Here is a 72,089-nt window from a genome sequence, read left to right as displayed (position 1 = left end):
GGGTTCAACTCAATTTATTATTTAGATGTCACTTTGGTGGGAGATCCAATCCAGGGGAGGGTTCATACTAGAACTTTTCGAAAACCTTACAGTGGCAATACTACTCTCCGAGCCACGAGCTGCCATCCGAAGCACACTATTTGTGCGGTTCCTGTTGGCGAGTTTATCATGGCGCGCCGTAATTGCTCGGATGAGAGGTGGCTTGGAGAGGAATTTGAGAACGTAGAGGATAGATTAAAAGGGCTATCCTGACTGGATGATCAAAAGGGGAAAAACCAGGGCCAGTAAAAGTAGGGACCACTTACTGTCAACAATCGGTGGGGGAAAATACTAAAGATTCCAGGCCCACCTTTGTTACAACTTATAGTGTGGATTTTAATAAGATTGTGTCTATTTTAAAAAAGTATCTTCCTGTTTTGAAAGGGGACGAAGATTTACGTGATATTTTACAACAGGGAGTACGCTTTGCTAGTAGACGAGCTCCCACTCTGGCTCAATCCCTCTCACCCAGCCTGTTTGACTCTAAGCCTAGATCTTCAACATGGCTCAGTCTGTCTAGCTCATATAGATGTGGCATTAGGACATGTCGCTACTGTGATGTACACATGCGAACACGGGAAGCCACCTCTACTTCGAACGGGCGCAGGTTTCCCATTAAAGAATTTATAAATTGTGGTACGCTAAATGTGATATACCTTATTTCATGTACTGAGTGTTCCCTGCAGTATGTGGGGTGCCCCACGAGACCTTTACGTGCTAGAATTGGGGAACATTACTGCGGCCCAGGTTGGCTCAGCGCGAATATTTTGACCGTGGCGAAGCATTTTCGCCTCGTTCACGGTGGCGACATGTCCTCTTTTCGCTTTCATGGTTTGGAGAGGGTCTTCCCAGCCCAGAGGGGTGGGGACTTGTCTAAGCGACTTACTAGTCGTGAGGCCCTATGGATCTGTAGACTGGGTAGGAGAACCCTCAAAGGTTTGAACTCCTGTTGGGATTTAGCACTGATAACTTAATATGTAGTTGCTTACTATATTTTGCTGTTCTCATACTGTTTGTCAAAATTTGATTTTATTTATTTTATCAATTTTTCTACATATAAATGTTCTTTAAAGAAACTTATATCTGTTTAAAACGGCGCTGCAGATAAACTGACACTTTAGTCCAGTTCCCTTCAATGGGAAACGTTATAAGCAAGATGATTCTAAAGTTCTTATGTGTCTGCGCTTCTAAATGGGTATAGCCAATCCCTTCTTCAAACAGTTTTCAGATAATAGTCAGCGCTCCACTTCAAAAGTGACAAGTAAAGGAATCTGGATGCCCCCAGAGGGACCGCACTCACCCGTCCACAATGACCACTGTGAGACTGGTCAAGGTACGCTCTGCTGTGGTCCTAATTCGAACTGCTGCTGGGTGCCAGATATCCCTTGCTCCAGATGGAGGATCCCTTTTTCACACTTGGTTCTCTGCAGACTGTGGCTTCTCGATACACCTCATGCAGATCGTGGCTTCTCCATACACCTCCTCCAAGTAGACACACAACGACTGTAGTAAACAGTCAATATATTTTACTTATGAACTCCAAATATGCAACGCGTTTCGCAGGTTTGATCCCGCTTCATCAGGCAATAACAACGGAGCAATAGCATATGTGGTCAGTAGAAGAGCCAGGCACTTCTGTCACAGAGGTGCCTGGCTCTTCTACTGACCACATATGCTATTGCTCCGTTGTTATTGCCTGATGAAGCGGGATCAAACCTGCGAAACACGTTGCATATTTGGAGTTCATAAATAAAATATATTGACTGTGTTTACTACAGTCGTTGTGTGTCTACTTGGAGGAGGTGTATTGAGAAGCCACGATCTGCATGAGGTGTATCGAGAAGCCACAGTCTGCAGAGAACCAAGTGTGAAAAAGGGATCCTCCATCTGGAGCAAGGGATATCTGGCACCCGGCAGCAGTTCGAATTAGGACCACAGCAGAGCGTACCTTGACCAGTCTCACAGTGGTCATTGTGGACGGGTGAGTGCGGTCCCTCTGGGGGCATCCAGATTCCTTTACTTGTCACTTTTGAAGTGGAGCGCTGACTATTATCTTTAAAGAAACTTGTCAGATTGTTGGTATACCATATATTAGGTAACATCAAAGAGCGGTACTGAACAATTGATGATCATTTCTTCTGAATTGTGAATACCTCTTCCTTGATGTGGAGTCTAAAGGGGAGTGTTTGCTTTTTGACCCACCCCCCTCTCCACAGGAGGATGGTATATATGGTTGTATAGTGTCATTGATCTTTTAGCTATGAGTAAGAACCTGTTGGTTCGAAACATGTCAGCTATATGATGTGTGAGCTTGTTTTGGATACGTCCATAATAAAGGAACTTGATTTATAGGATATTGTGCAGACACCCTTCTGTCTAGATAAACGGTTATATTGCTGGACACACAGGCTGCCCCTCTCTGATTACCATCTCCACCCTTCAGCAGAGAGGGTTATATTGCTGGACACACAGGCTGCCCATCTCTGATTACCATCTCCACCCTCCAGCGGAGAATGGGTTACATTGCTGGACACACAGGCTGCCCATCTCTGTTTACCATCTCCACCACCAGCAGAGAGAGGGTTATATTGCTGGACACACAGGCTGCCCATCTCTGATTACCATCTCCACCCTTCAGCAGAGAGGGTTATATTGCTGGACACACAGGCTGCCCATCTCTGATTACCATCTCCACCCTCCAGCGGAGAATGGGTTACATTGCTGGACACACAGGCTGCCCATCTCTGTTTACCATCTCCACCCCCAGCAGAGAGAGGGTTATATTGCTGGACACACAGGCTGCCCATCTCTGATTACCATCTCCACCCTCCAGCAGAGAGGGTTATATTGCTGGACACACAGGCTGCCCATCTCTGATTACCATCTCCACCCTCCAGCGCAGAGAGGGTTATATTGCTGGACACACAGGCTGCCCATCTCTGATTACCATCTCCACCCCCCAGCGGAGAATGGGTTACATTGCTGGTCACACAGGCTGCCCATCTCTGATTACCATCTCCACCCCCAGCAGGTAAAGGGTTATATTGCTGGACACACAGGCTGCCCACCTCTGATTACCATCTCCACCCCCCAGCAGATAAAGGGTTATGTAGAAGCCACTGGAGAAACCGCTCACACCACCCCAGGACAGTGCAGGGCCAGGACAGGCCAATCCAATGGAACACAGACCGAAGGGTGTCCGCACAATATCCTATAAATCAAGTTCCTTTATTATGGACGTATCCAAACAAGTTCACACATCCATATAGCTGACATGTTTCGAACCAACAGGTTCTTACTCATAGCTAAAAGATCAATGACACTATACAACCATATATACCATCCTCCTGTGGAGAGGGGGGTGGGCCAAAAAGCAAACACTCCCCTTTAGACTCCACATCAAGGAAGAGGTATTCACAATTCAGAAGAAATGATCATCAATTGTTCAGTACCGCTCTTTGATATTACCTAATATATGGTATACCAACAATCTGACAAGTTTCTTTAAAAACATTTATATGTAGAAAAATTGATAAAATAAATCAAATCAGTGTTCTCCCCAGGATTTTTTTCCAGCCGGGTGGCATGAAAAAGTAGCCGGGTGGCGTGCGACGGGGAAGTGCAGGACAAGTGCAACTCTGCTTACAGCATAGGGGGAGGATGAGGAGACGAGCCGATGTACCTGCTAGGTACACACAATGCAATTTTCTGACAGATTTACTGTCGGATGGACTATTTCCAACATGTTTAATCTGATTTTCAATCGATTTTCCGTTTACTTGGACATGTTGGAAATAGTCCATCTGACAGTAAATCTGTCAGAAAATTTAATCGTGTGTACCTAGCATTAGGGAGAAAGTATTTCAGATTATGGTGCTCAGGTTCCTTTAAAGCAGACCAGCACTCAGAACTTTCTCTCTTCTCTAAAAGATAAGCAACAATATAATACATTTTAATGGAAGACATTTCATTGTTACAGCTGATACAAATTCTACAATAAATCTGCACTGTTTCTACTTCCTCCTTTCAAGGAAGCAGACATTGTTAACCTCCTGTGCTTTCAAAATAGTTTATCTGCTATAGCAGTCAGGTGACACAGGGAAAAAAAACTACAAATTGTGATTAGACAAGAGGGGTAATTAGACAGGCCAGGCTCTATAAATACATGCAGGGTACATTTCACTGTTTTCCTTCTATGCAAGAGTTCAGGTCCACTTTGTTCATGCAGAGTGATTGTTGAAGGGGGAGGTGGAGCATTACTGACAGGATGCAAGCTGGGGGGTAGATACAGACACAGCAGGAGAGAAGATTGCTTTTTTTTTTTTAAACTTTACGTTTGGGACTCCGGAGCAAAAAAGAGCTGAGTGCAGAGGAGGCTGCCTCGGAAACACCCTGTCACTGTACATGCCCTGTAATGCTCGATCCTCCCCCGAACTGAACATAAAAGAAAAGCAAACGTCTGAGCTCTGAAGTTATATCACCTCTTCTAGCTGATTAGACCAGCAGCTCCTTATCTGAACGGCATTGTTATCTGCTGTCTGCGGGGATGGTGAATGAAGGACTCGCTTCTGACTGACTGTCCCTGTTTGCAGAACGAACGCACATGGTCTCTCTCCTCGCATAACTTCTGCAGGCTGCTGAGAAAGATGTGTGGGCGTGCTTGCTTGGCTGCCTCTCTTTCCATTGGCCAGAGAGCTGCCAGCATAAAATAATGCCTGTTTCATTGGAGGGCGGGAGGCAGAGACGGAGCAGAGTTTCCAGCTAGATGCATGGTGCCGCCCCTTACAACCCGCCCAGCCAATCCCTGCTCCACTAGACCAGACAGCGTGAGGTGACAGGCAGAGAAGCGCTCCTCAGCTCCTGCAGTGTACAGCGTCAGCTCTCCCTATTGTGCGAGAGCTGGACGCTGATTGCTAGCAGGCAATGGAGCGCTCCTGCCTGGGTTTTTTTGCAGCTGGGTGGGTGATTGACAGCTGGGCGGGGTCTGAAACCAGCCGGGCGGCCCGCCCACTTAATTGGCCCTGGGGAGAACACTGCAAATTTTGACAAACCGTATGAGAACAGCAAAATATAGTAAGCAACTACATATTAAGTTATCAGTGCTAAATCCCAACAGGAGTTCAAACCTTTGGGGGTTCTCCTACCCAGTCTAAAGATTCATAGGGCCTCACGACTAGTAAGTTGTTTAGACAAGTCCCCACCCCTCTGGGCTGGGAATACCCTCTCCAAACCATGAAAGCGAAAAGAGGACATGTCACCACCGTGAAGGAGGAGAAAATGCTTTGCCACGTTGGAAATATTCGTGCTGAGCCAACCTGGGCCGCAGTAATGTTCCCCAATTCTAGCACGTAAAGGTCTCATGGTGCACCCCACGTACTGCAGGGAACACTCAGTACATGTAATAAGGTATATCACATTTAGCGTACCACAATTTATAAATTCTTTAATGGGGAACCTGTGCCCGTTCGAGGTAGAAGTGGCCTCCCGTGTTCGCATGTGTACATCACAGTAGTGACATGTCCTAATGCCACATCTATATGAGCCAGACAGACTGAGCCATGTTGAAGATCTAGGCTTAGAGTCAAACCGGCTGGGTGAGAGGGAACTCTTTGACTTGTTATCCTTTGGACAGAGCTTGGGCGTTCTGGATCAGAGGATGTCTGATTTGGGTGTCCGGGATCCAATCACACCAATTTTACTCCATCTCCCTAAAATCCACAAACCAGGCGCTCCCCCAGAGGGCAGGCCTATTGTGCTGGCATTGGCTCCCTGGGGGAGCACCTGAGTGAGTGGGTTGATTCTATGCTACAGCCACTGGTTAGGTGACTTCCAGGTTATATTAGGGATACTAAGCATTTGCTTTCTAGTTTAGAGGGCTTTGTTTGGAAAAGTCATTATATATGGATCACTATTGATGTGAAAGCTCTTTATTCATGTATCCTTCATAGCTTGGCCATAGAGGCGATTGATTACCATCTTAGGAAGTATTCTGCCTATCCTGAGGAGACCTGGACCTTTATATGTTTGGCCGTCGAGTACCTCCTGACCCGCAATTACTTTGTTTGACGGCGGCTTCTACCTCCAGAGGTGTGGCTCCTCCATGGGGGCCAAGTTTTCTCCATCTCTGACCAACCTCTATATGGGGTGGTGGGAGGAGTGCCGCATCTTTGGGGGTGGGGGTCGCCGTCTGGGGAGAGTTGCGTGGTACGGGAGGTACATCGTCGACCTGCTTTTGGTCTGGGGGGGGAGCTCCGGATGATATTCCTGCCTTTTTGAGTGACCTGAACACAAATTCTTTCAATCTACAGTTTACCTCTAATTGGGGGTTCAACTCAATTTATTATTTAGATGTCACTTTGGTGGGAGATCCAATCCAGGGGAGGGTTCATACTAGAACTTTTCGAAAACCTTACAGTGGCAATACTACTCTCCGAGCCACGAGCTGCCATCCGAAGCACACTATTTGTGCGGTTCCTGTTGGCGAGTTTATCATGGCGCGCCGTAATTGCTCGGATGAGAGGTGGCTTGGAGAGGAATTTGAGAACGTAGAGGATAGATTAAAGGGGCTATCCTGACTGGATGATCAAAAGGGGAAAAACCAGGGCCAGTAAAAGTAGGGACCACTTACTGTCAACAATCGGTGGGGGAAAATACTAAAGATTCCAGGCCCACCTTTGTTACAACTTATAGTGTGGATTTTAATAAGATTGTGTCTATTTTAAAAAAGTATCTTCCTGTTTTGAAAGGGGACGAAGATTTACGTGATATTTTACAACAGGGAGTACGCTTTGCTAGTAGACGAGCTCCCACTCTGGCTCAATCCCTCTCACCCAGCCTGTTTGACTCTAAGCCTAGATCTTCAACATGGCTCAGTCTGTCTAGCTCATATAGATGTGGCATTAGGACATGTCGCTACTGTGATGTACACATGCGAACACGGGAAGCCACCTCTACTTCGAACGGGCGCAGGTTTCCCATTAAAGAATTTATAAATTGTGGTACGCTAAATGTGATATACCTTATTTCATGTACTGAGTGTTCCCTGCAGTATGTGGGGTGCCCCACGAGACCTTTACGTGCTAGAATTGGGGAACATTACTGCGGCCCAGGTTGGCTCAGCGCGAATATTTTGACCGTGGCGAAGCATTTTCGCCTCGTTCACGGTGGCGACATGTCCTCTTTTCGCTTTCATGGTTTGGAGAGGGTCTTCCCAGCCCAGAGGGGTGGGGACTTGTCTAAGCGACTTACTAGTCGTGAGGCCCTATGGATCTGTAGACTGGGTAGGAGAACCCTCAAAGGTTTGAACTCCTGTTGGGATTTAGCACTGATAACTTAATATGTAGTTGCTTACTATATTTTGCTGTTCTCATACTGTTTGTCAAAATTTGATTTTATTTATTTTATCAATTTTTCTACATATAAATGTTCTTTAAAGAAACTTATATCTGTTTAAAACGGCGCTGCAGATAAACTGACACTTTAGTCCAGTTCCCTTCAATGGGAAACGTTATAAGCAAGATGATTCTAAAGTTCTTATGTGTCTGCGCTTCTAAATGGGTATAGCCAATCCCTTCTTCAAACAGTTTTCAGATAATAGTCAGCGCTCCACTTCAAAAGTGACAAGTAAAGGAATCTGGATGCCCCCAGAGGGACCGCACTCACCCGTCCACAATGACCACTGTGAGACTGGTCAAGGTACGCTCTGCTGTGGTCCTAATTCGAACTGCTGCTGGGTGCCAGATATCCCTTGCTCCAGATGGAGGATCCCTTTTTCACACTTGGTTCTCTGCAGACTGTGGCTTCTCGATACACCTCATGCAGATCGTGGCTTCTCAATACACCTCCTCCAAGTAGACACACAACGACTGTAGTAAACACAGTCAATATATTTTATTTATGAACTCCAAATATGCAACGTGTTTCGCAGGTTTGATCCCGCTTCATCAGGCAATAACAACGGAGCAATAGCATATGTGGTCAGTAGAAGAGCCAGGCACTTCTGTCACAGAGGTGCCTGGCTCTTCTACTGACCACATATGCTATTGCTCCGTTGTTATTGCCTGATGAAGCGGGATCAAACCTGCGAAACACGTTGCATATTTGGAGTTCATAAATAAAATATATTGACTGTGTTTACTACAGTCGTTGTGTGTCTACTTGGAGGAGGTGTATTGAGAAGCCACGATCTGCATGAGGTGTATCGAGAAGCCACAGTCTGCAGAGAACCAAGTGTGAAAAAGGGATCCTCCATCTGGAGCAAGGGATATCTGGCACCCGGCAGCAGTTCGAATTAGGACCACAGCAGAGCGTACCTTGACCAGTCTCACAGTGGTCATTGTGGACGGGTGAGTGCGGTCCCTCTGGGGGCATCCAGATTCCTTTACTTGTCACTTTTGAAGTGGAGCGCTGACTATTATCTTTAAAGAAACTTGTCAGATTGTTGGTATACCATATATTAGGTAACATCAAAGAGCGGTACTGAACAATTGATGATCATTTCTTCTGAATTGTGAATACCTCTTCCTTGATGTGGAGTCTAAAGGGGAGTGTTTGCTTTTTGACCCACCCCCCTCTCCACAGGAGGATGGTATATATGGTTGTATAGTGTCATTGATCTTTTAGCTATGAGTAAGAACCTGTTGGTTCGAAACATGTCAGCTATATGATGTGTGAGCTTGTTTTGGATACGTCCATAATAAAGGAACTTGATTTATAGGATATTGTGCAGACACCCTTCTGTCTAGATAAACGGTTATATTGCTGGACACACAGGCTGCCCCTCTCTGATTACCATCTCCACCCTTCAGCAGAGAGGGTTATATTGCTGGACACACAGGCTGCCCATCTCTGATTACCATCTCCACCCTCCAGCGGAGAATGGGTTACATTGCTGGACACACAGGCTGCCCATCTCTGTTTACCATCTCCACCACCAGCAGAGAGAGGGTTATATTGCTGGACACACAGGCTGCCCATCTCTGATTACCATCTCCACCCTTCAGCAGAGAGGGTTATATTGCTGGACACACAGGCTGCCCATCTCTGATTACCATCTCCACCCTCCAGCGGAGAATGGGTTACATTGCTGGACACACAGGCTGCCCATCTCTGTTTACCATCTCCACCCCCAGCAGAGAGAGGGTTATATTGCTGGACACACAGGCTGCCCATCTCTGATTACCATCTCCACCCTCCAGCAGAGAGGGTTATATTGTTGGACACACAGGCTGCCCATCTCTGATTACCATCTCCACCCTCCAGCGCAGAGAGGGTTATATTGCTGGACACACAGGCTGCCCATCTCTGATTACCATCTCCACCCCCCAGCAGAGAATGGGTTACATTGCTGGTCACACAGGCTGCCCATCTCTGATTACCATCTCCACCCCCAGCAGGTAAAGTGTTATATTGCTGGACACACAGGCTGCCCATCTCTGATTACCATCTCCACCCCCTGCAGAGAGAGGGTTATATTGCTGGACACACAGGCTGCCCCTCTCTGATTACCATCTCCACCCTCCAGCGGAGAGAGGGTTACATTGCTGGGCACCCAGACTGCCCATCTCTGATTACCATCTCCACCCCCCCACCCCCCAGAGGAGAAAGGGTTACATTGCTGGACACACAGGCTGCCCATCTCTGATTACCTTCTTCATCCCCCAGCGGAGAATGGGTTACATTGCTGGACACACAGGCTGCCCATCTCTGATTACCATCTCCACCCCCCAGCAGAGAGAGGGTTATATTGCTGCACACACAGGCTGCCCCTCTCTGATTACCTTCTCCGCCCTCCAGCAGAGAGAGGGTTACATTGCTGGACACACAGGCTGCCCATCTCTGATTACCGTCTCCACCCTCCAGCAGAGAAAGGGTTATATTGCTGGACACACAGGCTGCCCATCTCTGATTACCATCTCCACCCTCCAGCGCAGAGAGGGTTATATTGCTGGACACACAGGCTGCCCCTCTCTGATTACCATTTCCACCCTTCAGCAGAGAAAGGGTTATATTGCTGGGCTCACAGGCTGCCCATCTCTGATTACCATCTCCACCCTTCAGCAGAGAGGGTTATATTGCTGGACACACAGGCTGCCCATCTCTGATTACCATCTCCACCCTTCAGTAGAGAGGGTTATATTGCTGGACACACAGGCTGCCCCTCTCTGATTACCATTTCCACCCTTCAGCAGAGAAAGGGTTATATTGCTGGGCTCACAGGCTGCCCATCTCTGATTACCATCTCCACCCTTCAGCAGAGAGGGTTATATTGCTGGACACACAGGCTGCCCATCTCTGATTACCATCTCCACCCTCCAGCGGAGAATGGGTTACATTGCTGGACACACAGGCTGCCCATCTCTGTTTACCATCTCCACCCCCAGCAGAGAGAGGGTTATATTGCTGGACACACAGGCTGCCCATCTCTGATTACCATCTCCACCCTCCAGCAGAGAGGGTTATATTGCTGGACACACAGGCTGCCCATCTCTGATTACCATCTCCACCCTCCAGCGCAGAGAGGGTTATATTGCTGGACACACAGGCTGCCCATCTCTGATTACCATCTCCACCCCCCAGCGGAGAATGGGTTACATTGCTGGTCACACAGGCTGCCCATCTCTGATTACCATCTCCACCCCCAGCAGGTAAAGGGTTATATTGCTGGACACACAGGCTGCCCATCTCTGATTACCATCTCCACCCCCCAGCAGAGAGAGGGTTATATTGCTGGACACACAGGCTGCCCATCTCTGATTACCGTCTCCACCCTCCAGCAGAGAAAGGGTTATATTGCTGGACACACAGGCTGCCCATCTCTGATTACCATCTCCACCCTCCAGCGCAGAGAGGGTTATATTGCTGGACACACAGGCTGCCCCTCTCTGATTACCATTTCCACCCTTCAGCAGAGAAAGGGTTATATTGCTGGGCTCACAGGCTGCCCCTCTCTGATTACCATCTCCACCCTTCAGCAGAGAGGGTTATATTGCTGGACACACAGGCTGCCCATCTCTGATTACCATCTCCACCCTTCAGCAGAGAGGGTTATATTGCTGGACACACAGGCTGCCCATCTCTGATTACCATCTCCACCCTCCAGCGGAGAAAGGGTTATATTGCTGGACACACAGGCTGCCCATCTCTGATTACCATCTCCACCCTCCAGCAGAGAGGGTTATATTGCTGGACACACAGGCTGCCCATCTCTGATTACCATCTCCACCCTCCAGCGCAGAGCGGGTTATATTGCTGGACACACAGGCTGCCCATCTCTGATTACCATCTCCACCCCCCAGCGGAGAATGGGTTACATTGCTGGTCACACAGGCTGCCCATCTCTGATTACCATCTCCACCCCCAGCAGGTAAAGGGTTATATTGCTGGTCACACAGGCTGCCCATCTCTGATTACCATCTCCACCCCCAGCAGGTAAAGGGTTATATTGCTGGACACACAGGCTGCCCATCTCTGATTACCATCTCCACCCTCCAGCAGAGAGAGGGTTATATTGCTGGACACACAGGCTGCCCCTCTCTGATTACCATCTCCACCCTCCAGCAGAGAGAGGGTTATATTGCTGGACACACAGGCTGCCCATCTCTGATTACCATCTCCACCTTCCAGCGGAGAATGGGTTATATTGCTGGACACACAGGCTGCCCCTCTGATTACCATCTCCACCCTCCAGCGGAGAATGGGTTACATTGCTGGTCACACAGGCTGCCCATCTCTGATTACCATCTCCACCCTCCAGCGGAGAATGGGTTATATTGCTGGACACACAGGCTGCCCCTCTCTGATTACCATCTCCACCCTCCAGCGGAGAATGGGTTACATTGCTGGTCACACAGGCTGCCCATCTCTGATTACCATCTCCACCCTCCAGCGGAGAATGGGTTATATTGCTGGACACACAGGCTGCCCCTCTCTGATTACCATCTCCACCCTCCAGCGGAGAATGGGTTACATTGCTGGTCACACAGGCTGCCCATCTCTGATTACCATCTCCACCCCCCAGCGGAGAATGGGTTACGTTGCTGGACACACAGGCTGCCCATCTCTGATTACCATCTCCACCCCCCAGCAGAGAGAGGGTTACATTGCTGGACACACAGGCTGCCCACCTCTGATTACCATCTCCACCCTCCAGCAGAGAATGGGTTACATTGCTGGACACACAGGCTGCCCACCTCTGATTACCATCTCCACCCCCCAGCGGAGAATGGGTTACATTGCTGGACACACAGGCTGCCCCTCTCTGATTACCTTCTCCACACCCCCAGCGGAGAATGGGTTACATTGCTGGACACAGACTGTCCAGGATCCTTCTATGCCAATCCATATGCCATCCAGGATTTGAGAGCCCATATCGGAGCTGGGCTTTTATCTTTGGATTATTTCCCACAGCTGCAGAACTTTCTATCTTCTGTTTGGACTTACAATTCCCAATGGACTCTGTAATTCTATAGGCTGCTCAGACTGTGTCCAGTTATTTTCACTCTTTATCCCTATTATTTTACTATATTAATCTGTTAATTTTTAGATACTTTTTGACAATTTTTTTTCAGGGTTTTTTTTTTTTTTTCTAATGCATTTATTTTATGCTTGTTTTGAATATTCTCTGCAAAGAATCTTGCCTTTCCGGAGAGAAAATTACCAGAACGGTTTTATTGATCTATATATTGTTAGACCCAGAGTTACAGGTTACCCAGCAAGCTCATGCTGAACTAGAACTCCCAGCAGTGTGTAAGGGGCTGCAAAGGACCAAAAAGACCTCTTACTAACCTGTTGGGAAAAATAAGTTCACTTTCTTAGAACAGAAAGAATTTGTGATAATTCAGGTTGAAGTGAGCTCCTAGATTTCTCCCACAATGCATCACTGCTGAAATATGCAGATCATCCTTTGTTGTCCCTGTAAGCTAGCCACACCCCCAGAACCGCTGGAATGAAATGATGTGTCAGCTATTTATTTGCACAGAGCCACACTCCTCCAACATATTTGCAGCCAGTTTTGCATTGTTTGATCCTCATCAGTGCAGGCTTGGTGTAACCATTTCAGCCCGTGGGGATTTTTCACCTTATGCATCGGAGCAATTTTCACCTCCCATTCATTCGCTAATAACTTTATCACTACTTATCACAATTTATTGATCTATATCTTGTTTTATCCGCCACTAATTAGGCTTTCTGTGGGTGGTAAATTTTGCTAAGAGCCAATTTACCGTAAATGCATTTTAACAGGATTAATAAGAAAAAAATGGAAAAAATTCATTATTTCTCAGTTTTCGGCCTTTATAGCTTTAAAATAATCCATGCTACCATAATTAAAACCTATGTATTTTATTTGCTCGTATGTCTCGGTTATTATACCATTTAAATTTTGTCCCTATCACAATGTATGGCGCCAATATTTTATTTGGAAATAAAGGTGCATTGTTTCCGTTTTGCGTTCATCGCTATTTACAAGCTTATAATTTAAAAAATGTTTGTAGTATACCCCCTTCAAATGCATATTTAAAAAGTTCAGACCCTTTGGTAACTATTTGTCTTTTTTTTTTTTATTGTAATTTTTTTTTTTTTCCATTAATTTTTATTTGGAGAATATTTTGGTGTGGGCATAAACAGTTAATTTTTAATGTTGTTATCTGTGTAAATTGTAATGTTTAAAATGTGTAGCTGTAGTTTTACTATTTGGCCACAAGATGGCCACCTTCATTTTTGTTTTCCATCCTTGTACTTCCTGCTAAGCGGAAGTACAAGGGCGATGCGGAACTCTCTCCGGGCAGAAGAGCCGGAGCCTCACAGGTGAGCGCTTCGGGTTTTCTGCGGGGGAAAGGGATCGGTGATCGGGAACCATGTTCCCTTTCACTGATCCCTGGGCTACCGGGGGACACAGCGGGGATGGGGGGGCGCGCCCGCGATCGCGGGCGGGAGCGCGCCCAAGCACGGGAGCGCTACAGAGCTGCCGCCCGGACGTGAGCTTCACGTCCGGGGGGCGGAAATGGTTAATGTGGCTCTATGCAGTAGGACTTGTAACACCGAGAGGTACAGACTAACCAGCAAGCTCATGGTGACCCAGAACTAATTTTAGTAAGAGGGCTTTTTGGTCCATTGTGGCCCTCACACATTTCTGGAAGTTCTGGTTCACCAGGAGCTTGCTATTTAGTCTGTGCCTCTGGGTGCTTCATGTCCTACTCCATAGAGCCTGGAATGCACTTCCACCACCACCCATCAGACTTGCTCCCTCTTTCAACACATTCAAACAAGCCCTCAAAACCCACCTCTTTATGATGGCCTACCCACCTCCTACCACACAGTAACTCTCTAAGGAATATTTAACAGCCCCCCCTAGTGTTTCCACCCCTCCCTTTAGATTGTAAGCCTCTGGCAGGGTCCTCCACTCCCTAGTGTATTCTACATGATCGTGTGCTCCTTTCCTAGGACAGCCTCGTACTTGTAATACTGGACCTACCTAACCAGCCCAAATCACATGATCATGCATCTTGTACCCTCTCCCTTCCCTAGTGTAATCTATATGATCGTGTGCTCCTTTCCTATGACAGCCTGTACTTTTTATTACTGGGCCTACCTAACCAACCCAAATCACATGATCATGCATCTTGTACCCTCTCCCTTCCCTAGTGTATTCTACATGATCATGTGCTTCTTTCCTATGACAGCCTCGTACTTGTATTACTGGACCTACCTAACCAGCCCAAATCACATGATCATGTATCTTGTACCCTCTCCCTTCCCTAGTGTATTCTACATGGTCGTGTGCTCCTTTACTATGACAGCCTCGTACTTGTATTACTGGGCCTACCTAACCAGCCCAAATCACATGATCATGTATCTTGTACCCTCTCCCTTCCCTGGTGTATTCTACATGATCATGTGCTCCTTTCCTAGGACAGACTCGTACTTGTATTACTGGACCTACCTAACCAGCCCATATCACATGATCATGTATCTTGTACCCTCTCCCTTCCCTAGTGTACTCTACATGATGGTGTGCTCCTTTCCTATGACAGCCTGTACTTGTATTACTGGGCCTACCTAACCAGCCCAAATCCCATGATTCTGTATCTTGTACCCTCTCCCTTCCCTAGTGTATTCTACATGATCGTGTGCTCCTTTCCTATGACAGCACTGTACTTGTATTACTGGACCTACCTAACCAGCCCATATCACATGATCCTGTATCTTGTACCCTCTCCCTTCCCTAGTGTATTCTACATGATACGTGTGCCCCTTTCCTATGACAGCCTCGTACCTGTATTACTGGACCTACCTAACCAGCCCATATCACATGATCATGTATCTTGTACCCTCTCCCTTCCCTAGTGTATTCTACATGATCGTGTGCTCCTTTCCTATGACTGCCTGAACTTGTATTACTGGACCTACCTAACCAGCCCAAATCACATGCTCATGCATCTTGTACCCTCTCCCTTCCCTGGTGTATTCCACATGATTGTGTGCTCCTTTCCTATGACAGCCTCGTACTTGTATTACTGGGCCTACCTAACCAGCCCAAATCACATGATCGTGTATCTTGTACCCTCTCCCTTCCCTAGTGTATTCTACATGACTGTGTACTCCTTTCCTATGACAGCCTCGTACTTGTATTACTGGGCCTACCTAACCAGCCCAAATCACATGATCATGTATCTTGTACCCTCTCCCTTCCCTAGTGTATCCTACATGATTGTGTGCTCCTTTCCTATGACAGCCTCGTACTTGTATTACTGGGCCTACCTAACCAGCCCAAATCACATGATCGTGTATCTTGTACCCTCTCCCTTCCCTGGTGTATTCTACATGATTGTGTGCTCCTTTCCTATGACAGCCTCGTACTTGTATTACTGGGCCTACCTAACCAGCCCAAATCACATGATCATGTATCTTGTACCCTCTCCCTTCCCTAGTGTATCCTACATGATTGTGTGCTCCTTTCCTATGACAGCCTCCTACTTGTATTACTGGACCTACCTAACCAGCCCAAATCACATGATCATGCATCTTGTACCCTCTCCCTTCCCTGGTGTATTCTACATGATCGTGTGCTCCTTTCCTATGACAGCCTGTACTTGTATTACTGGGCCTACCTAACCAGCCCATATTGCATGATCATGTATTTTGTACAATTTGTATGTATAACGTTGCTCTATGTGTATAACCCTATGTATATCATCCTTGTATCATTGTATATATTTATTGTTCAGCGCTGCGTAATATGTTGGCGCTTTATAAATACAATAAATAATAATAATAATAATAATAATAATAATAATAGAGCCACATTGATCCATGCCATGCACTGATGAGGACCAACCAATCCGAAACAGTCTGTATGCATGTTGGATTACTGTGGCTCTGTACAATTAACAAGCTGACACATCATTGCATTATTATTATTATTATTATTATTATTATTTATTGTATTTATAAAGCGCCAACATATTACGCAGCGCTGGACAATAAATATATACAATGATACAAGGATGATATACTTAGGGTTATACACATAGAGCAACGTTATACATACAAATTGTACAAAATACATGATCATGCAATATGGGCTGGTTAGGTAGGCCCAGTAATACAAGTACAGGCTGTCATAGGAAAGGAGCACACGATCATGTAGAATACACTAGGGAAGGGAGAGGGTACAAGATACATGATCATGTGATTTGGGCTGGTTAGGTAGGTCCAGTAATACAAGTAGGAGGCTGTCATAGGAAAGGAGCACACAATCATGTAGGATACACTAGGGAAGGGAGAGGGTACAAGATACATGATCATGTGATTTGGGCAGGTTAGGTAGGTCCAGTAATACAAGTACAGGCTGTCATAGGAAAGGAGCACACGATCATGTAGAATACACTAGGGAAGGGAGAGGGTACAAGATACATGATAGTGATTTGGGCTGGTTAGGTAGGTCCAGTAATACAAGTAGGAGGCTGTCATAGGAAAGGAGCACACAATCATGTAGGATACACTAGGGAAGGGAGAGGGTACAAGATACATGATTATGTGATTTGGGCTGGTTAGGTAGGTCCAGTAATACAAGTACAGGCTGTCATAGGAAAGGAGCACACAATCATGTAGGATACACTAGGGAAGGGAGAGGGAACAAGATACATGATCATGTGATTTGGGCTGGTTAGGTAGGCCTAGTAATACAAGTACAGGCTGTCATAGGAAAGGAGCACACGATCATGTAGAATACACTAGGGAAGGGAGAGGATACAAGATGCATGATCATGTGATTTGGGCTGGTTAGGTAGGTCCAGTAATACAAGTAGGAGGCTGTCATAGGAAAGGAGCACACAATCATGTAGGATACACTAGGGAAGGGAGAGGGTACAAGGTACATGATCATGTGATTTGGGCAGGTTAGGTAGGTCCAGTAATACAAGTACAGGCTGTCATAGGAAAGGAGCACACGATCATGTAGAATACACTAGGGAAGGGAGAGGGTACAAGATACATGATCATGTGATTTGGGCTGGTTAGGTAGGTCCAGTAATACAAGTAGGAGGCTGTCATAGGAAAGGAGCACACAATCATGTAGGATACACTAGGGAAGGGAGAGGGTACAAGATACATGATCATGTGATTTGGGCTGGTTAGGTAGGTCCAGTAATACAAGTACAGGCTGTCATAGGAAAGGAGCACACAATCATGTAGGATACACTAGGGAAGGGAGAGGGAACAAGATACATGATCATGTGATTTGGGCTGGTTAGGTAGGCCTAGTAATACAAGTACAGGCTGTCATAGGAAAGGAGCACACGATCATGTAGAATACACTAGGGAAGGGAGAGGATACAAGATGCATGATCATGTGATTTGGGCTGGTTAGGTAGGTCCAGTAATACAATTAGGAGGCTGTCATAGGAAAGGAGCACACGATCATGTAGAATACACTAGGGAAGGGAGAGGGTACAAGATACATGATCATGTGATTTGGGCTGGTTAGGTAGGCCAGTAATACAAGTACAGGCTATCATAGGAAAGGAGCACACAATCATGTAGGATACACTAGGGAAGGGAGAGGGTACAAGATACAGGATCATGCCATATGGGCTGGTTAGGTAGGCCCAGTAATACAAGTACGAGGCTGTCATAGGAAAGGAGCACACGATTATGTAGAATACACTAGGGAAGGGAGAGGGTACAAGATACAGGATCATGTGATATGGGCTGGTTAGGTAGGTCCAGTAATACAAGCACGAGGCGGTCATAGGAAAGGAGCACACAATCATGTAGAATACACTAGGGAAGGGAGAGGGTACAAGAGACATGATCATGTGATTTGGGCTGGTTAGGTAGGCCCAGTAATACAAGTACGAGGCTGTCATAGGAAAGGAGCACACGATCATGTAGAGTACACTAGGGAAGGGAGAGGGTACAAGATACATGATCACGTGATTTGGGCTGGTTAGGTAATTCCAGTAATACAAGTACAGGCTGTCATAGGAAAGGAGCACACCATCATGTAGAGTACACTAGGGAAGGGAGAGGGTACAAGAGACATGATCATGTGATTTGGGCTGGTTAGGTAGGACCAGTAATACAAGTACAGGCTATCATAGGAAAGGAGCACACCATCATGTAGAATACACTAGGGAAGGGGGAGGGTACAAGATACATGATTATGTGATTTGGGCTGGTTAGGTAGGTCCAGTAATACAAGTACGAGGCTGTCATAGGAAAGGAGCACACCATCATGTAGAATACACTAGGGAAGGGGGAGGGTACAAGATACATGATCACGTGATTTGGGCTGGTTAGGTAGGCCCAGTAATACAAGTACAGGCTGTCATAGGACAGGAGCACATGATCCTGTAGATTACACCCATTGCATTCCAGCGGTTCTGGGGGTGTGGCTAGCTTACAGGGACAACAAAGAATGATTTGCATATTGAGCAGTGATGCACTGGGAGACATCTTAGGGCTCACTCCAAACTAAATGATACCAACATTTTTTTCCTGTTTTTTCCAGTTTTCCTGGAGGATTTATCTAGAGTTAGATTTGCACGCTAAATTGCGAATTAGTGGCAGTGACCTGGTCTCTTTATACGCGATCGCAGACTGTATCGATTGTACATACAATCGAAATTGTACTGTGTGGACTTTCCAACCAATCCAAAAGGTTACTTTGCCTGCAGTGCATATCCTATGGATCGCAGCACAATCACCAGCCTGCAGGATTTTCAGTGTTAGCCTCAGATCATTGGGGACGGTCTGTAGCCCCTGAATAGGAGGAGACCTTCCACACTCATACTAGCCTCAGATCACTGGGGACGGTCTGTAGCCCCTGAATAGGAGGAGACCTTCCACACTCATACTAGCCTCAGATCATTGGGTATGGTCTGTAACCCCTGAATAGGAGGAGACCTTCCACACTCATACTAGCCTCAGATCATTGGGGACGGTCTGTAGCCCCTGAATAGGAGGAGACCTTCCACACTCATACTAGCCTCAGATCATTGGGGATGGTCTGTAGCCCCTGAATAGGAGACCTTCCACACTCATACTAGCCTCAGATCATTGGGGATGGTCTGTAGCCCCTGAATAGGAGACCTTCCACACTCATACTAGCCTCAGATCATTGGGGACGGTCTGTAGCCCCTGAATAGGAGGAGACCTTCCACACTCATACTAGCCTCAGATCATTGGGGATGGTCTGTAGCCCCTGAATAGGAGGAGACCTTCCCAGTGGCGTAGCTAAGGAGCTGTGGGCCCCGATGCAAGTTTTACAAGGGGCCCCCCAAGCACTCTATACATAACAATTGATACGGCACACCAAAACCTGCCAAGGACAACCAGTGTCAGAGATGCAAGAAGGGGATGGGGAACAGTTTGTTAATGATTACCAATATTCAAAGTATTTATAGAAGTGATTATTATGAGCACAGGACCAATAAAGAGGTAATACTGTAGTTGAGGAAAGGCCCTTCGGGGCCCCTCTGGCCCAAGGGCCCCGATGCGGTCGCTACCTCTGCACCCCCTATTGCTACGCCCCTGGACCTTCCACACACATACTAGCCTCAGATCACTGGGGACGGTCTGTAGCCCCTGAATAGGAGGAGACCTTCCACACTCATACTAGCCTCAGATTACTGGGGACGGTCTGTAGCCCCTGAATAGGAGGTGACCTTCCGCACTCATACTAGCCTCAGGTCACTGGGGACGGTCTGTAGCCCCTGAATAGGAGGTGACCTTCCGCACTCATACTAGCCTCAGGTCACTGGGGACGGTCTGTAGCCCCTGAATAGGTGACCTTCCGCACTCATACTAGCCTCAGATCACTGGGGACGGTCTGTAGCCCCTGAATAGGAAAACTTCCGCACTCATACTAGCCTCAGGTCACTGGGGACGGTCTGTAGCCCCTTAATAGGAGGTGACCTTCCGCACTCATACTAGCCTCAGGTCACTGGGGACGGTCTGTAGCCCCTGAATAGGTGACCTTCCGCACTCATACTAGGCTCAGGTCACTGGGGACGGTCTGTAGCCCCTGAATAGGAGGAGACCTTCCACACTCATACTAGCCTCAGGTCACTGGGGACGGTCTGAAGCCCCTGAATAGGAGGTGACCTTCCGCACTCATACTAGCCTCAGATCACTGGGGACGGTCTGTAGCCCCTGAATAGGAGGTGACTTTCCGCACTCATACTAGCCTCAGATCATTGGGGACGGTCTGTAGCCCCTGAATAGGAGGAGACCTTCCACACTCATACTAGCCTCAGGTCACTGGGGACGGTCTGTAGCCCCTGAATAGGAGGTGACCTTCCGCACTCATACTAGCCTCAGATCACTGGGGACGGTCTGTAGCCCCTGAATAGGAGGAGACTTTCCACACTCATACTAGCCTCAGGTCACTGGGGACAGTCTGTAGCCCCTGAATAGGAGGAGACCTTCCACACTCCTACTAGCCTCAGATCATTGGGGACGGTCTGTAGCCCCTGAATAGGAGGAGACCTTCCAAACTCCTACTAGCCTCAGATCATTGGGGACGGTCTGTAGCCCCTGAATAGGAGGAGACCTTCCACACTCATACTAGCCTCAGGTCACTGGGGACGGTCTGTAGCCCCTGAATAGGAGGTGACCTTCCGCACTCATACTAGCCTCAGATCACTGGGGACGGTCTGTAGCCCCTGAATAGGAGGTGACTTTCCGCACTTATACTAGCCTCAGATCATTGGGGACGGTCTGTAGCCCCTGAATAGGAGGAGACCTTCCACACTCATACTAGCCTCAGGTCACTGGGGACGGTCTGTAGCCCCTGAATAGGAGGTGACCTTCCGCACTCATACTAGCCTCAGATCACTGGGGACGGTCTGTAGCCCCTGAATAGGAGGAGACTTTCCACACTCCTACTAGCCTCAAGTCACTGGGGACAGTCTGTAGCCCCTGAATAGGAGGAGACTTTCCACACTCCTACTAGCCTCAGGTCACTGGGGACAGTCTGTAGCCCCTGAATAGGAGGAGACCTTCCACACTCCTACTAGCCTCAGATCATTGGGTACGGTCTGTAGCCCCTGAATAGGAGGAGACCTTCCTCACTCATACTAGCCTCAGGTCACTGGGGACGGTCTGTAGCCCCTGAATAGGAGGAGACCTTCCACACTAATACTAGCCTCAGGTCACTGGGGACGGTCTGTAGCCCCTGAATAGGAGGTGACCTTCCGCACTCATACTAGCCTCAGATCACTGGGGACGGTCTGTAGCCCCTGAATAGGAGGAGACCTTCCACACTCATACTAGCCTCAGATCATTGGGGACGGTCTGTAGCCCCTGAATAGGAGGAGACCTTCCACACTCATACTAGCCTCAGATCATTGGGGACGGTCTGTAGCCCCTGAATAGGAGGAGATCTTCCCCACGCATACTAGCCTCAGATCATTGGGGACGGTCTGTAGCCCCTGAATAGGAGGAGATCTTCCCCACGCATACTAGCCTCAGGTCACTGGGGACGGTCTGTAGCCCCTGAATAGGAGGAGACCTTCCACACTCATACTAGCCTCAGGTCACTGGGGACGGTCTGTAGCCCCTGAATAGGAGGAGATCTTCCCCACGCATACTAGCCTCAGGTCACTGGGGACGGTCTGTAGCCCCTGAATAGGAGGAGACCTTCCACACTCATACTAGCCTCAGATCATTGGGGACGGTCTGTAGCCCCTGAATAGGAGGAGACCTTCCACACTCATACTAGCCTCAGGTCACTGGGGACCGTCTGTAGCCCCTGAATAGGAGGAGACCTTCCCCACTCATACTAGCCTCAGATCATTGGGGATGGTCTGTAGCCCCTGAATAGGAGGAGACCTTCCACACTCATACTAGCCTCAGGTCACTGGGGACGGTCTGTAGCCCCTGAATAGGAGACCTTCCACACTCATACTAGCCTCAGATCATTGGGGGACGGTCTGTAGCCCCTGAATAGGAGGAGACCTTCCCCACTCATACTAGCCTCAGATCATTGGGGATGGTCTGTAGCCCCTGAATAGGAGGAGACCTTCCACACTCATACTAGCCTCAGATCACTGGGGACGGTCTGTAGCCCCTGAATAGGAGGAGACCTTCCACACTCATACTAGCCTCAGATCATTGGGGACGGTCTGTAGCCCCTGAATAGGAGGAGACCTTCCACTCTAATACGTTTCAGTATTCATACAGATTCTATGTTTTTGTGTCATGTACACTAAGATTCATTCAGTTTTATTTCAATGAAATCATAATCCACTCATATTCTCCTCCATGTAGATATTAAACTTTAATATAACTTTTGATTTGAGAATTACTGTATAAATGGTCATTAGTTCATCTTGTCATATTTACCAAAATGAAACACGGATCTGATATAACCAGCACACTGTCTGTTACATGTTGAGGTTTTTTTCATATTACATTTAAAAGTAAGAATGTAGCATCGGTATGTTATGATGATCACAAAACACCTTGCATAACATAGATCGTTCCTTGGTGTATTTGCAGGATGTCTGGTAGGAAAAGAATTCTTTCTGAAGCTGATCCATCTTAATTGTTTTGATACCATGTGTGTGTGTGTCTGTCTGTCTGTCTGTCTGTCTGTCTGTCTGTCTGTCTGTCTGTCTGTCTGTCTGTCTGTCTGTCTGTCTGTCTGTCTGTCTCAGAACTTGGAAGAGCTGGATAAACTGTCAGTGACTTTGCTTCTCCAGGTGGGATAGGTGTGTGTTTGTTTGTGTGTGTGTGTCTGTCTCAGTCTCAGAACTTGGAAGAGCTGGTTAAACTGTCAGTGACTTTGCTTCTCCAGGTGGGACAGGGGTGTGTGTGTGTGTGTGTGTGTGTGACTGTTGTACAGCGTGTGTGTGTTGTGCAGGTTGTCTGTCTCAGAACTCGGAAAAGCTGGGTAAACTGTCGGTGATATTGCTTCTCCAGGTGGGATGCTTCAGGATTTGCACAGATTGATGAGTCTGCTCCACAGTTCACTCCAGGAGCTTCATGATGCAACACAACAACTGCAGCACAGCCAGAGGCACATGTTGGACTTATTTGAGCAGGTTTATACTCAGGAGGCTAACCAGCCTTCCCCTGCTAATACCCAGCAGCAGCGCCAGGTCCCAGAGCCACCGTCTAGGAGAACTGGGCCCAGGAGGGTCCGTGTAGTCCGCAGAAGCCTGAGGAGGAGCCTTAGATCTCAGCCATGAGGAAATCCATGTTTAGGTCCCACCCTTGAGCAGGACCTTCAGCTAATAGTTTTGATCAGGACCATGATTATCTGAAGGTGTTCTCTCTGGTCCCACGCATGAGTAGGGTTGAGTCTTGTTACCTGTGGTCCCACCCATTGTTAGGGTTAAATCCTGTTACCTTTGGTCCCACTCATGAGTGGGGTTGAGTCTTGTTTCCTGTGATCCCACCCATTGTTAGGGTTAAATCCTGTTACATTTGGTCCCACCCATGATTAGGGTTGTGTCCTGTTATCTTTGGTCCCACCCATGAGTAGGGTTGAATCCTGATACCTTTGGTCCCACCCATGATTAGAGTTGTGTCCTGTTATGTTTTGTCCCACCTATGAGTAGGGTTGTGTCCTGATACCTTTTGGTCCCAGCTATGGGTAGGATTTTAAATCAGGTACCCTCTGGTATTAGCCACTGGCATTGTACACAGTTACAAGATTCCGTTCATCTGACTTGTTTTCCATGTTTGTTTGACAATATGTAGAAGTAAAATTCTGCAGCAGTCGTAGCATATGTACGGCATTGGGTCGTAATGTTAGGTTGTAATGACAAATACTGTAAGCGTGTTTCCTTTTCAAACATTTTCTTCTGTAAATATGTAAAGGTTTGTTTTGTTTAATAAAAGTTTTACAGTTCTTCCGCTGCAGTAAATTGTCCACTTCTATCAGAAACGCGGGGGTGGGAGAGATGTGAGGACACCCCCCTTGTTCCTTGTATTGTGCTGCAGAGGAAATCATGAGGACCCCCCTCGTTCCTTGTATTGTGCTGCAGAAGACATGGGGAACATGTGAAGCTGAGGAGGGCCAGTAATGATGGGCTCTTCATCCAGCATGTGGCCACCCTGCAGCTGGAGGAACCCCTGGTGAAATGTCATGTGGGGTACTGAGGTGGACATTCATGACCACGCTGTGGTCGAACCCTTCATGGGGTTTAGAGAGTGCTTCTGTCGTGTTGTCCGGTGGCCTCTGGTGAAGCACAACTTCTGGAGAATTGTGCCTATATATCCCCAAACACTGCAATGGAACGCCGTGTCAGCCTGGCCAGGTTCATAAAACGGAATACAACCCTGTCAAGTGACAGGCAGCCTATTGGGCCAATCATCGTGCAGGGATCACGTCCATTAAGACCTGCCGGGGCTCAGGGCAGGTTCAGTGGAGCGGCCGTTACTTAAAAGAGCGCAAGTAAGTTACCAGCGCTCGGTATACTGCACTACCACAGCTTAGCGTGCGCTGAGCTTGCGCTCCTTACTTACACTGCCACTAGCGCGTGTGGCACGCTGGGACTGAAAAGTAAGGTGCGCTGACTAAATAGCACGAGTAACAAGACGTTACTCACGCTATTGAGGTTAGTGAATCAACCCCAATATCTGTTGTCCCTCATGCTACATGGAGGTGGTAAAACTGCCTAGTGGCCAATCATGATTGTATGTGGGTATGCAGCCTTTGGCCTGTCGATATGTGTGCCTGGGTGTAGGGTCCAGGCATCTCCATGTGGTCCCTCCACCATGACGTAATGGTTCTAGGAAGTGGGTGCCGACTCAAGGTATTGGTTCAGTCCATGTGCCGTGTCTCCCTCCTCGCTGCCCGTAATAGCCGCTCTTTGCAGATCCGGCATCCCAGAGAAAGGCAGGTACGATTCTCCTGAAGGATGAGAAGAATAGACACTGTACTACAATCTGCATGTCCGTCACATCTACACACAGAGTACACGCATGACACATGTATGTCCCACACATTCCCTGCTCACCTGTAGTGATGGACGTGTCTAGGAGAAGTCATGGAGAAGCATGTGATCAGTCTGGTCAGGTGATAGATATGTAAGTCTCTGATTAGTGATGGTCATGTCTAGGAGAAGTCATGGAGAAGCATGTGATCAGTCTGGTCAGGTAATAGATATTAGGCCTGAACGATTTTAGGAAAAAATTGAATTGAGCGATTTCTGTCCCAAATTGCGATTTCGATTCACGATTTCCTAAAAAAATAAATAAAAAATCAAGCTTTGTTCCCCCTCTGTCCCAGTCTCTCTTTGTGCCCCCTTTGCCTCTTTATGCTCTGGGTCTCTCTCTTCCCCTTTGAATCTGTGCCCGCTTTGTTTCTCTCAGTGTCTCTCTCTGTGCCCCCTCTGTGTCTCCTGTGTCTCTCTGTGTCCGTGGTCTCCGTGCCCCCTCTGTTTCTCTCTGTGCCCCCTCTGTCTCCCAAGCTGCATCAATTCTGGACATTCTGCTTCCAACACGAGTCCAGCGATGCCCGTCTATCCACTTCGCCTCCTGCAGGCTCTAATGCACGGAATACCTCCTGCATGTCATGTGACATACAGGAACCCGGAGTTTTGCCAAGCACAAGAGTCGGCAGAAAGCGATAGAAGATGGACAGCTTTGGACTCATGCAGAAGGTATGTCCAACACTGTGGGCCGCAAGAGCCGGGACTTAGGGCAAGTTTGAAGCTGCATCTTCAAACTTCCCCCATGTGGAAATGACATGATCGCGATGATCGCCGCTTTGACGATTCTGAAATTGTGATCTTGGGGATCTCAATTTCGGTTTAAATTCGATTTATCTTTCAGGCCTAATAGATATATAAGTCTCTGATTAGTGATGGTGTGCCTAGGAGAAGTCATGGAGAAGCATGTGATCAGTGTGGTCAGGTGATAGATATGTAAGGCTCTGATTAGTGATGGTCGTGTCTAGGAGAAGTCATGGAGAAGCATGTGATCAGTGTGGTCAGATGATAGATATGTAAGGCTCTGATTAGTGATGGTCGTGTCTAGGAGAAGTCATGGAGAAGCATGTGATCAGTGTGGTCAGGTGATAGATATGTACGTCTCTGATTAGTGATGGCCATGTCTAGGAGAAGTCATGGAGAAGCATGTGATCAGTGTGGTCAGGTGATAGATATGTACGTCTCTGATTAGTGATGGCCATGTCTAGGAGAAGTCATGGAAAAGCATGTGATCATTCTGGTCAGGTGATAGATATGTAAGTCTCTGATTAGTGATGGTCATGTCTAGGAGAAGTCATGGAGAAGCATGTGATCAGTGTGGTCAGGTGATAGATATGCAAGTCTCTGATTAGTGATGGTCATATCTAGGAGAAGCATGTGATCAGCGTGGTCAGGTGATAGATATGCAAGTCTCTGATTGGCTAGTGATGATTATATGCTAAACCAGGATGTGTTCACATCAAAAGGGAGCCTTTCCCAGGTGCAAAGAAACACCTTATTCCAGCACCCCTACTGATTAACGTGCCAAGTGCCCTTCCAGTTGCCTTACAACCCATATGAAAAGTTAGTAAGGGTAGTCTGACACACCACGGCTGTGGAGTCGGGCAATTTTGGGTGCCTGGAGTCTGAGTTGGGAAGAAATGCACCGACTCCGACTCCTAATGAATTTGTAACTGTAATTAAAATCGAAAATATGATAAAATGTTCTATTTCTCAGATAATAGTCATTAAAAATAATGAATATATACAGTAATAGCTGTGCTTAGTCCACAAAATGAAATAAACCAATCAAAATGAGTTACTTGTGCTGCTTCAATAAAGCAGTCCCCGTATTTTTAAGGTCAGATATACATATCTGATTGTGACTGTATATACAATGTGTACACAGGAGTCTCTTATATATACTAAATAACATCTATGCTGTAAGAATAAAGCCTGATGTGTAGCTGTGTCACTAATAGAGATCGAAATAATTCTGCACTGATGCTGATTTATATAAATGTATGCACTCCCTTTGCTGATGAAATCAAATAATTTGATATGTTGTTAAAATTTGGTTTGGTGACTACAAATTAAAGGGTACCTGAGACGGATGAAAAGTAAAGTGTTATACATACCTGGGGCTTCCTCCAGCCCCCTTCTGGCTAATCAGTCCCTCGCTGTCCTCCTCCGCCACCTGGATCTTCTGCTATGAGTCCTGGTAATTCAGCCAGTCAGCGCTGTCCGGCCGCATGCCGCTCCCACGGCCAGGAACATTCTGCACCTGCGCAATACTGCTGCACAGGTGTAGTATGCTCCTGGCGGCGAAGTGTGTGCATGCGCACTACGCCCGACTGGCTCAAGTACCTGGACTCATAGCAGAAGATCCAGGTGGTGGAGGAGGACAACGAGGGACTGATTATCCTGAAGGCGGCTGGAGGAAGCCCCAGGTATGTATAAAACTTTTATTTCATCTGTCTCAGGTTTACTTTGTTACACAGTAGTACTATACTCTACATATGCACTCCCCACAGAGCTGCAGGGAATCCACTGAGAATGTTGTGCACATTGAACACAGAGGTGTTGTCTGTCACCCATAAACCTTGTTCAGATTGTGCATGAAGAATGTGTATTAGAGGAAGAATCTCCTCATTCCCCTGCAGAGTACCTGCACATCATTCTTACATGTACCCACACTTACATTGCCTAGGGCCTGATCCATGTACAGATTGTGCATGAAGAATGTGTAATAGAGGAAGAATCTCCTCATTCCCCTGCAGAGTACCTGCACATCATTCTTACATGTACCCACACTTACATTGCCTAGGGCCTGATAGATGTTCTTTGTTCCGGTTTGTACCTTTTACAAGTACTCTTACCAAGGACTAGTTTTAGTCTAAAGGGAATAAATATAGTAGTCTACATATCCTTCTCACTTCAGTTGTCTTGTAAAATTCCTAAGCGTTGGCAGTTAAGAGACGAATTTCATGTTACATACTTTTAATCAACAAAATTGTAATATGCAAATTAGAGGAGTCGGAGTCGAGGAGTCGGAGTCTGTGGAATCCTAAACTGAGGAGTCGGTGGATTTTTGGACTGACTCCACAGCCCTGTGACACACCCACTGAGCAATTTCCACGCAGACCATGCAATAGAGGTTTCCGTAACACTTCCATGTTTACCACTCATGTCACATATCTGTGGATTTGTGGTGCTGAAAGCAAATATGTCATCCATTTCTTGATATGACTGATAGGCATGGAGAGATCAACTTGCCAGAAATTCTGCCAAGATCTCTTCCTGAAGGAGAGAAATTGCCCTGCAGGGCTGGACTTTGCTTCTCATAGCCTTTCCCAGCTGGAGGAGTGGGTTAAAACCTAGTGATCTACTGAAGACCTGGTCCTATGTCATCTGTCATCAAATGCCATCAATCGACAGGCCAACAGGACACTGGTTAGATCACCATTTTAGATTATTTTAACACAAGGCTTTATCACTTATTGGACTCAGCCAAACATTCTTTCACATTTCTCATCTCTTACGGTATATCTATTCAACCAACCTTTACTGCACAGGTTGTGTGGGATCTGTGTGCAGGGGAGGGAGCTGTGTGTAGAGAAGGGATATTTGTGCAGGGGAGGGATCTGTGTGTAGGGGAGGGATCTGTGTGTAGGGGAGGGATCTGTGTGTAAGGGAGGGAGCTGTGTGTAGAGAAGGGACCTTTGTGCAAGGCAGGAATCTGTGAGTAGGGGAGGGATCTGTGAGTAGGGGAGGGATCTGTGTGCAGGGGAGGGATCTGTGTTTAGGGGAGGGATCTGTGTGCAGTGGAGGGAGCTGTGTGCAGGGGAGGGAGCTGTGTGTAGAGAAGGGATCTGTGTGTAAGGGAGGGAGCTGTGTGTAGAGAAGGGATCTTTGTGCAGAGGAGGGATCTGTGTGTAGGGGAGGGATCTGTGAGGGGAGGGATCTGTGTGCAGAGAAGGGATCTTTGTGCAGGGGAGGAATCTGTGTGCAGGGGAGGGAGCTGTGTGCAGGGGAGGGATCTTTGTGTAGGGGAGGGATCTGTGTGTAGAGAAGGGATCTTTGTGCAGGGGAGGGAGCTGTGTGCAGGGGAAGGAGCTGTGTGCAGGGGAGGGAGCTGTGTGTAGGGGAGGGTGCTGTGTGTAGAGAAGGAATCTGTGATTAGGGGACTGATCTGTGTGCAGAGAAGGGATCTTTGTGCAGGGGAGGAATCTGTATGCAGGGGAGGGAGCTGTGTGTAGAGAAGGGATCTTTGTGCAGGGGAGGGAGCTGTGTGTAGGGGAGGGATCTGTGTGCAGGAGAGGGAGCTATGTGTAGAGAAGGGATCTTTGTGCAGGGCAGGGATCTGTGTGTAGGGGAGGGAGCTGTGTGTAGAGAAGGGATCTGTGTGCAGGGCAGGGATCTGTGTGTAGGGGAGGGATCTGTGTGCAGAGAAGGGAGCTGTATGTAGGGGAGAGACTGTATGTAGGGGAGGGATCTGTGTGCAGGAGAGGGAGCTATGTGTAGAGAAGGGATCTTTGTGCAGGGCAGGGATCTGTGTGTAGGGGAGGGAGCTGTGTGTAGAGAAGGGATCTGTGTGTAGGGCAGGGATCTGTGTGCAGGGCAGGGATCTGTGTGCAGGGGAGGGATCTGTGTGCAGGGGAGGAAGCTGTGTGCAGAGAAGGGATCTTTGTGCAGGGGAGGGAGCTGTGTGCAGGGGAGGGAGCTGTGTGCAGGGGAGGGATCTGTGTGTAGGGGAGGGAGCTGTGTGTAGAGAAGGGATCTTTGTGCAGGGGAGGGATCTGTGTGTAGAGAAAGGAGCTGTGTGCAGGGGAGGGAGCTGTGTGCAGTGGTGGGAATCTTTAGGGGATGGATCTTTGTGCAGGGGAGGGAGCTGTGTGAAGTGGTGGGAATCTGTGTAGGGGAGATAGCTGTGTGCAATATTGGGAATCTTTGTGCAGGGGAGGGGGCTGTGAGGGGAGGGATCTGTGTGCAGAGAAGGGATCTTTGTGCAGGGGAGGAATCTGTGTGCAGGGGAGGGAGCTGTGTGTAGAGAAGGGATCTTTGTGCAGGGGAGGGAGCTGTGTGCAGGGGAGGGAGCTGTGTGCAGTGGAGGGATCTGTGTGCAGGGGAGGGATCTGTGTGCAGGGGAGGGATCTGTGTGCATGGGAGGGAGCTGTGTGTAGAGAAGGGATCTTTGTGCAGGACAGGGATCTGTGTGTAGGGGAGTGATCGTTGTGCAGGGGAGGGAGCTGTGTGCAGTGGTGGGAATCTTTATGTAGTGGATGGATCTTTGTGTAGGGGAGGTAGCTGCGTGCAGGGGAGGGGCTTGTGTACAGGGGTGGGATCTTTGTATAGGGGAGGGAGTTGTGTGCAGGGGTGGGATCTTTGTGTAGAGAAGGGATCTATGTGAAGGGGAGATATCTGTGTGTAGGGGAGGGAGTTGTGTGCAGTGGTGGGATTCTTTAGGGGATGGATCTTTGTGCAGGGGAGGGATCTGTGTGCAGAGGAGGGAGCTGTGTGTAGGGGAGGGGGCTGTGTGCAGTGGTGGGAATCTTTATGTAGGGCATGGCTCTTTGTGCAGGGGAGGGAGCTGTGTGTAGAGAAGGGATCTGTGTGAAGGGGAGGGAGCTGTGTGTAGGGGAGGGAGCTGTGTGCAGCGGTGGGATCTTTGTGTAGGGGAGGTAGCTGAGTGCAGGCGAGGGGCTTGTGTACAGGGAAGGGAGCTGTGTGTAGAGAAGGATCTTTGTGCAGGGGAGGGATCTGTTTGCAGAGGAGGGATCTGTGTGTAGAGAAAGGAGCTGTGTGCAGGGGAGGGAGCTGTGTGCAGTGGTGGGAATCTTTAGGGGATGGATCTTTGTGCAGGGGAGGGAGCTGTGTGAAGTGGTGGGAATCTGTGTAGGGGAGATAGCTGTGTGCAATATTGGGAATCTTTGTGCAGGGGAGGGGGCTGTGAGGGGAGGGATCTGTGTGCAGAGAAGGGATCTTTGTGCAGGGGAGGAATCTGTGTGCAGGGGAGGGAGCTGTGTGTAGAGAAGGGATCTTTGTGCAGGGGAGGGAGCTGTGTGCAGGGGAGGGAGCTGTGTGCAGGGGAGGGAGCTGTGTGTAGGGGAGGGTGCTGTGTGTAGAGAAGGAATCTGTGAGTAGGGGAGGGATCTGTGATTAGGGGACTGATCTGTGTGCAGAGAAGGGATCTTTGTGCAGGGGAGGAATCTGTGCAGGGGAGGGAGCTGTGTGTAGAGAAGGGATCTTTGTGCAGGGGAGGGAGCTGTGTGTAGGGGAGGGAGCTGTGTGTAGAGGGATCTGTGTGCAGGGGAGGGATCTGTGTGCAGGGGAGGGATCTGTGTGCAGAGGAGGGATCTGTGTGCAGAGGAGGGATCTGTGTGCAGAGGAGGGATCTGTGTGTAGAGAAGGGAGCTGTGTGCAGGGGAGGGAGCTGTATGTAGGGGAGGGAGCTGTGTGCAGTGGTGGGAATCTTTAGGGGATGGATCTTTGTGCAGGGGAGGGAGCTGTGTGAAGTGGTGGGAATCTGTGTAGGGGAGATAGCTGTGTGCAATATTGGGAATCTTTGTGCAGGGGAGGGGGCTGTGAGGGGAGGGATCTGTGAGGGGAGGGATCTGTGTGCAGAGAAGGGATCTGTGTGCAGGGGAGAAATCTGTGTGCAGGGGAGGGAGCTGTGTGCAGGGGAGGGAGCTGTGTGCAGGGGAGGGAGCTGTGTGCAGGGGAGGGAGCTGTGTGCAGGGGAGGGATCTTTGTGCAGGGGAGGGATCTGTGTGTAGGGGAGGGAGCTGTGTGTAGAGAAGGGATCTTTGTGCAGGGGAGGGAGCTGTGTGCAGGGGAGGGATCTTTGTGCAGGGGAGGGAGCTGTGTGTAGAGAAGGGATCTTTGTGCAGGGGAGGGAGCTGTATGTAGGGGAGGGAGCTGTGTGTAGGGGAGGGAGCTGTGTGTAGGGGAGGGATCTGTGTGCAGGGGAGGGATCTGTGTGCAGGAGAGGGAGCTATGTGTAGAGAAGGGATCTTTGTGCAGGGCAGGGATCTGTGTGCAGAGAAGGGATCTGTGTGCAGGGGAGGGAGCTGTGTGTAGAGAAGGGATCTTTGTGCAGGACAGGTATCAGTGTGTAGGGGAGTGATCGTTGTGCAGGGGAGGGAGCTGTGTGCAGTGGTGGGAATCTTTATGTAGGGGATGGATCTTTTTGTAGGGGAGGTAGCTGAGTGCAGGGGAGGGGCTTGTGTACAGGGGTGGGATCTTTGTATAGGGGAGGGAGTTGTGTGCAGGGGTGGGATCTTTGTGTAGAGAAGGGATCTGTGTGTAGGGGAGGGAGCTGTGTGCAGTGGTGGGATTCTTTAGGGGATGGATCTTTGTGCAGTGGAGGGATCTGTGTGCAGAGGAGGGAGCTGTGTGTAGGGGAGGGGGCTGTGTGCAGTGGTGGGAATCTTTATGTAGGGCATGGATCTTTGTGCAGGGGAGGGAGCTGTGTGTAGAGAAGGGATCTGTGTGAAGGGGAGGGAGCTGTGTGTAGGGGAGGGAGCTGTGTGCAGTGGTGGGATTCTTTAGGGGATGGATCTTTGTGCAGGGGAGGGATCTGTGTGCAGAGGAGGGAGCTGTGTGCAGGGGAGGGGGCTCTTTGCAGTGGTGGGAATCTTTATGTAGGGCATGGATCTTTGTGCAGGGGAGGGAGCTGTGTGTAGAGAAGGGATCTGTGTGAAGGGGAGGGAGCTGTGTGCAGCGGTGGGATCTTTGTGCAGGGGAGGGATCTGTGTGCAGAGGAGGGATCTGTGTGTAGAGAAGGGAGCTGTGTGCAGGGGAGGGAGCTGTGTGCAGTGGTGGGAATTTTTAGGGGATGGATCTTTGTGCAGGGGAGGGAGCTGTGTGAAGTGGTGGGAATCTGTGTAGGGGAGATAGCTGTGTGCAATATTGGGAATCTTTGTGCAGGGGAGGGGGCTGAGTGCAGAGGTGGGATCTTTGTGTAGGATAGGTAGCTGAGTGCAGGGGAGGGGCTTGTGTACAGGGGTGGGATCTTTGTGTAGGGGAGGGAGCTGTGTGTAGTGGTGGGAATCTTTGTGTAGGGGAGGGGGCTGAGTGCAGGGGAGAGATCTGCTTTCAGTATTGGTAATCTTTGTTCTGGGGTGGGAATTTTTATGTAGGGGATGGATCTTTGTGCAGGGGAGGGAGCTGTGTGCAGTGGTGGCAATCTGTGTAGGGGAGGGAGCTGTGTGCAATATTGGGAATTTTTGTGCAGGGGTGGGATCTTTGTGTAGGGGAGGTGGCTGAGTGCAGGGAAGGGAGCTGCATGCAGTATTGGTAATCTTTGTGCAGGGGTGGGATCTTTGTGTAGGGGAGGGGCTGAGTGCAGGGGAGGGGCTTGTGTACATGGGTAGGATCTTTGTGGAGGGGAGGGAGCTGTGTGCAGTGGTGGGAATCTTTGTGTAGGGGAGGGGGCTGAGTGCAGGGGAGGGAGCTGCATGCAGTATTGGTAATCTTTGTGCAGGGGTGGGATCTTTGTGTAGGGGAGGGGCTGAGTGCAGGGGAGGGGCTTGTGTACATGGGTAGGATCTTTGTGGAGGGGAGGGAGCTGTGTGCAGTGGTGGGAATCTTTGTGTAGGGGAGGGGGCTGAGTGCAGGGGAGGGAGCTGCATGCAGTATTGGTAATCTTTGTGCAGGGGTGGGATCTTTGTGTAGGGGAGGGGCTGAGTGCAGGGGAGGGGCTTGTGTACATGGGTAGGATCTTTGTGGAGGGGAGGGAGCTGTGTGCAGTGGTGGGAATCTTTGTGTAGGGGAGGGGGCTGAGTGCAGAGGAGGGAGCTGCATGCAGTATTGGTAATCTTTGTGCAGGGGTGGGATCTTTGTGTAGAGGAGGGGCTGAGTGCAGGGGTGGTATGTCTGTGTAAGGGAGGGGTTGCATGAAGCAGAGGGACCCCGCTTTGTAAGTCATTCTGCATGGGTATGTAGATCAGGTGTGCTGACTTCAATGGCCACATATGTGTTCCAGGTTTCCTGTAGTACTATTGTTTTCCGTGTGCCATTGAAGCCCTGTGCCTGCAGGGTGGTACTTACCATGTGGCAGGTTGCCAGCCTTCCTATCCTGTGTTGTCTCGAAGTATGTGCAGTGTGCCCCCCACTTCCTGTCACATGCAGCACACAGGAAGCTGGACTCGAATGTCAAACAGCGACAACCTGCAGAGAGGACAAGATGGAGGCTGTGAAGACCATCGCTAATGCTTGACTGTCCCAGGTACTCACGGCCTGTCTATGGAAGCCTGGCCAAAGGGCCTTACAGTCTAAAGGGATAAGGTATAGGACAGAAGGTGAAGGGAAGCTGTGTATGGGGTGGTAGAAATGGCGGTCAGTGGGCGGTGTCCTAGCTAGGAGAGTATGCTTGCCTGAAGAGATGAGTTTTGCTTTTACAAGACAGGTGACAGGCTTAAGCTGGCCACTAATGATCCAATTTTTAGCGAAAAATCGTTTGAGCGATCAGAAATTCTGATAGGAAGTGAAATATTGTAATACATCGTTCACCACACCATCACCGAACCAATCTTTGCTTCCTATCTATCACAACCAACAAGAAATTCCAAATTTTGGTTCGACGAAAGTTCATTCGGACATTTTTTTCACTCGTTCATAATCGATTGTGTCCACCAACAGAGATTATTTACAAACAATCCGATCAGAATTTCTGATCGCTCAAATGATTTTTCGCTAGAAATTGGACCGTTAGTGGCCAGCTTTAGTGTTGATCTTCCCTCATTTCCGGCATAAGAACTCCCCTCCTTATCTGAACTCACTGACAGAGTGACTGAGACCACTTTCCTTCTTGCAGCTTCTGTCCAGCTATTATTAATGTGTCGGCACTGCGGTGTGAACTGAATGGTGATTTCACCAATAGCCAGCACTTATCACTAGGGACTGAATGAGGCCCAGAGAAGATTGCTGGACCTCCACCTCCTCCCTGGGGGCACCAGGACAGTAATGCGGGTCACACCTGGTCTCCATAGGTAAGAGCTGTAGGACACAGAGGTATCTGGGGGGTTTCTGGACTGAAGGGGTCAGCGTCTCACCTTGTATTCTGCAGGCGTGGCTGCCGGTGGGCTGGTGGTCTTCATGAGAATGTTTACAGCAACATTTGGCTCTCCATGTCTCTGGGTCGAACCCCGGCCTTTTCCGTAACCAGAACTCGCCTACCTCCTCTGGAGAGGATGGGATGAAGGAAAATGCTGGACAGGTGCAGGACCCGACGGTGCATGGAACTCCGCCTCTCTGCCCTGCACAGGAGACATTAGCTGGATTATCATAATAATAATAGCATGAGGCATAACAATAGTACGAGGCACTTCCACATGGATGAAGCTCCACAGCACCAAATCTGGCACCGCTATGGCTATAATGCTATAGCTACGTCGCCACATACGTGTTGCACCGCTGTAATCCGGGTGCTAGCAATGGCCGGACCATGAATTATGCCACTAGAGGACAGGCCAGGTAATTAGTATGGGAATATATTTGTTATATTCCCCTACTCACTGCAAGTGAGAGCTGACTCTCTGCTTCTCCCTGCTCTCAACTGACCGTCGCCAGGACAATACATAGGCCATGCTGACCGCCGCCGGGACAATACGTGCACCACACTGACCACCGCTAGGACAATATGTACGCCACGCTGACTGCCGCCAGGACAATATGTACGCCACGCTGACTGCCGCCAGGACAATATGTACGCCACGCTGACTGCTGCCAGGACAATATGTACACCATGCTGACTGCCGCCAGGACAATATGTACGCCACGCTGACTGCCGCAAGGACAATATGTACGCCACGCTGACTGCCGCCAGGACAATATGTACGCCACGCTGACTGCCGCCAGGACAATATGTACGCCACGCTGACTGCCGCCAGGACAATATGTACGCCACGCTGACTGCCGCCAGGACAATACATATGCCATGCTGACCACCGACAGGACAATACGTGCACCACACTGACCACCGCTAGGACAATATGTACGCCACGCTGACTGCCGCCAGGACAATATGTACGCCACGCTGACTGCCGCCAGGACAATATGTACGCCACGCTGACTGCCGCCAGGACAATATGTACGCCACGCTGACTGCCGCCAGGACAATATGTACGCCACGCTGACTGCCGCCAGGACAATACATATGCCATGCTGACCACCGACAGGACAATACGTGCACCACACTGACCACCGCTAGGACAATATGTACGCCACGCTGACTGCCGCCAGGACAATATGTACGCCACGCTGACTGCCGCCAGGACAATATGTACGCCACGCTGACTGCCGCCAGGAACATATATACGCCACACCGCCCGCCTCCAGGACAATATGTACACCACGCTGCCCGCCGCCAGACAATACGTACGCCACGCTGACCGCCGCCAGGACCATATGCACGCCACGCTGACCGCCGCCAGGACAATATGTACGCCACGCTGACCGCCGCCAGGACAATACGTACGCCACGCTGACCGCCGCCAGGACAATACGTACACCACACTGCCCGCCGCCAGACAATATGAGCGCCACACTGACCACCGCCAGGACAATATGTACGCCACGCTGACTGCCGCCAGGAACATATATACGCCACACCGCCCGCCTCCAGGACAATATGTACACCACACTGCCCGCTGCCAGACAATACGTACGCCACACTGCCCGCCGCCAGACAATACGTACGCCACGCTGACCGCCGCCAGGACCATATGTACGCCACGCTGACCGCCGCCAGGACAATATGTACGCCACGCTGACCGCCGCCAGGACAATATGTACGCCACGCTGACCGCCGCCAGGACAATACATACACCACACTGCCCGCCGCCAGACAATATGAGCGCCACACTGACCACCGCCAGGACAATATGTACGCCACGCTGACCGATACCAGGACAATATGTATGCCACGCTGACCGATACCAGGACAATATGTATGCCACGCTGACTGCCGCCAGGACAATATGTACGCCACGCTGACTGCCGCCAGGACAATACGTACGCCACACTGCCCGCCACCAGGACAATATGTACGCCACACTGCCTGCCACCAGACAATACGTATGCCACACTGTCTGCCGCCAGACAATATGAGCGACACACTGACCACCGCCAGGACAATTTGTACGCCATGCTGACAGACACCAGGACAATATGTACGCCACGCTGACCGACACCAGGACAATATGTACGCCACACTGACCGTCGCAAGGACAATACATACTCCACACTGACCACCAACCAGGACAATACATAAGTCACATTAACCGCCACCAGACAATGCGTACGCCACACTGACTGCCGCCAGGACAATACATATGCCACACTGACCACCGCCAGGACAATACATACGCCACACTAACCGCCACCAGACAATGCGTACGCCACACTGACCGCCGCCAGGACAGAATACGTACGCCACACTGACCACCGCCAGGACAATACGTACGCCACGCTGACTGCCGACAGGACATTACGTACTCCACACTTACCGCCACCAGACAATATAAGAGCCACACTCACCGCTGCCAGACAATACGTAAGCCAAACTGACCACCGCCAGACAATACGTACGCCACACTGACCGCTGCCAGGACAATACATACGCCACACTGACCACTGCCAGACAATACATGCACCACACTGACCGCCACCAGACAATACATGCGCCACACTGACCACCGCCAGACAATATATACGCCACACTGACCACCGCCAGGACAATATGTACGCTACGCTGACCGCCGACAGGATATTACGTACTCCACACTGACCGTCGCCAGACAATACGTACGCCACACTGACCACCGCCAGGACAATACATACGCCACTAACCACCACCAGACAATGTGTACGCCACACTAACCGCCGCCAGGACAGAATACGTACGCCACACTGACCGCCGCCAGACAATACATACGCCACACTGACCGCCACCAGAGAATGTGTATGCCACACTGACTGCTGCCAGGACAATACATACGCCACACTGACCACTGCCAGACAATACGTACGCCATACTGACCACCACCAGACAATACATATGTCACACTGACTGCCGCCAGGACAATACATACGCCACACTGACCGCCGCCAGGACAATACATACGCCACACTGACCACCACCAGGACAATACATACGCCACACTGACCACCGCCAGGACAATACGTACACCACACTGACCACCGCCAGGACAGAATACGTACACCACACTGACAATACATACACCACACTGACCACCGACAGGACAATATATACGCCACACTGACTACTGCCAGACAATACGTACGCCACACTGACCGCCACCAGACAATACATATGCCACACTGACTGCCGCCAGACAATACATATGCCACACTGACCGCCGCCAGGACAATACGTACGCCACACTGACAATACATACGCCACACTGACCACTGCCAGACAATACGTACGCCACACTGACCGCCACCACACAATACATATGCCACACTGACCGCCGCCAGGACAATACATACGCCACACTGACCGCCGCCAGGACAATACATACGCCACACTGACCGCCGCCAAACAATACGTACGCCACACTGACCGCCGCCAGACAATACGTAAGCCACACTGACTGCCGCCAGACAATACATACGCCACACTGACCGCTGCAAGGACAATACATACGCCACACTGACCACCGCCAGGACAAAATGTACGCCACACTGACCACCGCCAGGACAATATGTACGGCACACTGACCGCCGCCAGACAATACATACGCCACACTGTCCACCGCCAGGACAATATGTACGGCACACTGACCGCCGCCAGACAATACGTACGCCACACTGACCACCGCCAGGACAAAATGTACGGCACACTGACCGCCGCCAGACAATACATACGCCACACTGACCGCCGCCAGACAATACGTATGCCACACTACTGTGCCTAAGGGGCCGCTGTGTATCCTCCTCCCCCCTTATTGTGCCTGCCCTCCAATAAAGTACTGCTAAGCATACCCCACCACTGCCTCCAGCTGCCTGCACATGGCCTGTGTGACGCCAGGCGACGCCCAGTCGTCCAAAATGCAGAAAAATCGCAGATCCAGCAGCCGTTTCTGATCACCGCAATCATTCGCACATCTATTGCAGGGCTCAGAAAGACAAACTTTGGTTTTAAGATAGACATTTCTGGGAAAGGAAGTTAATTGCGTTTAGCACATAGCTGTGACAAGCTGGTTCCTCGGCCCCCCTGGAGAGCTAATGGCCCCTCTCAGAGGATATGCCAGCTGTTTCGCTCTGATAAGGAGGCCTAGATTCAGCCAGGCAGGCTACGAATCCCCGGGGGGTCTTGACACCTTGCTCCCTGGTAAGGATCAAAGGGAAGCCAGTTACCAGCACACACCCTGAATGACCTGAGGCTCATAGCATAATCCATAACTTCCCAGATCTGTCATATTTCTGAGGTTCCTGAGATGACAGCTTCGCTAAATGTGGGGAAAGTGTAGCATGAGTCCCGGTGCCGGTTCTGTGAAATTCCCAGAACTCTGTCCCCTAAACTCTCATAGCAATATGGGTGTGAAGAGACGGGGGGGGGGGGGGGGGAATTCTCATGATAGACCTGTCATATTTCATGTCCTAGGATTCGTACAATCATGCTGAGTGTGAATATGCAGTATAGGTTTTAACTGCTCCCACGTGCACCCCAAGACGGGCCAAACTAGAATTCTGCCAGTCTGAGGGTCTGTAAGGATGGGACAGCCCCTGCTCCATCCTCCCGAGGCTGGACTTGTGCCTGTCATAGCCACTCCCCGCAGCGATGGGTGATAAAACTAGTGACAGGCTGAAACGCAAGTGTCCTCCACCTTGAAACACCATCTTGATCACATCTGTGCCAGCTTGAGGATATGCTGGCATCCACCTGGTCTGAACTTTAAGCTGAAACAAAAGGGACTCTACAAGTTTTTCCCACAAAAGGACATCTTCCACAAATCTAAGTATTTTTTATCCCTTTTAGTTTCTTTTATACTGTTATCTCATGTCTCAATAATTGTTGATTTTAACGATTTTCTGTATATGTTAATTATTTATATTGCACATAAATAAAGACTTTATCAAAGTCGCTTACTGTTCCGCTACACCTGCTATACAGCCATACACCGAAACTGAACTCAGGTCTCTGAGGAGACGCTACTATTGTTGATATCTAGACAGAATACAGCGTGTTTTAACCATTTTATTTGTAGGATCAGTCAGTCAGTCGGTAGGGACCACTGGCCCATACCAGTGGTGGTGGCGGCAGATATACCCTGAAATAGTGTGTAAGTTATAATTACCGTACCTCACAGGCTCCCTTCTGGTTGGGCTGCTGCCCAAATTCTGTCGGTTTCTGCCCACTGATCGCAACCGCAGCTTGCATGATTGGTGTGCTGAAACCGATTGGAAGGCAATTTGCGGTCTGGCCACCAAGGGCTCCTGTGACAGTGTTTGGCAGTGGTTGGGATCTGTGTTGTGCTGAAAGTATCTAAGATAGCGCTATCAAGAAACGAACTAATTTGTTGGTGTAGCTGGAATGCAATATATTTTTTATATATACAGAGAGACTGTGTAGCCAGTAACCCTCCCCAAAAGTTTTATTTTATTTGGCATGGAAATGTCCGGGAACTACCAGCTCATGTGCCAAGCAGACCTGGAAAATCTTTGTCCGCTGCGGGGCATTGACACCCTCCGCAAGAACAAACAGGACATGGTAAATGACTTGTTTCAATGGGATAGCCAGCAACTGCGGGAGCTGGATGTGTCCGCTGAAGTGGACGTCGGCCCATCTGACTCAAGTCGAAGGGAACCAGAGACTGAAGATCCTAGGCGTACAGAGGTTGAGCATCCTGCGGGCAATGCGGCAACAGTTACGCAGGAGACTGTCAGTGTGGACCCCAATCCCAGAGTTGCTGAAAGTACTCGCCCGGAACCGGCCAGTACTGGACTGTCCATGGGTGCTGACCCGGTAATGCAGCTGGCATTACGAAAGCTGATGGACACTGACCTGGAAAAGTACATGCAGTACATGCAAGCACGTGAGGCGCGCCAATCTGCAGAGCGCGAGAGGAACGGGAGCGGCTGCTACAGAACGGGAGCTCTAACGACAGCATGAGCTAAACATGGCAAAAGTGCAACAGGCCAGCCGGAGTTCACCGCCCAGCCTCCCTGCTGAAGGAGCATCACCCGTAAGTGCAAAATTTAAATTTGCTAATATTGAGGAAGACACAGACATTGACTTGTTTTTGCGGTCTTTTGAAAAAGCATGCCGTCAGTATCGTCTGTCCCAAGACCAGTGGGCCAGACATCTGACACCTTTGCTGCACTACAAAGCGCTTGATGCTTTCGCAGAGTTACCTGCGGAAAAAGATAATGATTATGCTGCTATAAAAGACGCTATCATTACTAAATACCAGCTGACGCCAGAAGCCTATCGCAAAAAGTTCAGGTCCTGGCAGAAAAAGTCTTCTGATTCCTACCGAGATGTGGTCAGCAGCTTGCTCACCACACTCCGCCAGTGGACTCTAGGGGCTCGATTCACAAAGCGGTGATAACCCAGTTAAAGACTTTAGGCGTGATAACCATTTTTATCATGCCTAAACTCAGTTTAGGCATGATAAGTTTAGGCATGATAAGTTTAGGCATGATAAGTTTAGGCATGATAAGTTTAGATAAGTTTAGATCACGCGCAAAGTCCCGCACGCAAAGCAGCTCTATTAATCTCAATGCAAAGTGCACCAGACTTTGCTAGCGCAAAACTTTTGATCAGCTGTGCACTGCGGTGCTAACCCAGTTCGTGCTTAAACTTATCACGCCTAAAATCTTATCACACCTAAACTTATCATGCCTAAACTTATCACACCTAAACTTATCATGCCTAAACTTATCATGCCTAAACAGAGTTTAGGTGTGATAAAGGGCTTTTCACCAGCGTGCTAACTGTTAGCACCGCTTTGTGAATCAGGCCCTTGGCCTCACCAAAGGGTCTTATGATGTCCTGGAGGACTTAATAGTCCTAGAACAATTTCTGAACATTTGCCCTGCTGAGGTACGACAATTTGTGCTGGAGCCTGCGTCAGCAACTGTCGCTGCAGACCTCGCTGAGACTTTTGCGACTACCCGGGTGCCTGATGCACGCAGAACTGTCCCATCCAGCTGGAGGGGAGGTCAGCCCAATACCCCGGCAGACTCTCCTGCCCCTGTGAGCCGTCAGCCACAGGAGCCACCCAGCGCAGCTGCTGCGCCCAGGACTGCAGCCCCTGGAGGGGTCACCTGTCACTACTGCCACAAGACGGGACACATGAAGTTCACCTCTCCGGAGCGGAGGCAGACCACCCCAGCACCTGGACCACCCGCACCTCGCCCGCGGCAGACACCACCCGCCAGTGTACCCCAACCAGGAGCCGCATCCAACCTGATGTTTGCCAAGGGGGCAGGGAACTCCCCCATCACGAGCAATCACCAGCTGGTTACTGTGAATGACCAGCTTGTCACTGGTTTCCGCGACACCGGAGCAGATGTCACTCTGGTGCGTGCACACCTTGTCCCCGCAGAGGCCATCATTCCTGACCAGTACCTCACCCTCACTGGAGTGGGGGGCACTCTTTCTCACATTCCCCAAGCTCGGGTGTCCATCGACTGGGGGGTGGGGGTTCAAGAGAAGATTGTGGGGATCCTGGACCAATTGCCGGTCCCTGTTTTGCTGGGGACTGACCTGGGCAAGCTTGTGTCGTACTATGAACCTGCCCCAAGCCCTGTGGAACCCCAGGACGGAGACGGACACTCCACCCACACTCAGGTACTTTGCACCCAGGGGCAAGAACATGGGGGAGGTGGGTTAAATGTGCCCCTTTCAAGGATACCGGGTTCCCAAGTACTTGGATCAAAGGTACCTGTGTTCAATGCTACCCCTGTAAGTTGTCATGAAAATGTTGTTATACCTGTTATGGTCACTCCTGCATGTGAAACTGATGTGGCTAACTCTGAAATGTGCCCCTCTGAGGCTATACCTGTCTTAGCGGTGACTCGCAGCAAGGCTGCTCAGAACCTGAGCTCAGAACAGGTGGATGGGGCTCCAGGCCTCCTCTACCTCCTCTGACCCCGGGGATGATGACTTTCAGCCACTGACCTCGTATGCCACTGGCCAGCTGGCTGAAACTGATAGTGCTGCCTTCAGGCAGGCACTCCAGACCGACCTTAGTCTCGAGGCCCTCAGAAAACAGGTTTCTGAGCCCCTCGGGTCGGCATTCAAGGTGTACTGAGAAGGTGGTAAGCTGTACAGTGAGCCAGTACAACCCACCGGAGGGGAAACTGGGCTGAATGCCAAGTTGCTTGTGGTACCTAGCGCGTTTTGGGGGCATGTGCTGAAATCCGCACATGACATCCCCCTGGCCGGGCACCTGAGAATCCACAGGACCCTTGACCGTATTCAGGGACATTTCTACTGGCCTAAAATGCGGATAGACGTGATAAACTACTGCCGCTCATGTGTCGCTTGCCAAAAGGTAAAAAGGGCTGGGAACCCCCGCAAAGCTCCCTGGTGTCCCCTGCCAATCATCAGTGAGCCATTTCACCGAGTGGCAGTCGACATAATTGGACCGTTGCCTACTCCCAGCAGCAGTGGCAAACGATACATCCTGACGGTGGTGGATTATGGCACTTTCCTCCCTGAGAGCGGACAAAGTAGCGGATGCGCTATTTAACATTTTCTCCCGAGTCGGGTTCCCTGCGGAGATGCTCTCTGATCAGGGATCCCAGTTTATGTCCGGACTCATGGAGGCCCTGTGTACAAAGATACAGATGATGCACATTGTCTCCAGTCCCTACCACCCGCAGACCAATGGACTGTGTGAAAGGTTCAACGGGTCGCTGAAGCAACGGCTGACCACGTTTGTTGAGTCGCAAGGTGGGGACTGGGAACGATATCTGCCACATCTGTTGTTTGCATACAGGGAGGTGCCGCAGGAATCTACCAGGTTCTCCCCGTTCGAGCTCCTGTATGGTGGGAATGTCCGAGGACCCCTACAATTGATGCGGGAGACGTGGGAGGGCAAGGGGGACCCCACAGATGTCTCTGTAGTTGATTATGTTCTTAAATTCAGGGACAAGATGGAGTCCCTCGCGGAAATGGTAACGGAAAACATGGCCCAGGCTCGGGCCAAACAAAAACTCTGGTATGACCGCACTGCTGGAGAGAGGTCATTTGAAGTAGGTGACAAAGTGTATGCCCTTCTTCCAGTGAGGCAGAACAAGCTGCAAGCGGCCTGGGAGGGACCCTACACTATAGTGCAACGGTTAAACCCTCTGACATATCTGGTGAACATGGGAGGCAGGAAACAGAAAAGTTTTCATGTTAACATGCTGAAGGCCCACCATGACAGGACCAAGTATGTGCTGCCAGTGTGCAGCCGGTTAGAGCAGGGAGAGGCAGACCCCCTGTTAGACATGCTGGCTGACATACGAGATGTGGACAGCGACCTAAACGTCAACCCACAACTCTCCTCGTCCCAGCAAGAGCAGTTGCAGGAGGTGCTGGGTCCGTACCAGCACACCTTCTCCGGTGTCCCTGGGCGGACCAGTCTGGCAGTGCATAGGGTAGATACGGGCACCCATCCCCCCCCATCAGGCAATCCGCTTACCGCTTCTCCCCAGAGGTGCAAGCGGACATGCAGAAAGAGGTGAGGGAGATGCTGGAGCTAGGGTTTGTTCAAAAGTCCTGTAGTGCCTGGACAGCCCCTGTTGTCCTGGTCCCCAAGAAGGACCAGACAACTCGGTTCTGCGTGGACTACAGGAAGTTGAACGCCATCACCACTTCAGATGCCTACCCCATGCCTCGCATCGATGAGTTGTTGGATACGCTGGCGTCTGCCAGGTACCTGGATCTGAGCTGGGGGTACTGGCAGATACCACTTGCACCTGACGCGAGACAAAAGTCGGCCTTCATCACCCCTTTCGGCCTCTTCGAGTTCACAATGATGCCCTTTGGGATGAAGAACGCCCCTGCCACGTTTCAGCATGCCGTAAACGACCTGCTGGAGGGGTTGCAAGCAGTGGTGCTCACCGCCAGGTCGTGATCACGCTTACGCGTGGATTCACGACCATTTTGACGCATTCCGCCTCGGACACGAAAATCCGTGAATAGATTTTCAACCACGAAAATCTACTTCGGCTTCGCGTGAATGCGGACAGAAATCCGCATTCACGCTCGTGAAACCCGGTGCTGAAGTTGTGGTTTGCGGAAATGCGTCAAACTATGCGGAAGTGACACATTGCAGGCCAATCAGAGTGCCCCAGCCAGGCCCTAGCAACCAATCACAGGAGGGGAGCTATGCCCTCCCCTCCTGAATATAAAGCGGCGGCCATGATGGAAAAGCTCTGTCCTTGCTACTAGACTGTGGTGCTGAGAGGATTATCTCCAGGCCATTGTTGTTTGAGCAAGTACATTTATTGTGTTAAAAACAAAGCGTTTTTTTTGCTAACACTGCTCTTATACTGTACACAGTTAGCTAGTCAGTGAGTGATTGCTGTAGTTAGTTGTAGTCAGTGTAGTGTAGTGGGAGTGTGGGAGTCTAGTGATTATTTAACTGTGTGTAGTGCTGTGCAGGCAGGTTCAGTGCTGCAGTGTAGTGGGAGTGGGGATTATCTGTGTGTAGAGTGCAGGCAGGCAGGTTAGTGCAGCTGCAGTGTTCACTTGTATATTCCAGTGACAGTTATACACTTGTACTATTTGCAGGCAGCCAGTCACACCGCCGGCGCCGCCACTCTCTGCCAGCGCTGTTCATTCATTCTGTGAGTGACCTTGTGCCGTGCCCAGTGCCCACTGCTCGCTCGCTCGCTGGCATATGAGCATCTCATTACACAGTGTGACATCCTTGTGTGCCCACTGCATCCTTCAGTGACCTAGTTGTATATCCAGTGCCCACTGCTGTGCCCACTGCATCCTTCAGTGACCTTGTACTGTGGCCACTGCATCCTTCAGTGACCTAGTTGTATATCCAGTGCCCACTGCTGTGCCCACTGCATCCTTCAGTGACCTTGTACTGTGGCCACTGCATCCTTCAGTGACCTTGTACTGTGCCCACTGCATCCTTCAGTGACCTAGTTGTATATCCTGTGCCCACTGCATCCTTCAGTGACCTTGTACTGTGGCCACTGCATCCTTCAGTGACCTAGTTGTATATCCAGTGCCCACTGCTGTGCCCACTGCATCCTTCAGTGACCTTGTACTGTGCCCACTGCATCCTTCAGTGACCTTGTACTGTGCCCACTGCATCCTTCAGTGACCTTGTACTGTGCCCACTGCATCCTTCAGTGACCTAGTTGTATATCCAGTGCCCACTGCTGTGCCCACTGCATCCTTCAGTGACCTTGTACTGTGCCCACTGCATCCTTCAGTGACCTTGTACTGTGCCCACTGCATCCTTCAGTGACCTTGTACTGTGCCCACTGCATCCTTCAGTGACCTAGTTGTATATCCAGTGCCCACTGCTGTGCCCACTGCATCCTTCAGTGACCTTGTACTGTGGCCACTGCATCCTTCAGTGACCTAGTTGTATATCCAGTGCCCACTGCTGTGCCCACTGCATCCTTCAGTGACCTTGTACTGTGCCCACTGCATCCTTCAGTGACCTTGTACTGTGCCCACTGCATCTTTCAGTGACCTAGTTGTATATCCAGTGCCCACTGCATCCTTCAGTGACCTTGTACTGTGGCCACTGCATCCTTCAGTGACCTAGTTGTATATCCAGTGCCCACTGCTGTGCCCACTGCATCCTTCAGTGACCTTGTACTGTGGCCACTGCATCCTTCAGTGACCTTGTACTGTGCCCACTGCATCCTTCAGTGACCTTGTACTGTGCCCACTGCATCCAGTGATTCATTACTAGCAACATGTCTGGCAGGGTTTCGCGGGGTGAGAGGAAAGGGAGTTCAATTGCCTCAGCCACTTCTGGGACTGCTCCACGTCCAGGGAGAGGACGCCCAGCTGTACGTGGTCGTGATGCAGCAGAAAAGGGGGCAGCAAAGCCTGGGCCGAGTCAGCGGACGCCATTGTCCAAATATTTTAAAGTTTCTGGTCCCCGTGTGGTGGTTGAGCAAATGGAACCTGACGTACTCATGGACATCATGACTTCCTCCCAGACCTCTACTGTGAGCACCACTCCAAGCAGTAGCAGCAGCAGCCAACATCCCACGCTTGTTGTGACATCCACCCCAGCACCCACTGGTCAGCAGCCCTCCCAGGATGACATCGTTCTGTCCCTCAGTCCGGCATCTGGGAACCTGCTGATGCAAGAAGCTCAGGACTTACTGGGGACTGATGTGGCAGAGATTGAGATCGGGCCACAATCACAAGCGTTGTTGAGTTCTGGTGATGAAGAAGAGGGGTCTGTGTCTGGGGATGTAGGGACAGAAGAGGAGGCGGGGGAGTCAGAGGAAGAGCTGGATTATGATGATGCTGCTGATGATGACGACGTTGTGGACCCTAACTATGCGCAGCCTGCTGAGTCCGTGGAAGAATGGTCAGAGCAGGATGACGAGTCACCTCGGCCTAGGCAAGGATATCGCCATATGTCAGGCAGGGGCATCGGCAGCAGTGGGCGTGGAGGAAGTAGACAGGACACTGCTTCAGCCGGCACCACCACCATGCAACCCCCGGCAACTACTACCACACATTGCTCCGCTGCACCCTCTGCTAGTGGGGGCCGCAGTAAATTAAAGTCACCAGTGTGGGATTGCTTTGAGGAATGTACTGATGACAAAAGGTATGCGGTGTGCAGGTTATGCAGCAAAAGATTGAGCCGTGGGAAAAGTCTGAGCAAGATGGGTACCTCATCCCTCCAGGGCCACCTGAGAAGCCGCCACTGCCGCGAGTATGCGGACTTTAAGAGGAAGCAGGCACTGCTGGCAGGGGTTCCTGAGAGCAGAAGGCCCACCAGCGCAGCAGCATCCTCCCTCCCTCAGGGTCGTGAATCCCCCACAGCAGCAGCAGTAGTAGCACGCAAGCGCTCTTCCACCTCGGCTGCTCAGGACACAGACATTGAGGCTGGCAGCCAGTGTTCGTCTCTCTCCTCTGTCTCCCCTGCATCCCAGTGTCGTCAGACCCTGCTGAGCGACACCTTTCAGGGTCTGACCAAGCCTCTGCCTCCAAGCCACAGGCGGATCCGCAAACTAAATGGCTTGCTGGCCCGGGCCATGGCATCACAGCTGCTTCCCTACTCCCTGGTGCAGGAGGGGAGCGCCATGCGGACGCTGCTCCAATTTGGCATCCCCGAGTGGCAAGTCCCCAGTCGCCACTATTTCAGCAGGAGCGCGATCCCAGCACTCCACAAGTTTGCGGTGGAAAACGTGGCCCGTTCCCTGGACTACTCTGTGGGCAAGCGGGTCCACGTGACCATGGACTCGTGGAGTAGCAGATTTGGGACAGGTCGCTACTTGTCCTTTACGGCCCACTGGGTGACACTGATGGAAGGGAGGGAGGACAAGAGCGCATCAGCCCAGCTAGTGGTGCCACCACGCGGGATCAGGGGGGATGCAGAAGGGTCCTGTCACGACACTCCCTCAGCACCCGGAAAGCAAGCCCACCTCGGCAGCAGCAGCGCCAAGCCTCGGCACTGCCAAGCCCTTTTAAAATTGGTGACCCTGGGGAAGGAGAGGCTTACGGCCACCAACGTCCTGGCCGCCCTCAGGAAGCAGGAGCGGAGGTGGCTGACCCCCAGAGGCCTGGAAGTGGGGTATGTGGCAGCCGATAACGGGGCCAACCTGGTGGCAGCAGTGCAGCAGGGAAACCTCCAGCACATCCCCTGCTTGGCCCACGTGCTCAATCTTGTGGTGCAGCGCTTCTTACGCACCTACCAGGGGCTGAGCGAGCTGCTGCAGGATGCCCGGGCGGTGGTACGCTTTTTCCGCCTGTCAGCCACTGCCTCTGCACTCTTGTCCACCTTACAGCAGCAGTATGGAAGGCCACAACACCGGATGATCATCGACATGCCAGTTCGCTGGAATTCGACTCTGGCCATGTTGGAGCGGCTGTGTCAGCACAGGCTGGCTCTTAGGGCCTACATGCTAGACCCAAGTGTCCCCAGCAACCAGCAAGTCCCCACGATTACTGCCACTCAGTGGACACTGATGCAGCAAGTATGCCTGGTGCTGAGTCCCTTCCTGGAGGCAACCAAGATGGTCAGTGAGGAGCGGGCCTCTGTGTGCCAGTGGGTGCCCTTGGTTTGTCTACTGGAGCAGGCAATGGACAATTTAATTGAGCGTGGGGATGAAGCCCTGAGGCAGTTGGAAGAACAGGAGCAGATGGCAGCACAGTCCAGCTCAGAGGAGGGCTCACAGCAGGTAGTGGAAGAGTTGGAGGTCCCTAACCTGAATGAGGAGGAGGAGGAGGAGCAGAGTGCAGCAGGCGTTGTACGTGGATGGCGGTTTGAGGAGGACAACGACATGGCACAGGAAGAGGACAGGCATGCGTTATGGGACAATGGCGAGGACGAGGAAGATCTTGCTGGCAGGGCCCACTTGTTTCCCATGGCTGTGCACATGTTGCGCTGCCTTCGCAGGGACCCCCGGGTGATCCAGATGCGTTCAAGGGAGGACATCTGGATTACCTTGATGCTTGATCCCCGTCTGAAGGGGAAGCTGGGAGACTTAATGACGCCATCCACCACCGAGCAACGCACAAGGGAGTTGAAGGAGGCCCTTGTGCGCAGACTACTGGAAGCATTCCCCCAGCATTCCACCCCCACTGTAACTGCTCTGCCAAGCCAGCAAGAGGTGCCTGCCATTGCCACTAGCAGCACAACAACAACCACCAGCAGCAGCAGCAGCAACTGGCGCCCCGGAGACCTGAAGAGCCTAAGCAAGAGCCTGTATGCAGTGCAGCAGCCCAGAACAGAGGTGCCCGCCACAGCATCCACCACCAACCAGCACAAGCAACGACTGACCACCATGGTGTCTGACTATATGGGGTCATCCAGCGGGCTCAATGACACCGACAGCCCCGTGGACCCCTTGGAGTACTGGGTCAAGAGACTGGACATCTGGAGCGAGCTTTCCCAGTACGCCCTGGAACTCCTATCCTGCCCTCCTTCCAGTGTCCTCTCAGAGAGATGCTTTAGTGCGGCCGGTGGCGTGGTCACAGAGAAGCGCTCTCGGCTCTCCCACGCCTCTGTGGACAAACTCACCTTCCTGAAAATCAACCAGGCTTGGGTGGAAGGTGAGTTCCTGGCCCCTATTGTCGGACACGGGGACATGAAGTGGCTGCTGCATGTGCTGTTGTTAACTATGCCTGCCTTTATAAAGACATTTACTACCTGCCTAGTGCCTACCTTGGTTAATTTTTTGGTGTTATGGTACTACTACCAGTAAGTTGCCATGGTCCTCCTTCTGAGCTGCTGAACTGACCGCCCGCTTTGTCCTCCTGACTCAGTCGCTACTACACTCTGCGTTCACACTGCCCGGGTCACCGGGTGCATTTAATTTTTTGGCCAGCACTATGACGCTGTGCTACTACTACTACCACCAGTATGTTGCCGTGGTCCTTCTGTGCTGCTGAACTGACCGCCCGCATAGTCCTTCTCCTGACTCAGTCGCTACCACCACTGCACTCTGCGTTCACACTGCCCGTGTCCACTGACAACTCTGCTGCGATGTCATTGCTAATTGCTGCAAAAAAAAAAAAAATTACAAAAACCTCTCTGGAGCCTTTTTGGCGTCAGCCACTTATCCTCCTCCAGCGGTACCTTCGCCGCCAAGTGCCATTGGAACTCGCCTTCACCTCTTTGACTGCTTAACACGTATATCCCTTTTTAAAACCACTTATTACCAATTAATAGCCCCATTTAAAGTGTTGATTTCACTTTAAAATCCATTTTCTCTAGTAAAAAAAATTTTTGGGGAATTTTTTATGTTGAAGTTATGTTGCCCCTTATCACCTCGATAATCCATGCTATTTGGGGGACTGTAGCATGTATGGGGGCTTTGTTATTAACGTTAAAAGAAAATCCGCCTCCGGGCGTGAATACGCCATTCACGGGAAAAAATCCGCGTGGTTGCGTGGAAGCGGACGAAAATCCGCATGCGGCGGGGCCAAATGCGGATTTTTTTTTGCAACCACGCGGATTTCCGAATTCGTGGATGAGGCACATCCGAGCATCCCTGGTTGCAAGGGTTCGCTGTAGCGTACTTGGATGACATTGCGGTGTTCAGCCTCACCTGGGAGGAACACCTCAAACACCTGTCCCAGGTACTAGAGAGGCTGGCCGCAGCCAATCTGACAGTTAAGCCGAGTAAGTGTCAGATTGGCATGACCGAGGTGCAGTACTTAGGTCACCGGGTGGGGGGTAACAACCTGAAACCTGACACGGGAAAGGTGGACGCCATCCTGGCATGGCCTCGGCCTATCACGAAAAAGCAGGTCGAGGAATAGCCAGTTAGTGAGTTCCTCTGTCTCAGAAAACAGAGGTGGTGGCAGTTATACCCTGAGTTAGTGTGTATTTTGTATTTCCGTAACCCCACAGGCTCCCTTCTGGTCGGGCTGCTGCCCAATTTCAATCGATTTCCGTGCACTGATTGCGACCACAGTTTGCATGGTCTGTGTGCTGAAACAGATTGGAAGGCAATTTGTGGTCTGGCCACCATGGCTCCTGTGACAGCCTGCATGACTGCCTGGGATGTACCGGGACAGCACACTGCATTCTCTGCACTTACCTCTGTATGTATGGTGCTGCGCCAATCTGTGACCACAGAAACATCTGGAATCTTCTCCCACTCGGAAACAATCCCAGGTGTATTCAGGACATCTCCAACCGATGTACTGGCCTGTGTGTAACCAAATGCCAATCATTGGTACCTGTGTGCCATACATATGCGTACACCGATACCTACACCACCTACCCGACCACCTAACCGGGGGCAGCACTATATATCATATACATATCAGTGTACACCGATACCTTGACCACCTAACTGGGGGCAGCACTATATATTGCATACATTACTACCATCACACTGCTACCATCACCGCCTACCTGACCACCTAACCGGGGGCAGCACTATATATCATATACATATCTGTGTACACTGCTACCATCACCACCCACCCGACCACCTAACCGGGGGCAGCACTATATATCATATACATATCAGTGTACACTGCTACCATCACCACCTACCCGACCACCTAACCGGGGGCAGCACTATATATTGCATACATTACTACCATCACACTGCTACCATCACCACCCACCAGACCACCTAACCGGGGGCAGCACTATATATCATATACATATCAGCGTACACTGCTACCATCACCTCCCATCCGACCACCTAACCGGGGGCAGCACTATATATCATATACATATCAGCGTACACTGCTACCATCACCACCCACCCGACCACCTAACCGGGGGCAGCACTATATATCATATACATATCAGTGTACACTGCTACCATCATCACCCACCCAACCACCGACCCGGGGGCAGCACTATATATCATATACATATCAGTGTACACTGCTACCATCGCCACCCACCCGACCACCTAACCGGGGGCAGCACTATATATCGTATACATTACTACCATCACACTGCTACCATAACCACCCACCGACCACCTACCTGGGGGCAGCACTATATATCATATACATATCAGTGTACACTGCTACCATAACCACCTACCCGACCACCTAACTGGGGGCAGCACTATATATCATATACATATCAGTGTACACTGCTACCATCACCACCTACCCAACCACCTAACCGGGGGCAGCACTATATATCATATACATATCAGCGTACACTGCTACCATCACCACCCACCCGACCACCTAACCGGGGGCAGCACTATATATCATATACATATCAGTGTACACTGCTACCATCACCACCAACCCGACCACCTAACTGGGGGCAGCACTATATATCATATACATATCAGTGTACACTGCTACCATCACCACCTACCCGACCACCTAACTGGGGGCAGCACTATATATCATATACATATCAGTGTACACTGCTACCATCACCACCTACCCAACCACCTAACCGGGGGCAGCACTATATATCATATACATATCAGCGTACACTGCTACCATCACCACCCACCCGACCACCTAACCGGGGGCAGCACTATATATCATATACATATCAGTGTACACTGCTACCATCACCACCAACCCGACCACCTAACTGGGGGCAGCACTATATATCATATACATATCAGTGTACACTGCTACCATCACCACCAACCCGACCACCTAACTGGGGGCAGCACTATATATCATATACATATCAGTGTACACTGCTACCATCACCACCAACCCGACCACCTAACCGGGGGCAGAACTATATATCATATACATATCAGTGTACACTGCTACCATCACCACCAACACGACCACCTAACTGGGGGCAGCACTATATATCATATACATATCAGTGTACACTGCTACCATCACCACCCACCCGACCACCTAACCAGGGGCAGCACTATATATCATATACATATCAGTGTACACTGCTACCACCACCACCCACCCGACCACCTAACTGGGGCAGCACTATATATCATATACATATCAGCGTACACTGCTACCATCACCACCCACCAGACCACCTAACCAGGGGCAGCACTATATATCATATACATATCAGTGTACACTGCTACCATCACCACCAACCCGACCACCTAACCGGGGGCAGAACTATATATCATATACATATCAGTGTACACTGCTACCATCACCACCAACCCGACCACCTAACTGGGGGCAGCACTATATATCATATACATATCAGTGTACACTGCTACCATCACCACCAACCCGACCACCTAACTGGGGGCAGCACTATATATCATATACATATCAGTGTACACTGCTACCATCACCACCCACCCGACCACCTAACCGGGGGCAGCACTATATATCATATACATATCAGTGTACACTGCTACCACCACCACCCACCCGACCACCTAACTGGGGCAGCACTATATATCATATACATATCAGCGTACACTGCTACCATCACCACCCACCAGACCACCTAACCAGGGGCAGCACTATATATCATATACATATCAGTGTACACTGCTACCATCACCACCTACCCGACCACCTAACCGGGGGCAGCACTATATATCATATACATATCAGTGTACACTGCTACCATCACCACCCACCCGACCACCTAACCGGGGGCAGCACTATATATCATATACATATCAGTGTACACTGCTACCAACCACCAGACCACCTAACCGGTGGCAGCACTATATATCATATACATATCAGTGTACACTGCTACCATCACCACCTAACCGGGGGCAGCACTATATATCATATACATATCAGTGTACACTGCTACCATCACCACCCACCAGACCACCTAACCGGGGGCAGCACTATATATCATATACATATCAGTGTACACTGCTACCATCACCACCCACCCGACCACCTAACCGGGGGCAGCACTATATATCATATACATATCAGTGTACACTGCTACCATCACCACCTACCCGACCACCTAACCGGGGGCAGCACTATATATCATATACATATCAGTGTACACTGCTACCATCACCAACCACCAGACCACCTAACCAGGGGCAGCACTATATATCATATACATATCAGTGTACACTGCTACCATCACCACCTACCCGACCACCTAACCGGGGGCAGCACTATATATCATATACATATCAGTGTACACTGCTACCATCACCACCTACCCGACCACCTAACCGGGGGCAGCACTATATATCATATACATATCAGTGTACACTGCTACCATCACCACCCACCCGACCACCTAACCGGGGGCAGCACTATATATCATATACATATCAGTGTACACTGCTACCATCACCACCAACCCGACCACCTAACCGGGGGCAGAACTATATATCATATACATATCAGTGTACACTGCTACCATCACCACCAACCCGACCACCTAACTGGGGGCAGCACTATATATCATATACATATCAGTGTACACTGCTACCATCACCACCAACCCGACCACCTAACTGGGGGCAGCACTATATATCATATACATATCAGTGTACACTGCTACCATCACCACCCACCCGACCACCTAACTGGGGGCAGCACTATATATCATATATATATCAGTGTACACTGCTACCACCACCACCCACCCGACCACCTAACTGGGGCAGCACTATATATCATATACATATCAGCGTACACTGCTACCATCACCACCCACCAGACCACCTAACCAGGGGCAGCACTGTATATCATATACATATCAGTGTACACTGCTACCATCACCACCTACCCGACCACCTAACCGGGGGCAGCACTATATATCATATACATATCAGTGTACACTGCTACCATCACCACCCACCAGACCACCTAACCGGGGGCAGCACTATATATCATATACATATCAGTGTACACTGCTACCATCACCACCCACCCGACCACCTAACCGGGGGCAGCACTATATATCATATACATATCAGTGTACACTGCTACCATCACCACCTACCCGACCACCTAACCGGGGGCAGCACTATATATCATATACATATCAGTGTACACTGCTACCATCACCACCTACCCAACCACCTAACCGGGGGCAGCACTATATATCATATACATATCAGTGTACACTGCTACCATCACCACCCACCCGACCACCTAACCGGGGGCAGCACTATATATCATATACATATCAGTGTACACTGCTACCATCACCAACCACCTAACCGGGGGCAGCACTATATATCATATACATATCAGTGTACACTGCTACCATCACCACCTACCCGACCACCTAACCGGGGGCAGCACTATATATCATATACATATCAGCGTACACTGCTACCATCACCACCCACCCGACCACCTAAACGGGGGCAGCTCTATATGTCATATACATATCAGAGTACACTGCTACCATCACCACCTACCGACCACCTAACCGGGGGCAGCACTATATATCATATACATATCAGCGTACACTGCTACCATCACCACCCACCCGACCACCTAACCGGGGGCAGCACTATATATCATATACATATCAGTGTACACTGCTACCATCACCACCCACCCGACCACCTAACCGGGGGCAGCACTATATATCATATACATATCAGTGTACACTGCTACCATCACCACCCACCCGACCACCTAACCGGGGGCAGCACTATATATCATATACATATCAGTGTACACTGCTACCATCACCACCTACCCGACCACCTAACCGGGGGCAGCACTATATATCATATACATATCAGCGTACACTGCTACCATCACCACCCACCAGACCACCTAACTGGGGGCAGCTCTATATATCATATGCATATCAGAGTACAATGCTACCATCACCACCTACCGACCACCTAACCGGGGGCAGCACTATATATCATATACATATCAGCGTACACTGCTACCATCACCACCCACCCGACCACCTAACCGGGGGCAGCACTATATATCATATACATATCAGTGTACACTGCTACCATCACCACCTACCCGACCACCTACCTGGGGGCAGCACTATATATCACATACATATCAGCGTACACTGCTACCATCACCACCTACCCGACCACCTAACCGGGGGCAGCACTATATATCATATACATATCAGTGTACACTGCTACCATCACCACCTACCCGACCACCTAACCGGGGGCAGCACTATATATCATATACATATCAGTGTACACTGCTACCATCACCACCTACCCGACCACCTAACCGGGGGCAGCACTATATATCATATACATATCAGTGTACACCGCTACCATCACCACCCACCCGACCACCTAACCGGGGGCAGCACTATATATCATATACATATAAGTGTACACTGCTACCATCACCACCTACCTGACCACCTAACCGGGGGCAGCACTATATATCATATACATATCAGTGTACACTGCTACCATCACCACCTACCCGACCACCTAACCGGGGGCAGCACTATATATCATATACATATCAGCGTACACTGCTACCATCACCAATCACCCGACCACCTAACCGGGGGCAGCACTATATATCATATACATATCAGTGTACACTGCTACCATCACCACCTACCCGACCACCTAACCGGGGGCAGCACTATATATCACATACATATCAGCGTACACTGCTACCATCACCACCCACCCAAATACCTAACCAGGGGCAGCACTATATATCATATACATATCAGTGTACACTGCTACCATCACCACCTACCCGACCACCTAACCGGGGGCAGCACTATATATCACATACATATCAGCGTACACTGCTACCATCACCACCCACCTAACCGGGGGCAGCACTATATATCATATACATATCAGTGTACACTGCTACCATCACCACCCACCCGACCACCTAACCGGGGGCAGCACTATATATCATATACATATCAGTGTACACTGCTACCATCACCACCTACCCGACCACCTAACCGGGGGCAGCACTATATATCATATACATATCAGCGTACACTGCTACCATCACCACCCACCAGACCACCTAACCGGGGGCAGCTCTATATATCATATACATATCAGAGTACAATGCTACCATCACCACCTACCGACCACCTAACCGGGGGCAGCACTATATATCATATACATATCAGCGTACACTGCTACCATCACCACCCACCCGACCACCTAACCGGGGGCAGCACTATATATCATATACATATCAGTGTACACTGCTACCAACCACCAGACCACCTAACCGGGGGCAGCACTATATATCATATACATATCAGTGTACACTGCTACCATCGCCACCCACCCGACCACCTAACCGGGGGCAGCACTATATATCATATACATATCAGTGTACACTGCTACCATCACCACCCACCCGACCACCTAACCGGGGGCAGCACTAGCGTACACTGCTACCATCACCACCTACCCGACCACCTAACCGGGGGCAGCACTATATATCATATACATATCAGTGTACACTGCTACCATCACCACCTACCCGACCACCTAACCGGGGGCAGCACTATATATCATATACATATCAGCGTACACTGCTACCATCACCACCTACCCGACCACCTAACCGGGGGCAGCACTATATATCATATACATATCAGCGTACACTGCTACCATCACCACCCACCCGACCACCTAACCGGGGGCAGCTCTATATATCATATACATATCAGAGTACAATGCTACCATCACCACCTACCGACCACCTAACCGGGGGCAGCACTATATATCATATACATATCAGCGTACACTGCTACCATCACCACCCACCAGACCACCTAACCGGGGGCAGCTCTATATATCATATACATATCAGAGTACAATGCTACCATCACCACCTACCGACCACCTAACCGGGGGCAGCACTATATATCATATACATATCAGCGTACACTGCTACCATCACCACCCACCCGACCACCTAACCGGGGGCAGCACTATATATCATATACATATCAGTGTACACTGCTACCATCACCACCTACCCGACCACCTAACCGGGGGCAGCACTATATATCATATACATATCAGCGTACACTGCTACCATCACCACCCACCAGACCACCTAACCGGGGGCAGCTCTATATATCATATACATATCAGAGTACAATGCTACCATCACCACCTACCGACCACCTAACCGGGGGCAGCACTATATATCATATACATATCAGTGTACACTGCTACCATCGCCACCCACCCGACCACCTAACCGGGGGCAGCACTATATATCATATACATATCAGTGTACACTGCTACCATCACCACCCACCCGACCACCTAACCGGGGGCAGCACTATATATCATATACATATTAGCGTACACTGCTACCATCACCACCTACCCGACCACCTAACCGGGGGCAGCACTATATATCATATACATATCAGTGTACACTGCTACCATCACCACCTACCCGACCACCTAACCGGGGGCAGCACTATATATCATATACATATCAGCGTACACTGCTACCATCATCACCTACCCGACCACCTAACCGGGGGCAGCACTATATATCATATACATATCAGTGTACACTGCTACCATCACCACCCACCCGACCATCTAACCGGGGGCAGCACTATATATCATATACATATCAGTGTACACTGCTACCATCACCACCTACCCGACCACCTAACCGGGGGCAGCACTATATATCATATACATATCAGCGTACACTGCTACCATCACCACCCACCAGACCACCTAACCGGGGGCAGCTCTATATATCATATACATATCAGAGTACAATGCTACCATCACCACCTACCGACCACCTAACCGGGGGCAGCACTATATATCATATACATATCAGCGTACACTGCTACCATCACCACCCACCCGACCACCTAACCGGGGGCAGCACTATATATCATATACATATCAGTGTACACTGCTACCATCACCACCTTCCCGACCACCTAACCGGGGGCAGCACTATATATCACATACATATCAGCGTACACTGCTACCATCACCACCCACCCAACCACCTAACCGGGGGCAGCACTATATATCATATACATATCAGCGTACACTGCTACCATCACCACCCACCCGACCACCTAACCGGGGGCAGCACTATATATCATATACATATTAGCGTACACTGCTACCATCACCACCTACCCGACCACCTAACCGGGGGCAGCACTATATATCATATACATATCAGTGTACACTGCTACCATCACCACCTACCCGACCAACTAACCGGGGGACGCACTATATATCATATACATATCAGTGTACACTGGAACCATCACCACCCACCCGACCACCTAACCGGGGGCAGCACTATATATCATATACATATCAGTGTACACTGCTACCATCACCACCTACCCGACCACCTAACCGGGGGCAGCACTATATATCATATACATATCAGTGTACTCTGCTACCATCACCACCCACCCGAACACCTAACTGGGGGCAGCACTATATATCATATACATATCAGCGTACACTGCTACCATCACCACCTACCCGACCACCTAACCGGGGGCAGCACTATATATCATATACATATCAGTGTACACTGCTACCATCACCACCTACCCGACCACCTAACCGGGGGCAGCACTATATATCATATACATATCAGTGTACACTGCTACCATCATCACCCACCAGACCACCTAACCGGGGGCAGCACTATATATCATATACATATCAGTGTACACTGCTACCATCACCACCTACCCGACCACCTAACCGGGGGCAGCACTATATATCATATACATATCAGTGTACACTGCTACCATCACCACCTACCCGACCACCTAACCGGGGGCAGCACTGTATATCATATACATATCAGTGTACACTGCTACCATCACCACCCACCCGACCACCTAACTGGGCGCAGCACTATATGTCATATACATATCAGTGTACACTGCTACCATCACCACCTACCCGACCACCTAACCGGGGGCAGCACTATATATCATATACATATCAGTGTACACTGCTACCATCACCACCCACCCGACCACCTAACCGGGGGCAGCACTATATATCATATACATATCAGTGTACACTGCTACCATCACCACCTACCCGACCACCTAACCGGGGGCAGCACTATATATCATATACATATCAGCGTACACTGCTACCATCACCACCCACCAGACCACCTAACCGGGGGCAGCTCTATATATCATATACATATCAGAGTACAATGCTACCATCACCACCTACCGACCACCTAACCGGGGGCAGCACTATATATCATATACATATCAGCGTACACTGCTACCATCACCACCCACCCGACCACCTAACCGGGGGCAGCACTATATATCATATACATATCAGTGTACACTGCTACCATCACCACCCACCCGACCACCTAACCGGGGGCAGCACTATATATCATATACATATCAGTGTACACTGCTACCATCATCACCCACCCAACCACCGACCCGGGGGCAGCACTATATATCATATACATATCAGCGTACACTGCTACCATCACCACCTACCCGACCACCTAACTGGGGGCAGCACTATATATCATATTCATATCAGCGTACACTGCTACCATCACCACCTACCCGGGAGTTTCAGGAAGTGTTCCTGGAGGCTCGGCAGGAAGCCAACATACTTCTGGTCAGCAGGGGGCGTTAGCAATCATTACATGAATGGCAATCCCGCACCCTGGCCTGCAGGGCTCCATGCAGCAGACACACGTGTGTGCACCGCAGACCAGCATTAGCACCGCACATGAACATGACACGGCCCTCACGGTAACAGCAATAATTAGTAAAATGTCTTATCTATGGGCCAAACATGTAAATACTTTCCCATAGTCGCTGTAAGACTGGCTGTGTTGTGTATTGGCTCAAACATCATTATTAATGCAAATATTACAGCAAATCCCACTCCCAGGTGTATCACACCATACCCGCCACTGTGTGGCACTAGTGAGGTGCCCCTTCCTGTGAGCACACCCTGTGGCATTGTGCACTATGCCTCCCCCTGCTGGCACTTACCGGTATGAATGGCTCTGTTGGAGGCCTCCACCTCACTGTGGAAGAGCTGGTGTAGCCTGGAGGCAAAGCTCTCCCGATTCATGGCTCTGGCCACACTGACAATATCTGCCGACTGTGCTGGGACAACTCTCTGTATGCTGTATCCTGAGAGAGGAAGAACAACACGGGTCTACATGACATGTCACACATAGTTACATAGTTACATAGTTATTTTGGTTGAAAAAAGACATACGTCCATCGAGTTCAACCAGTACGAAGTACAACACCAGCCTGCTCCCTCACATATCCCTGTTGATCCAGAGGAAGGCGAAAAAACCCTTACAAGGCATGGTCCAATTAGCCCCAAAAAGGGAAAAATTCCTCCCCGACTCCAGATGGCAATCAGATAAAATCCCTGGATCAACATCATTAGGCATTACCTAGTAATTGTAGCCATGGATGTCTTTCAACGCAAGGAAAGCATCTAAGCCCCCTTTAAATGCAGGTATAGAGTTTGCCATAACGACTTCCTGTGGCAATGCATTCCACATCTTAATCACTCTTACTGTAAAGAACCCTTTCCTAAATAAATGGTTAAAACGTTTTTCCTCCATGCGCAGATCATGTCCTCTAGTCCTTTGAGAAGGCCTAGGGACAAAAAGCTCATCCGCCAAGGTATTATATTGCCCTCTGATGTATTTATACATGTTAATTAGATCCTCTCTAAGGCGTCTTTTCTCTAGACTAAATAAACCCAGTTTATCTAACCTTTCTCGATAAGCGAGACCTTCCATCCCATGCATCAATTTTGTTGCTCGTCTCTGCACCTGCTCTAAAACTGCAATATCTTTTTTGTAATGTGGTGCCCAGAACTGAATTCCATATTCCAGATGTGGCCTTACTAGAGAGTTAAACAGGGGCAATATTATGCTAGCATCTCGAGTTTTTATTTCCCTTTTAATGCATCCCAAAATTTTGTTAGCTTTAGCTGCAGCTGCTTGGCATTGAGTATGATTATTTAACTTGTTGTCAATGAGTACTCCTAAGTCCTTCTCCAAGTTTGATGTCCCCAACTGTATCCCATTTATTTTGTATGGTGCTAGACCATTGGTACGTCCAAAATGCATGACCTTACATTTGTCAACATTGAATTTCATCTGCCATGTATGTGCCCATATAGCCATCCTATCCAGATCCTGTTGCAATATGACACTATCTTCCTGAGAGTTGATGATTCTGCACAATTTTGTATCATCTGCAAAAATAGCAACATTGTTCACTACTGCATCTATTAGGTCATTAATAAATAAATTGAAGAGCACTGGCCCCAGAACAGACCCCTGTGGGACCCCACTGCTAGCAGTCTCCCATTTTGAGTACGATCCATTGACCACAACTCTTTGTTTTCTGTCCATTAGCCAGTTCCCTATCCATGCACACAGACTCTTCCCCAGTCCTTGCATCTTCAACTTTTGCACCAGACTTTTGTGGGGAACAGTGTCGAAGGCCTTTGCAAAGTCCAAGTATATCACATCTACAGCATTCCCAATATCCATATTAGCATTCACTACCTCATAAAAGCTGAGCATGTTAGTCAAACAGGACCTGTCTTTAGTAAACCCATGTTGATGCTGAGAAATAAGATTATTTTCTACTATGAAGTCATGTATAGTATCTCTTAGTATCTCACACGTGCCCCCGCATCCTATTCTACACCCACCCCCCAGCATTCTACATGTGTCTGCGCTACAACCCCCCACCACAGCCCTATCCAATCCCTTACCCACCCCCCACCACCCTACATGTATCCCCCACCCCAGCACCCCATGTGTATCCCCCCCAGCACCCTATGTGTATCCCCCCAGCACCCCCTGTGTATCCCCCCCAGCACCCCCTGTGTATCCCCCCAGCACTCCCTGTGTATCCCCCCAGCACCCCATGTGTATCCCCCCAGCACTCCCTGTGTATCCCCCCCAGCACCCCCTGTGTATCCCCCCCAGCACCCCCTGTGTATCCCCCCCAGCACTCCCTGTGTATCCCCCCAGCACTCCCTGTGTATCCCCCCCAGCACTCCCTGTGTATCCCCCCCAGCACCCCCTGTGTATCCCCCCCAGCACTCCCTGTGTATCCCCCCAGCACCCCCTGTGTATCCCCCCAGCACTCCCTGTGTATCCCCCCAGCACCCCCTGTGTATCCCCCCCAGCACTCCCTGTGTATCCCCCCAGCACCCCATGTGTATCCCCCCAGCACTCCCTGTGTATCCCCCCCAGCACCCCCTGTGTATCCCCCCAGCACTCCCTGTGTATCCCCCCAGCACTCCCTGTGTATCCCCCCCAGCACTCCCTGTGTATCCCCCCCAGCACCCCCTGTGTATCCCCCCCAGCACCCCATGTGTATCCCCCCAGCACCCCATGTGTATCCCCCCAGCACCCCCTGTGTATCCCCCCAGCACTCCCTGTGTATCCCCCCAGCACCCCCTGTGTATCCCCCCCAGCACTCCCTGTGTATCCCCCCAGCACCCCATGTGTATCCCCCCAGCACTCCCTGTGTATCCCCCCCAGCACCCCCTGTGTATCCCCCCCAGCACTCCCTGTGTATCCCCCCAGCACTCCCTGTGTATCCCCCCAGCACTCCCTGTGTATCCCCCCCAGCACTCCCTGTGTATCCCCCCCAGCACTCCCTGTGTATCCCCCCAGCACCCCATGTGTATCCCCCCAGCACCCCATGTGTATCCCCTCAGCACCCCATGTGTATCCCCCCCAGCACTCCCTGTGTATCCCCCCCAGCACCCACTGTGTATTCCCCCCAGCACCCCATGTGTATCCCCCCAGCACCCCATGTGTACCCCCCCAGCACCCCCTGTGTATCCCCCAGCACCCCATGTGTATCCTCCCAAAAAAAGGGACATTTAAGCCACGCCCCCTGTTTCAACCCTGGCCATGACCCCACCACACCCCTAGTAACGCATACCATAAAGATTTCATAAGAAAAATATGTTGTTTTATAATTCAAACCACACTGGTCCTTTCTATCCTGGTTCATTTTCCTTAATAGTAACATTTTATAATTCGTAATATATCAATTTACAGGTTGGGAATAAAGTTTAGAGTCAATCAAACACATTTTTAGTAGAGAAATATATATTTACATAGAAAGAGGGACAAAGTCCTGAAGGAGGGACAGTTGGGAGCTGTGCTATTTGTATCCCCCTCCCACCACAGCCCTATCCAATCCCTCCCTGACCCCTCTACCACCCTGTGTGTGGACTCACCTCTGCCTCTGGACCCCTGTGTCAGCATCGCAGTTACCTTCATATCTGCATTTTCTGCTGTGGGCTGTCCCCTCCTCGGGGGTCCCTTAAGTGGGGGTCTCTCTGGCAGCATGTTAGGTTTCCCCTGGCTCCATGTCTTCCCCGGGGTGCCTGGCTGCCTCTTACCCCCTCCTCCTGTGTTACTTCCAGCTTCAGACATTTCCTCAGTCCTGCCAGAGGTATCCTGTCTCTGTTGTGGAAACCAAGTAACCTGGAGACAGTATGGCACAAGGCTCAGTGACATCACACTTACAGATGTCACCTGGAGACTCACAGGCCGGGTGTGACACTATGGCAGAAGGCTCAGTGACATCACACTTACAGATGTCACCTGGAGACACACAGGCCGGCTGTGACACTATGGCAGAAGGCTCAGTGACATCACACTTACAGATGTCACCTGGAGACACACAGGCCGGCTGTGACACTATGGCAGAAGGCTCAGTGACATCACACTTACAGATGTCACCTGGAGACTCACAGGCCGGCTGTGACACTATGGCACAAGGCTCAGTGACATCACACTTACAGATGTCACCTGGAGACTCACAGGCCGGGTGTGACACTATGGCAGAAGGCTCAGTGACATCACACTTACAGATGTCACCTGGAGACACACAGGCCGGCTGTGACACTATGGCAGAAGGCTCAGTGACATCACACTTACAGATGTCACCTGGAGACTCACAGACCGGCTGTGACACTATGGCACAAGGCTCAGTGACATCACACTTACAGATGTCACCTGGAGACTCACAGGCCGGGTGTGACACTATGGCAGAAGGCTCAGTGACATCACACTTACAGATGTCACCTGGAGACACACAGGCCGGCTGTGACACTATGGCAGAAGGCTCAGTGACATCACACTTACAGATGTCACCTGGAGACACACAGGCCAGCTGTGACACTATGGCAGAAGGGCAGTGACATCACACTTACAGATGTCACCTGGAGACTCACAGGCCGGCTGTGACACTATGGCAGAAGGCCCAGTGACATCACACTTACACATGTCACCTGGAGACTGACAGGCCGGCTGTGATACTGTGGCAGAAGGCCCAGTGACATCACACTTACAGATGTCACCTGGAGACTCACAGGCCGGCTGTGACACTATGGCAGAACTCAGTGACATCACACTTACAGATGTCACCTGGAGACACACAGGCCAGCTGTGACACTATGGCAGAAGGCTCAGTGACATCACACTTACAGATGTCACCTGGAGACACACAGGCCAGCTGTGACACTATGGCAGAAGCCTCAGTGACATCACACTTACAGATGTCACCTGGAGACTCACAGGCCGGCTGTGACACTATGGCAGAAGGCCCAGTGACATCACACTTACAGATGTCACCTGGAGACACATAGGCCGGCTGTGACACTATGGCAGAAGACTCAGTGACATCACACTTACAGATGTCACCTGGAGACACACAGGCCAGCTGTGACACTATGGCAGAAGGCCCAGTGACATCACACTTACAGATGTCACCTGGAGACTCACAGGCCGGCTGTGACACTATAGCAGAAGGCCAGTGACATCACACTTACAGATGTCACCTGGAGACACACAGGCCGGCTGTGACACTATGGCAGAAGGCTCAGTGACATCACACTTACAGATGTCACCTGGAGACTCACAGGCCGGCTGTGACACTATAGCAGAAGGCCAGTGACATCACACTTACAGATGTCACCTGGAGATTCACAGGCCGGCTGTGACACTATGGCAGAAGGCCCAGTGACATCACACTTACACATGTCACCTGGAGACTGACAGGCCGGCTGTGATACTGTGGCAGAAGGCCCAGTGACATCACACTTACAGATGTCACCTGGAGACTCACAGGCCGGCTGTGACACTATGGCAGAACTCAGTGACATCACACTTACAGATGTCACCTGGAGACACACAGGCCAGCTGTGACACTATGGCAGAAGGCTCAGTGACATCACACTTACAGATGTCACCTGGAGACACACAGGCCAGCTGTGACACTATGGCAGAAGCCTCAGTGACATCACACTTACAGATGTCACCTGGAGACTCACAGGCCGGCTGTGACACTATGGCAGAAGGCCCAGTGACATCACACTTACAGATGTCACCTGGAGACACATAGGCCGGCTGTGACACTATGGCAGAAGACTCAGTGACATCACACTTACAGATGTCACCTGGAGACACACAGGCCAGCTGTGACACTATGGCAGAAGGCCCAGTGACATCACACTTACAGATGTCACCTGGAGACTCACAGGCCGGCTGTGACACTATAGCAGAAGGCCAGTGACATCACACTTACAGATGTCACCTGGAGACACACAGGCCGGCTGTGACACTATGGCAGAAGGCTCAGTGACATCACACTTACAGATGTCACCTGGAGACTCACAGGCCGGCTGTGACACTATAGCAGAAGGCCAGTGACATCACACTTACAGATGTCACCTGGAGACTCACAGGCAGGGCCAGGCCGAGGCAGAGGCTGAAGAGGCTCAGGGCGCAGTGTAGGAGGGGGCACACAATTATTTCAGCTGTCATTCCTAATTGTGTTTGAAGCAGAAAGACATAAGAAAAGGGGATACATGGCAGTGACTGCAAGCCAGATAACTAGATATTAAGGTGTTGGGGAGGTTGTGGGCTCTGTGGCGATTCTTAGTCTAATAGTAATCAGTGTGTGACAGCTGAGGTGGGAGGGATGGAGGGGCGCACTTTGGTGTCTCAGCCTTGGGTGCTGGAGGACCTTGTCCCGGCTCTGCTCACAGGCCGGCTGTGACACTATGGCAGAAGGCTCAGTGACATCACACTTACAGATGTCACCTGGAGACTCACAGGCCGGCTGTGACACTATGGCAGAAGGCTCAGTGACATCACACTTACAGATGTCACCTGGAGACTCACAGGCCGGCTGTGACACTATGGCAGAAGGCTCGGTGACATCATACTTACAGATGTCATCTGGAGACTCACAGACCGGCTGTGACACTATGGCAGAAGGCTCGGTGACATCATACTTACAGATGTCACCTGGAGACTCACAGGCGGGCTGTGACACTATGGCAGAAGGCTCGGTGACATCATACTTACAAATGTCATCTGGAGACTCACAGGCCGGCTGTGACACTATGGCAGAAGGCTCGGTGACATCATACTTACAGATGTCACCTGAACACTCACAGGCCAGCTGTGACACTATGACAGAAGGCTCAGTGACATCACACATACAGATGTCACCTGGACACTCACAGGCCAGCTGTGACACTATGACAGAAGGCTCAGTGACATCACACTTACAGATGTCACCTGGAGATTCACAGGCCGGGTGTGACACTATGGCAGAAGGCTCAGTGACATCACACTTACAGATGTCCCCTGGAGACTCACAGGCCGGCTGTGACACTATGGCAGAAGGCCCGGTGACATCACACTTACAGATGTCATCTGGAGACTCACAGGCCGGCTGTGACACTATGGCAGAAGGCCCAGTGACATCACACTTACAGATGTCACCTGGGGACTCACAGGCCGGCTGTGACACTATTGCAATAGGCCCAGTGACATCACACTTACAGATGTCACCTGGAGACTCACAGGCCGGCTGTGACACTATGGCAGAAGGCTCAGTGACATCACACTTACAGATGTCACCTGGAGACTCACAGGCGGGCTGTGACACTATGGCAGAAGGCCCAGTGACATCACACTTACAGATGTCACCTGGAGACTCACAGGCCGGCTGTGACACTATGGCAGAAGGCTCAGTGACATCACACTTACAGATGTCACCTGGAGACTCACAGGCCGGCTGTGACACTATGGCAGAAGGCTTAGTGACATCACACTTACAGATGTCACCTGGAGACTCACAGGCCAGCTGTGACACTATGGCAGAAGGCTCAGTGACATCACACTTACAGATGTCACCTGGAGACTCACAGGCCGGCTGTGACACTTTGGCAGAAGGCCCAGTGACATCACACTTACAGATGTCACCTGGAGACACACAGGCCAGCTGTGACACTATGGCAGAAGGCTCAGTGACATCACACTTACAGATGTCACCTGGAGACTCACAGGCCGGCTGTGACACTATGGCAGAAGGCCCAGTGACATCACACTTACAGATGTCACCTGGGGACTCACAGGCCGGCTGTGACACTATTGCAATAGGCCCAGTGACATCACACTTACAGATGTCACCTGGAGACTCACAGGCCGGCTGTGACACTATGGCAGAAGGCTCAGTGACATCACACTTACAGATGTCACCTGGAGACTCACAGGCGGGCTGTGACACTATGGCAGAAGGCCCAGTGACATCACACTTACAGATGTCACCTGGAGACTCACAGGCCGGCTGTGACACTATGGCAGAAGGCTCAGTGACATCACACTTACAGATGTCACCTGGAGACTCACAGGCCGGCTGTGACACTATGGCAGAAGGCTTAGTGACATCACACTTACAGATGTCACCTGGAGACTCACAGGCCAGCTGTGACACTATGGCAGAAGGCTCAGTGACATCACACTTACAGATGTCACCTGGAGACTCACAGGCCGGCTGTGACACTTTGGCAGAAGGCCCAGTGACATCACACTTACAGATGTCACTTGGAGACTCACAGGCCGGCTGTGACACTATGGCAGAAGGCCCGGTGACATCACACTTACAGATGTCACCTGGAGACTCACAGGCTGTGACACTATGGCAGAAGGCCCAGTGACATCACACTTACAGATGTCACCTGGAGACTCACAGGCCGGCTGTGACACTATGGCAGAAGGCTCAGTGACATCACACTTACAGATGTCACCTGGAGACTCACAGGCCGGCTGTGACACTATGGCAGAAAGCTCAGTGACATCACACTTACAGATGTCACCTGGAGACACACAGGCCAGCTGTGACACTATGGCAGAAGGCCCAGTGACATCACACTTACAGATGTCACCTGGAGACTGACAGGCCGGCTGTGACACTATGGCAGAAGGCTCAGTGACATCACACTTACAGATGTCACCTGGAGACTCACAGGCCGGCTGTGACACTATGGCAGAAGGCTCAGTGATATCACACTTACAGATGTCACCTGGAGACTCACAGGCCGACTGTGACACTATGGCAGAAGGCTCAGTGACATCACATTTACAGATGTTACCTGGAGACTCACAGGCCGGCTGTGACACTACGGCAGAAGGCCCAGTGACATCACACTTACAGATGTCACCTGGAGACTCACAGGCCGGCTGTGACACTATGGCAGAAGGCTCAGTGACATCACACTTACAGATGTCACCTGGAGACACACAGGCCGGCTGTGACACTACGGCAGAAGGCCCAGTGACATCACACTTACAGATGTCACCTGGAGACTCACAGGCCGGCTGTGACACTATGGCAGAAGGCTCAGTGACATCACACTTACAGATGTCACCTGGAGACTCACAGGCCGACTGTGACACTATGGCAGAAGGCTCAGTGACATCACACTTACAGATGTCACCTGGAGACTCACAGGCCGGCTGTGACACTATGGCAGAAGGCTTAGTGACATCACACTTACAGATGTCACCTGGAGACTCACAGGCCAGCTGTGACACTATGGCAGAAGGCTCAGTGACATCACACTTACAGATGTCACCTGGAGACTCACAGGCCGGCTGTGACACTTTGGCAGAAGGCCCAGTGACATCACACTTACAGATGTCACTTGGAGACTCACAGGCCGGCTGTGACACTATGGCAGAAGGCCCGGTGACATCACACTTACAGATGTCACCTGGAGACTCACAGGCTGTGACACTATGGCAGAAGGCCCAGTGACATCACACTTACAGATGTCACCTGGAGACTCACAGGCCGGCTGTGACACTATGGCAGAAGGCTCAGTGACATCACACTTACAGATGTCACCTGGAGACTCACAGGCCGGCTGTGACACTATGGCAGAAAGCTCAGTGACATCACACTTACAGATGTCACCTGGAGACACACAGGCCAGCTGTGACACTATGGCAGAAGGCCCAGTGACATCACACTTACAGATGTCACCTGGAGACTGACAGGCCGGCTGTGACACTATGGCAGAAGGCTCAGTGACATCACACTTACAGATGTCACCTGGAGACTCACAGGCCGGCTGTGACACTATGGCAGAAGGCTCAGTGATATCACACTTACAGATGTCACCTGGAGACTCACAGGCCGACTGTGACACTATGGCAGAAGGCTCAGTGACATCACATTTACAGATGTTACCTGGAGACTCACAGGCCGGCTGTGACACTACGGCAGAAGGCCCAGTGACATCACACTTACAGATGTCACCTGGAGACTCACAGGCCGGCTGTGACACTATGGCAGAAGGCTCAGTGACATCACACTTACAGATGTCACCTGGAGACACACAGGCCGGCTGTGACACTACGGCAGAAGGCCCAGTGACATCACACTTACAGATGTCACCTGGAGACTCACAGGCCGGCTGTGACACTATGGCAGAAGGCTCAGTGACATCACACTTACAGATGTCACCTGGAGACTCACAGGCCGACTGTGACACTATGGCAGAAGGCTCAGTGACATCACACTTACAGATGTCACCTGGAGACACACAGGCCGGCTGTGACACTACGGCAGAAGGCCCAGTGACATCACACTTACAGATGTCACCTGGAGACTCACAGGCCGGCTGTGACACTATGGCAGAAGGCTCAGTGACATCACACTTACAGATGTCACCTGGAGACTCACA

The 72,089-nt window shown here is 50.4% G+C and overlaps 1 protein-coding gene across 1 annotated transcript; it reads right to left on the bottom strand.

The window, feature by feature from the left end:
* Positions 1-22,929: 22,929 nt before the first annotated feature.
* On the bottom strand, positions 22,930-65,450 carry FAM221B (family with sequence similarity 221 member B). The gene is made up of 6 exons (XM_068253366.1): positions 65,280-65,450; positions 62,030-62,173; positions 52,194-52,304; positions 35,519-35,722; positions 34,515-34,634; positions 22,930-25,405 (listed from the first exon to the last, which is right to left on the bottom strand). Exons 1-6 carry the CDS (start codon positions 65,389-65,391, stop codon positions 25,284-25,286), a joined length of 813 nt encoding a protein of 270 aa, XP_068109467.1. The 5' UTR covers positions 65,392-65,450; the 3' UTR covers positions 22,930-25,283.
* Between the last annotated feature and the right edge of the window lie 6,639 nt (positions 65,451-72,089).

Source organism: Hyperolius riggenbachi, chromosome 1, assembly GCF_040937935.1.
Source record: "Hyperolius riggenbachi isolate aHypRig1 chromosome 1, aHypRig1.pri, whole genome shotgun sequence".
Classification (NCBI taxonomy): domain Eukaryota; kingdom Metazoa; phylum Chordata; class Amphibia; order Anura; family Hyperoliidae; genus Hyperolius; species Hyperolius riggenbachi.
This window is presented reverse-complemented; position numbering and strand designations above follow the sequence as displayed.

Excerpts from the sequence above, each read along its gene's own strand:
- FAM221B (XM_068253366.1), bottom strand. The coding sequence starts at position 65,391 with ATGCTGCCAGAGAGACCCCCACTTAAGGGACCCCCGAGGAGGGGACAG. Across the intron at positions 35,723-52,193 it reads GCAGCACCATACATACAGAG|GGCAGAGAGGCGGAGTTCCA; the intron begins GTAAGTGCAGAG and ends TCTCCTGTGCAG. Across the intron at positions 34,635-35,518 it reads CCACGCCTGCAGAATACAAG|GTTGTCGCTGTTTGACATTC; the intron begins GTGAGACGCTGA and ends TCCTCTCTGCAG.